At 35.2% G+C, this 60,948-nt stretch overlaps 3 protein-coding genes across 4 annotated transcripts in view; 2 read left to right on the top strand and 1 right to left on the bottom strand.

The window, feature by feature from the left end:
- Positions 1 to 347: 347 nt before the first annotated feature.
- Positions 348 to 3,536, top strand: LOC145599440 (flavonoid 3'-monooxygenase-like). The gene is made up of 3 exons (XM_081655823.1): positions 348 to 879; positions 1,471 to 1,923; positions 2,613 to 3,536. The coding sequence occupies exons 1-3, from the start codon at positions 427 to 429 to the stop codon at positions 3,258 to 3,260; spliced, it is 1,554 nt and encodes a 517-aa protein (XP_081511949.1). The 5' UTR covers positions 348 to 426; the 3' UTR covers positions 3,261 to 3,536.
- A 116-nt stretch (positions 3,537 to 3,652) lies between these two features.
- Positions 3,653 to 38,378, bottom strand: LOC145599438 (DExH-box ATP-dependent RNA helicase DExH14-like). Of its 2 annotated transcripts, none has more exons than XM_081655819.1 (49): positions 38,176 to 38,378; positions 37,997 to 38,058; positions 37,655 to 37,823; positions 36,889 to 37,333; positions 36,725 to 36,790; positions 36,021 to 36,125; positions 35,640 to 35,942; positions 34,139 to 34,255; positions 33,999 to 34,058; positions 31,183 to 31,254; positions 30,958 to 31,074; positions 30,690 to 30,851; positions 28,180 to 28,245; positions 27,936 to 28,088; positions 27,778 to 27,861; positions 26,665 to 26,739; positions 26,450 to 26,581; positions 26,271 to 26,336; positions 24,505 to 24,570; positions 24,027 to 24,149; positions 22,928 to 23,077; positions 22,075 to 22,287; positions 21,548 to 21,700; positions 21,048 to 21,272; positions 20,866 to 20,967; positions 20,721 to 20,801; positions 20,494 to 20,574; positions 17,376 to 17,579; positions 17,099 to 17,215; positions 16,893 to 17,015; positions 15,843 to 15,932; positions 15,618 to 15,743; positions 15,376 to 15,438; positions 13,943 to 14,031; positions 11,869 to 11,959; positions 11,001 to 11,150; positions 10,678 to 10,869; positions 10,443 to 10,508; positions 9,035 to 9,190; positions 8,806 to 8,949; positions 7,781 to 7,848; positions 7,521 to 7,686; positions 7,382 to 7,444; positions 6,930 to 7,025; positions 6,650 to 6,817; positions 5,813 to 5,983; positions 4,727 to 4,873; positions 4,238 to 4,369; positions 3,653 to 4,143 (listed from the first exon to the last, which is right to left on the bottom strand). In XM_081655819.1, the coding sequence occupies exons 1-49, from the start codon at positions 38,280 to 38,282 to the stop codon at positions 4,057 to 4,059; spliced, it is 6,264 nt and encodes a 2,087-aa protein (XP_081511945.1). In that variant the 5' UTR covers positions 38,283 to 38,378; the 3' UTR covers positions 3,653 to 4,056. The 2 variants fall into 2 exon arrangements, with proteins under 2 accessions (XP_081511945.1, XP_081511946.1); XM_081655820.1 differs by having other exon boundaries at positions 37,661 to 37,823.
- A 21,841-nt stretch (positions 38,379 to 60,219) lies between these two features.
- Positions 60,220 to 60,948, top strand: part of LOC145597608 (PLASMODESMATA CALLOSE-BINDING PROTEIN 2-like) — a 5,363-nt gene continuing 4,634 nt past the window's right edge. The window contains exons 1-2 of the mRNA XM_081653811.1: positions 60,220 to 60,464; positions 60,834 to 60,948. The exon at positions 60,834 to 60,948 is cut by the window's right edge and continues 125 nt beyond it. Coding sequence (XP_081509937.1) covers positions 60,410 to 60,464; positions 60,834 to 60,948 — 170 coding nt within the window. The 5' untranslated portion in view covers positions 60,220 to 60,409. The remainder of the gene's footprint in view (positions 60,465 to 60,833) is intronic.

The following is a 60,948-nucleotide window of genomic DNA, read 5'->3' as shown; positions in this document are numbered from 1 at the left end:
GAATAAATATCTAATTTTATACAAGATGCAAAAGGTTTAAACTTTAACCACTTCAAATTTTTTCTAAAAATTTATATGAATCCAATCTAATAAGTTGCACTCCATAGTCCATATTAGTTTTAATTTAATTGCATTTTTTATCCTCATAATCTTCGTAACTCGTTGCTGATTTTTATATTAATCATAAATATAATCCTTGTATAACAACAAACAACCTAATCACTAAAGTAGCTATTCAGAACAATAAAAAAAATTGCTCAGTATTTATTTACCCCCAAAAAGATCTCACTAGTCCCTTCACTATATAACAACCTTCCACATGTACACCAAACTCTTCACAAAAAAAAGTACCTCACTTTCTATCATTGTTTTATTACTTACACAAATATAGTACAAGTTTCATACATTTTCCTCAAAATAGTAAAAATGTCACCCTTAGAACTAACATCCTACACCATAGCAATAGCCATATTCATCTACTACCTCATCACCACCACCATCACCCGGTACCGGTACCCTCGGCCGCTTCCACCGGGGCCGAAGCCGTGGCCAATAGTGGGAAACCTCCCACACATGGGGCCAGTCCCACACAAGGGACTGGCTGCCCTGGCTCAAAAATATGGACCACTCCTCCACATGAGACTAGGGTACGTCCATGTGGTGGTGGCGGCTTCGGCTTCGGTGGCGGCACAGTTTTTAAAGAGCCATGATGCAAACTTCTCAAGTAGGCCTCCAAATTCAGGAGCAAAGTACATAGCATATAACTACCAAGACTTGGTGTTTGCACCTTATGGTCAAAGGTGGAGGTTGCTTAGGAAAATTTCTTCACTTCACTTGTTTTCTGCTAAGGCTATGGATGATTACAAACCAATTCGTCAGGTTCATTTTAAAATTATTTAAGATTTTTTATGTCATAATATTTGATTTTTGTTAAATTATGTTAATTATTTTATGAAGATTTTATTTTTATTAGTTGTGGTACAACAATTAAGGTGCCACATTAAAATGTGGGGTTTATTTTGTTTTATTTTATGTTATGAAAATTTAGGTGAGTAGGTGAAACAAAAATCAAAATCATGCTTGATCCGTAGTAATATACTCTATTTGTCCGGAATTAATAACTATTTCATTCATTGTATATTGATCTAGTAATTTAGTCTAGTAACATAGCTTATAAGTAGCAATATACTCTATTTATTCAGAATTAATAACTATTTCATCCATTGCAAAAAAAAAAAAAAAAAAAAAAAAGTAATTAGTTTAGTAACCTAACAACTAATTAAAGGGGTACCACAAATAATTGAATTTCTTTACAAATGAAATCTATATAAAGTGTGATATCTTGTACCATAAAAAATCAATATAATTGTTACATTATCATAAATGTTATCTTATGTATTTGAAGAATTATTCATGTTAATTTACATGAGTTTAACCTTTTGTTTGGTCCAATGTTTGGAACATACATAGGAGGAAGTGGCAATACTTACAAAGGCACTAGTAAAGGCAGAATCAAATGAACAAGTTCAACTAGGACAACTTTTGAATGTGTGCACCACCAATGCCTTATCAAGGGTGATGCTAGGAAGGAGAGTTTTTGGCGATGGCACGGGCGAAAGTGATGAAAAATCAGAGGAATTCAAGGATATGGTGATGGAAGTCATGACCCTTGCCGGAGAATTCAACATCGGCGACTTCGTGCCGGCTTTAGAATGGCTAGACTTGCAAGGGATTGCTTCTAAGATGAAGAAGTTACATAAGAGGTTTGACAATTTTCTTGGTGCCATTTTGGAAGAACACAAGGCTAACTTAAAGGGTGATCATTTTGGTGGGGATTTTTTAAGCACTTTGATTTCTTTGAAGGATAATTGTGATGGTGAGGGTGGCAAATTGACTGACACTGAAATCAAGGCCTTGCTTTTGGTAATGACCTCTACAACTTTTATCTTTTATTTTTGTCTTTTCCATGGTAGCTTTATGGCAAACTTACAAAGAGAAAATACTTCAAAAACAAATACACTAATAACTATGTTTTCCACAAAAAAGTTACATTAGGTACTTTTGTTCTATTTTGCATTAGAAGCTCCAAAAAAATATACCACTAAAACATACGATTTTAGTGAAAAGTACCAATATACCTGATATGTATGATGCTCATACATACCGGGTATGTACTTAGAATCACTGCAAAAAGACTCCTATTGACACGTACGGATGTGCTTGCACATTATTGAAGTGGCAATTAAAGCCCCACGTCGGTGGTAGTGCAGTAGGTGCTCTAGAAATTATTAACGTCATTATCTCACAAACAGCCAAATTGGTTAAAGGTCACACCAAGTCGTTTTTTGAAGAGATCTTTTCTTGGCTCGATTTCATCAGTGCTATCACTAAATAGTCACACAAGAATACAAGATCAACCAAAATTAGTAGTATAATTTCCTACAAACTTCAAAAGTGAAATTTTTTTAGATGCTTGGTTGGAAAAAAAACATGAGAGTTTAAGCCCTTTATGATCTTATCTTTATCCTCTCTTAGCTTTTGTGAATTTACTGTTCTTATTAGTTACATAACATAAATTTCTAATTTCATTTTGAACTTTAAATTTGTGGCAGAATATGTTCACAGCAGGGACAGATACATCGTCAAGTACAACAGAATGGGCCATTGCAGAACTAATCCGCAATCCCAAAATCTTGGCCAAAGTTCAACAAGAGCTAGACTCAGTTATAGGTCAAGACCGGCTTGTTGATGAATCAGACCTCCCTAACTTACCTTATTTTCAAGCCGTGATCAAGGAGGTGTTCCGGCTCCACCCATCTACTCCGCTCTCCCTCCCTCGAATCTCAGCCGAGCCGTGTGAAATCAACGGTTATTATATCCCCAAGAACACCACCCTCTTGGTCAATGTATGGGCCATTGCACGTGATCCAAATGTATGGACCGACCCACTAGAGTTCCGGCCTGAGAGGTTCTTAAAGGGTGGTGAGAGGCCTAATGCAGATGTTAAGGGTAATGATTTTGAGGTTATCCCATTTGGGGCAGGGCGGAGGATATGTGCTGGGATGAGCTTGGGAATTCGTATGGTTCAATTATTGACAGCCACTTTGGTTCATGGTTTTGACTGGAAGTTGGCTAACGGGCGGGTGGCCGAAAAGTTAAACATGGAAGAGGCTTATGGTCTAACCTTGCAACGGAAGGAACCCTTGATGGTCCATCCACTACCTAGGTTGCCTGCCCATGCCTATAAAGCATCAGATTAAAGTGATGCTTCAGTATGATAATTTGTAGAATTCAAGCATTTTAGTATTTTACATATTGAATTTGGTTATACCTAGAACTTGCACTTGTTATGTGCATGTGAGTGTTCCTTGTACCTTCAATCAAATAACAATATGAATGGCAGAATGAGGTATATATGCTTTGCCTACTTGATTTGAGGAGTTCGACTCAATTATCGAATCGATAAAATAATAACATGATTCACAAAATGAGGTACAAAATTACAGTATAATCCTCGTCTTATTTGTTGATAGAATTAAAAACATAGACAATTCTACCTCATTCTGAAATTCACATTATAAGTCTGTAATAGTGAAAACAATTGAGTATAAAAATTGCAGATTGTAAAGAGTAGAGTATAATTATGTAAGAATGGCCAAAATTTCATTTCATAGATCATTCGATTTTGAAAATATGGTATACACTCTACAGGCAAAGAGCACTCTTCATTTTCTTGTATTTGACATCTCAGTACTGTATAAAGCATAAAAACAGTTCTGACCAATGATAGAAAACCATATATTTACAGCTTAACTTAGATGCATTTTCCATTTGATGACTTTGGTAAAGCCTTTTGGGATTCTCCTTGACGAGGTCTTCATCAGACATACAGCTTTTTTTTCATTTGTTTTTTTTTTTGGTACATACAACTTACAGCAACATAAAACTTGCCGAATGAAAATTCCAGATCAGATGAGAAATCCATACCCTTATATCAGAAAATACTGACTTAAAGCAGGCACATTGGCTCTTGAAATTGGAACCTATCTAGACTCCTCACAGCTGATCTTTGAGAAGTTCTTCCAAGGAGTACTCCAGATCGTAACCAAGATAACAATCTGAGACCAAGATGAGCTTCAACCCCTGGATAAGTGTAGAAAGAAATCAATTCAGATGAAATAATTGCTGGCTATCATATTATGGCATGATATTCTCTAGTTTGATAAAATTAAGGTACCTGGCATATGACTAAATCTGACGGAAAATCTATGTTCGTAACCAGGTGGTCAGCAAATGAAACTCTCTTCAATGCATATAACTCAGAAGAGACAGTATTTCCGAGTACAAGCCACCACGCTTCATCTTTAACCTGTTAGCATAATTTCAGTTTGTGTTACGGGTAAACTTGATTTTAGAAGTACACAGTAGTTACATTCTGATCTTGTGAAGTTGTGATGCGGGTAAAACTTTTAAGCCTGAATCTAAACTAGCCCACATTTCATCCAAGTAGTAAAAATATTATATTAGAACTGACAAAGCCTGATATCATATGGACTGAAGAATCCACAGCTTAGAAATCCCAAAAAGAAATATAGATTCAGCAACAAGGCTGGCATTTATCTTAGGGGTTATATATATTTTTTTATTAAAACAAAAAGCAGTTTTGATCAATTCAAACAACAAATTTACATTTGGGCAATACAAATCACCGTCTCTAAAGATTTACCTTGGGGAATCGAGGAGTAAATGCTCTTGGTGTCTTTCGTTTGGCATTAACATTCTCCAACCTCACATTAAGAGAACTAGAACTCGCCCTTTCATTCTTTTTCTTAAGTCTTAATTTCACATGTATGCGAGGAAACCTTTGCAAATCCTGAAGTAAATGAATAAAATGTAAGTCATACATAAATTTGGAAAAAGATGAACAGAGCAGGAACAATAAACAAAATCATATAAGTTTCAACAGTCTTCAAGTAGAAAATAAAACATTGTGCAACTTCACACAAAATACAGCAGATTGGTGAGAGACAGGAACATAGAACCACCAAACACATATTACCCATCCTCTGCGGCTTAGATTCCAAAATCAAGAAAATTTAGAAATTATTAGGTTTGATTCATGAGAACTTATCCCATGCTATACACAAAGTGCAATGTTTTGAGTACAAATATCCCAAGATAAAAAGAGTAGAATAACTATCAATGCCTCTATTAATCAGTGAGGACTACAGCTTCTCGACTTACTACTAGCATTTGATAACAACATCAAAAAGTGTTGCAGTAAATGAGACAACTGCAAAACCAAAGAATACCTAAAACAATCCCGACCCCCAGGAACAGATTCTTGGCAACCTTGAGTTGATGCCACTTATTCACAAATGCAATATATTAGGAAAAAAAAAAAAAGAAACAAAAAGATAACTGTAGCTTCAAATCTTTCCAGAGAATATTTTTGGCTCTACACAGTAATTCAACTCTGAACAGAACATTTACCTTGGAGAGTAAGCACAAGAAGAAAACAGAAAATTTCAAACCCAATGTCCTCTCTTCTGTATTTCTCTCTCATAATTGGCCAAATTCCTTTGCTTTTCCATTTGTACATATAATCACCTACACACTCAGTTACTCAACCACTAATGTTTGCACACCTCAATATCACCCACACTACAATATAGCTAATAAGCCCGCACAGTTAACAATAATAGGATGCCTTAATGCTATGTTCAAGATATGTCCAAAATTCAAAAAAAATAAAATAAAATAAAATAAAATAAATTGTGAGCAAGGGAGAAATCCTCTTTCATTGCTTTACCTCGTATAAACTTGAAGCAGGGAAACTTCCAAGTAGACCTTGCATAGTCGCCCTAGGAACATCCAATAGTTGCTGCACATTTGCTATTCCTTGTCTTGTGAGTGTAACCATAACATTGTTGTTCAAGCAGGGTAACATTTGTAAAGCAGAACCATTGTCAAACCACAACCCCTGTTAAACCACAGAAACGTTTAACAGTAATTCTTCGCAAGGAGTAAAAGAAGAAATATATCTATTGAACACCGCAGGAAGGTCACAGTTAATCATTAAACATAAAATGCAGTATGAGGATTTTAAGAATGAAAAGTTTCAATGACACATCCCTTCCAGACTTTACTATTTAAACCATCAGATTTTTTTTTTTCTTTCTTTCTCTGGGGAGGGAATGGGATGGCCACAGGTCCACAGCTAGGAAACAGTTCTTGAGGCCTTAGTCATACAATTTTAAGATGCGTACTAGAACTCCTTACCTGGAGAAGAGCTAATATCTGGAAACATACTTCAGGTATACAGAAAAACTTCCTAGTAAACTTCAAATAGAATTCTGACAAGCTCATGCATATACACACACAAAAACCATTTGTACAGACAAAACCATGCAGAAAGCCACAACATCAACAGGAGCATTCATTAGTAAGTCAATAAACAGAAATCTAACATAATTAAAGATAAAGAGAAGCTGAAATCAAAAGTCCCGAACATCATTGTTTATTGGGTAACAAGCTACCTATGTCAACTTAAATATAATTACAACAGTCTGCGTATAAAGCATGTAAGCACATATAGGCTAAACTTATGACAAAAAAAAAAGACAGATATATATGGGAAGAAAGATACCTGCATGACCATCTGCATTAGATGCATACAATTAAGTGTGCTAGAAAGCCATCCGCTGTTGGCACATACATCTATCATGGCCTGAATTATACGTATACTCTGATCCAAAACAGACTTTAGATCTGTCACATAGTCGCTGACTGGCAGCTCTAACTGGGAAAAGTGTGCCTGTATTCAAAGTTTCTTCACTTATAGTATATTTCAGAATATCTAAAGTCAACTTCACAGTATAAAGATGCAAAGAGGTGACATAATAGATAATGTGGATAAAGGGAATGACCTGAAAGAGCAAATTTGCTTTAACATGTGGATCATCAAGACGATTCTTATCCACCTTGTATGGAAGCCTTTCAGCTAATGTTGCATTGTGGTTTTCCTAGAGAGAGAAGTCTTCATAAGTAGCAGCTTTAAGTGTTAAATTAAGGAAGACTAGAGACCTAGAATGACTTGTTAATTATTCATAAAGTTGAGTGCAGCTGGCAAAATTTTCAATTTTAAGTGATTGTTGTTGATTAAACATAATTATTTTTGCAGATTAGTGACACCCTCTCAAAGCCTTGGTACTCATATTGATAAATGAAATAACATATAGAAAACCGATTGAATATTCATCACCGAATAAAATTTCTTATTGCATAAATGATAATAGTGAGAGATACATTACCAAAAAAAAAATATGCTAAGTTTTAGAGCCAAAATTACTTATGGCAAATAATGCATTTATAATTTTACCTCATTATGCCGCACAGGAAGCTCATCATACTCTGAAGCAGCAGATAATATATGCAATGAAACCTAGGAGAGAAGGATCTCATTAAAAGAAAAAGATGGGAGCTGAAAACAAACAATCACATCTATAGCTAACACTCACTTCAAGCGAAAGGCCTGGTCCAAGGTTGGAGCCAAACATTGACACGGTCAAATAACTAAGGTAATATTGAGATGCAATCGAGCCTAGAATCATAGGTTCCACACTATCCTCAACCATTTTTATACAACCACTGTCTTCTAGATCCTCAAATGTACTTTGCACCAACCTGCGACAGAGAGTTAGAAGGATGACAATACTTATACCAATAATGCCTTTATAAAAGAAGTCATGGAAAAAGAAATGAGCCACCAATTCATTACCTCGATAAGTAAGAGCTCACGACCACTGGATTGATATCTTCCAAACCATAATAAGCTGGATTAACCGTCTAGATTGAATATAAAATGTGAATAGTTGTTGCAGATAAAATGACACAGATGATAATATGACACAACCAGAACGTGAAAGCCAGTAAAATGACACAGATGATAATATGACACAACCAGAACGTGAAAGCCAGTATTTATTATTTTTTTCCCGCGGGAGGGGGGGGGGGGGGGAATCCGGTATTTTCTATTAGGGGTAGCACTGTATGTCACATGAGACGGTCTTGAGCACAAATTAGAGGTGTAAAAAAAAGGTGATGAGAAAATCATCGGCTTAATTTGTTAAGTCTTGAAGGGCAGTCCTAAGATTAAATCCTATTTTCATCTCTATATATTTTACACTAACAACACACACTCATCTTATAGATAAACCATGGCAATTATGAAATAAGTATACAAAGTAGCAAAAAAGGTGCATCTTAAGATCTTTTTATTCTGATCATTCTTTACACTAGCTTTAACCAGGCAAAAAAAATAAGTATTCAAAAGAAATGAACATATTGGCACAGTTACCATAGGCCACTAGGCCCACTAAATAGATCTGCCAGTAATTCCATGTGGACTGCATTGTATCTAACAAGTAGCCTATTAATGCACTTTCTGTTGAAGAGAACGACTATTACACTAATGAAAACACGAATCCGGCAAAGATAATAAAACTATATAGACATAATTGTTGTTAATTTGTTATAATGAAGTGTATAATTGTCCTTCGAGTTGTAAGATAGATATCAACACTTCAAACTAAAAGAAAAAATCTGAGTAAAAAAGCAAACAAATGAAGAAACGTATTATACCTAAGAGGACAAACAGACAGTTCAGCAACAGTAAGGAAGCAAAGAGTAACAATAGCTTATCGAGGATTTAGATATTCAATTTATAGATAATGAGAAACTCCAATGCTTATCATCACAATCCAAATGCAATAAAAGTTCGTTAAGTAATAAGTAGAAATTTACCAGCCTTCGGTAAAGATAAGTCCAGGTTAAGTAGTGGATGGCATCCTCCTTATGGCAAATCGTGCCAGACACAATTTCTGCATTGAAGTGGTTGTGCAAGTGCTCTCTGAGACTACTCTCAACTGGAAAGGGTTCATAAAGGAACTGCAAATAGAAAAAAATACTTTTAGCAAACAGATTCAAAAATGCATTCTCATGATTCAATTTCAAAGCAATATGTATACAATACCTTTTTGTAGAAACTCTTTTTTGGTTCATGAACCAGAATAACTGCTTTCCCATGCTGGTCATATTGAGGTCGACCAGCACGACCCATCATTTGCAAGATATCTGTTATAGGAAAATCAACATATCTTTTTGATTTCCCGTCATAAAACTCTGTTCCCTGTCATTCAACAAAAACTCATGATTTTCAAAGGTGACACTCAGGAGATGAATGGTATCATAGAGGAAACCTAGAGATGCAAGAAGTAGCTGCAAATGTAAAAATAAGAGCCATTAAGTTGAATAACTCATTTTCATCATCATATTTTGGAAAAAAATTGTGACATTCAGCCCTCAGCTGTTGACTCAACTGTAAAGTGAGGATTATGAGTACAATTTCTTTTAGTGAATTCCTATACATGCACCAACCATTGAAATAGGTAAAGGGAAAGGTTTATGCATAACCTACTAAGCTTCCTTTCTAAATGGGAGTGCATTGGATTCTCTGCTGAGTCGTTTCCCTAATAACCGGTTGCATTCACAATTTCTTTGTAAGTTAAAAATAAAATAAAATAAAATAAAAAAAGCAGTCGCAGGTATTTTAATCCTAACCTACTTTATCATTAATATTGCATATCCCTTCTCTCTTACCCAATAAAGATTGTATACATAATCATCTTCCACAACCCAGCCACTTAATATTAACAGACTGCAATCATTGACACACAAACATTAAAATACATAGTCAGGAAGCAATGGTAATAACCTAGGACCAGATTCAGGCCATATGAAAGAGAATAGGAAAGCTAAACATCAACCTACTCCTAAACGCAAATATCCGTCAGTATGATTATGAACATTAATTAAACAGACAGAAAAGAAAAAATTTTCCCGGTCCTTACTAGATCTGGTTTTGATAGGGTTAGGACAATAAAAAAAAGGGTGTTAAATGGGTTTGGCTTTAAAGGACAGGGTTTCCCAGTAATTTTGTAAATGCAAATAGTTAGGATAAAGAAAACTAATTTTGTAACTCTCTAGTCATTTGCAATTATCTTTGCTCTCCATTTCATATTTTCTTGCTTGTTTAATGACCTGTCCATAATCGACCCATGCAGAGCTTTGGCCCAAACCATTTAAACCCTTTGAAAGGTTATCCTCTTATGTCTTGACCCACTAACAACCAAGTCTTGTCCCACCATCAATACATCCACCACTTTTTTCCCTCCTTCAGCTTAAACTACAGAAGTAGACTCTATATATATATGTATATGTATATATAAAAGCTCCATACTAAAAGTACCAGGAATTAATAGAATCAACAAAGCATATCTGTATAGGCCAGAGGGAAAATGATAGTAGCAGATTAAAAAAAAAAGAGAGAAAAAACTTGCATATATCATAGCAAGTTTGAATACACTTTATAGTAGGCTAACCTTTATAATAACAAGATGTGCAGGAAGATTCACACCCCAAGCCAATGTACTAGTTGACACCAATACCTATCAAGGAAAAATCAAAATACTTAGAAGTATACGTTATGGAGCTCAAACCGCTGCAATATAATCAAAACATGAGCAAGACAGGGCAAATGGGTGCTATTTTAAATCAATACTTGGAAATTTTATATCACACCAAAAAAAAGCTTCCAGACTAAGTCAGCAGATGAACCTGAATCTTATTGTTTCCAAACAATTCTTCAACTGCAGATCGATCCTTGTCGTTCAATCCAGCATGGTGCAAACCAATTCCAAACTGCAAGGTGTGCCTTAGGTTTTGATCTGTTATCTGGGAAAGAATCATCTGCAGTGCCTCTTCTGGTATATTCAAGAACTTCCTTGGATGCTCATCAGATGCAGCATACTAAATACAAGTGAAGGGCAAGGACAGCAGCAAAAATGTCATAAACATCCATGAACGTAAAAACAGTGATCAACAAAAAAAATAAAATAATGGGAAATAAACAAAACCAGTCCAAAGATACTCCTCTATACCTGAATTAGGTCCAAAGCAGTTAGTCTAGTTTGTCGACGCGAGGAAACAAAAATAAGAACTGGCTTTGTAGGTGAATGTGAACAGATAGCAGCATACGCAGGCTTATTCATGCTATTCATTCTTGGACAATAGAATTTCCCAGGGTATCCCTGAACATGAGAGGCAGAGATATCCATTCACCTTTTTGCAATACTCAAACAAATATCTTGTAACACAAAAGCAATAGGTATCTAGAACTAAAAGACAATAACCGAAAGACAAATATTTAAAGATGTAAACTAACTACAATCGTGAGCTAAACTATTACAAATTTACAAGTGATGTTAAAACAAGTGCAATTTTTTGACAAACCTAAGACCAAAGATACACCCACAGTGTAGCACCACAAAGAAGCAAGCAACCCAACTCTAACCTACAAAGACGTTAAGATTAAAGATCTATTTCTATAAAGCTGATTTTCGGAAATTTAGCAATTACTTTTTAGCCACAATAGCCAGTCAAGCAGCACCAATGTTACATGGTACCCAGTATGATATGACTTGTAGTACACAAATTGGAATGTAGAATACAGCTCGCAGTTGATAAGGTCTTTTTTTTTTATAGTTTTAACATCATTTATGTTGAATTTCGTCCTAAATTTGCAGAATCCATCAGATATAGAGTGAAGAATAATGTATGCAGCCAACTCTTGGCAATAAGGAAATTCACGAATCATGATATTTAGAAGAAACACCCCTTTAAGAGAGTAATCACACATATCAGTAATCACACATATCTTAGACTTTAGGAGCATATGTAAACAACACTATGATCATTATACCTTAATAGTCAGATATTAAGCCAATTGAAAAGAACAATTTCACTGACCTGGATATGGACTTCAAGTGGCACAGGTCGCACACTCGGCTTGAAATTATAGAGTCCCACTTCACCGACACCCAGCCAGTCAGCCAAATTCCTATATGGTCCATAGTATGAATAAGTTATCAAGTAATACTACTTATTTAATTAAAAAATCACAAACAGAGTTTCAAAGTATTATTTACATATTCATAAAGTATGTAAAGTAGGAATTCATCTATTTTTAGCCACACTTATAACTTATAAGTATATAAATGATTCAAAGATGTATTATTTTATTGCACCAAGAAGATACACAAATTTGAATTTCATTAGCTTATGTAGATACCATTTTATTTTTGTGCTTCTATGAGTTATTTACAACTTTGGATTATGTGTTTTTTTGTTAAAACTTCATCGATGGTGATTATGCAAAGTTTATGAAGAGAGTTATTCACACCTTATTTGTATATTGACAAGTGCCTGAAACCCTAAAGGTGGCTGCAGGAAATTAAACAAAAAGAAAGAGAAGGAAGAAGAAGAAAATGTGGTTAAGGTATAAGCAAGGTTGTTGGCGGGAAAAAGGAAGGATAAGGCTGAGTAAGACATGAAAGCAATGGCGGATCATCCAGGGGGGCCATTAGGGGCCTAGCCCTGGTGAAGCCCAAAATGTTTTAGGTGATTATGAATATAGCATTATAGCCAAGTAAAAAGAATTATGTAGGAGTAGACCCAACTAATGTATATGGCTTCTTATATTTCTACGACTGCACGCCTAATAGTCTAAGACCCACTTTTGAGTAATTTTAGTTTCCAACCTACTTTATCTCCTATTATCTAGAATCTCTAGTTATTCAGATTAATTTTTTCTTAACCCTTGGATGTACTAGATGTAATAGCAAAGTTTAGACTTATAACTACGATATTTAATCTTATTGATTTGGAACTTGAGAAGGTAAGATTTTTGGGCATTGAGTGCACTTTTGTATCAAACATTAATCTTTTACGTAGTATTAAAGACCTATTGGTAAGTTATACGAGTGTTTTTTTTTATTTTTTTAAAAGATTATACAAGTGTTTTATACTTATTCAATTATTAATTGGTGTTCTAGATTTCTAATGCAATGAAATCTGAACTTTTTTATTAGAAATTCAGCGTTTTTTGTTGTAGTATTAATGTTATGATTCTTAAAATGAAATCTAGAATATAGTTTATTTGGTTTTATTTTTAATAAATGTGGCGATATGAATCTTATTTATTTTTATTACTCCGGTTGTACTTTCGTAACACATTTAGTTTGATCGGCCCCTCAAAGAATTTTTTTCATGATCCGCCACTGCATGAAAGGAATCAATTGTGGCTTGCAGACTTGCCATGCAAGGGGAGGGGCTTCTAAGGAGAGAATGTGAATTAAGAGAGGTTTAAGTCAAAGATGCAAGAAATAACAACAGCAAATATATCGGTAACTAGTCAAAATGGGTGGGGGTGGGGAAAGCAGCTTTCAAAGCAGGTAGGCCTACCGATGGGGAAGAATGAAGTGGAGGAGGAGATGCAATAAGGGAAAAAATGGGAAAAAAATTGTATTTTACAAAATCGAGTTCAGAAAGCACTAGTCTACTGCAGCAATGCTGGCCAAGGTGGATCATAGACCTAAATTTGGTAAAGTGTTAAAATGAGTGGTTTTCAAGGTTCCTGGGCTTAGTGGCAAATACAACATTGTCATTAATCTACAACGAATTATAAGGCCCCTATATCAGATCTCAGATGTAACCCTAACAGTTATAGAATGTGGAATAAAATTTTCAATACTAGTAGCTTTTTCCTCAAGCAAGATGTGTAGCTCTCTGAATAGCAATTCACAAGTTTCTGGCACTTTTGAAGTTGTATATGGAGTATTTAACAGAATATCTAACTCCTCACGTGTCAAAGTACTATATTATTATTACCCTGCTTCCTCTTTGTCTACATAAACTATAGATTTCATTGCACAGTTGTTGTAATACAATGAACACGAACAAGGGTAATTAGACAATTTTAGCACAAATGCACAGTCAGGAAGGAAAAACTATTACAGATATTCCTAAGGAAATAATAACTTACCCTGCATTTGCTAAAGCTGTTGATAAACCCACAAATCGCACTGAACGTTCTGTCTGTGATGATATATATCTCATCCTTGAGACAATGACCTAAAAAGCACAATCTGCCATTAGCAATATAGAAATGATAGTTGCATTACTTGCCTAAAAGATCGTCAAACAAAGCAGATTAGACATGATTATAATCTGAAACAATAATGGATAATTCTCAGCAACGTAAACAGATAAAGTTAGCTTCAGACTAAAGAGTGAGATCAATACAAAATATTACAGAGACAATCGTTGTAACAGATGTGAAAAAGATTCACACAAATTTACATGGTTCGCTAAAGTAGCTACGTCCAAATGCAATGAACAAAATCGAACACAAATATTAGAGGATAGGCTAGGTTAATAGCCTAAGGAGTTTACGTAGAACTCCTAAACAAATATAAAATAAACCAAAAACTAGGCCCAAAACAGAAAACCATGACGAGATCCCCGTTATCGTAATGTGAAGGGCAGTGACAATTTAAACACATATTCTAACAACAACTTTCTTGAGCACAAGAGTAAGAAACCAACTTAGTGGACTGGCTAAGACTGTAGCCTTTCACCACCATCTAGGGATCAGAGTTCAAATTTCGGTGACTGGTTGTTACAGTCTTACACTCTTTAGTACGGTACAAAGTTTATAGAGCATAGGCCTATAAGCCTTTGGGCATAGGTAAAGTTAATTTACAGCCCCATCATGCCTACCTGTGCGACCCTCTATTATTTTAAGAAGTGGAAAGTGGGATGAAAAGGATATTTTCAATGAAAAGGATGCAGAATAATTGTTAATAATCCAACCAAACATGACTGTCCAGATGTTACCTTTAGATTACTTGCAAGACCAAAGTTAGTTTTCCGTAAGACCATAACGCTCATAGCCTTATACAGAATAAGTGTGCAAGGATGATATGGTAAACTATCTAGTATCTTAATTTGGGGGAGGGGTATCCCTATTTGTTCTCTTTAGATTATTGAGGCAATCAGTTTACTCTTTAGGTTGCCATTAGATTTTTATTTATGTGAACAGACAAGATTATATGGACTGGAAGCCCTTATGATCTCCCTATCCCTAGTGGTATGGTAGTTTGGTTCACCTTGAGCCCTTCATAGTTTTAGCACACATGAGGAGCTCTGAGGAATGATCACTTTCCAAAAACAAGGCATGGGGCAAAGTCACACACATTGCAAATATTAACACTGCTATGACTTTATACATAATTTGCAAATATACACTATATAACATATTAGTATTCAATCAGTAGTAGAATTAGTGGAAGAGAATGAGAATAAAAGGGATAGAGGAACCAAACAAATAAGACAGAATTAATAGGGGGTCTGATTCATCATTGCAAATCTGACCCATCCAAGTGACAACATACATGCATTTGAGATCAATATTACCTCAAGAATTGGTCCACGATCAGCTCCAAGTAGGTGAATCTCATCCAGAATCATAAGCCCTACCTACAGATCAAGTTATCAAACAGCTTAAAGGTAGCAAATACACATAAAATCATTAGCCCTACCTACCTACACACACGCGCACATTTCAATGTACCATTGAATTTCAACTAATAAAGGATGGAGGCAAAAAAGAGAGATTTTAACTAAGAGAAACCATAGCAAAAGGTGAAAGGGAGAACCTTTTTAACATAGCTTCGAGTGTGCCAGTTACGGCTGATTCCATCCCACTTTTCAGGAGTAGAAATAATGATATCTGCTGACAAAAGGGCCATTAAGTCTGGAGTATAATCACCAGTCATTTCAACCTGATCACACGAAATGTCATTGAAATTATTAAACCGTTCAAAAAGAAATAAGCAAACAAAATCCATTCTCCAAATCAACTAGAAAAATATCCAGTGTACCATCTTTTTCCCCAGCTGAGTGACAAGTCGCCTTTTCCAGTCTTTCATTCTTTCTCGGACTAGGGCCTTCAAGGGTGCTATATAAATAACCTGCAAGAATAAAAGCAGTGCATGCTTATTGATGTTAGACTAACAACGAAAACCTGCCACAAAGTCAGATTAAACCTTTGTCCAGGTTAAACAAAAACAGTTTGCCTCAAGACATTTCTTATAACATTTACTAGAAATCGATAATTACAACTGTCCAAAACACAATTAATACAACATAAAAAGCAAATTCAGCATTAAATAAATAGAATTATCGGTAAATAAACTTCAAGAGCTGTGTGCAAGAGCATACTCCCTCTGACACATGATATTCTGCACAATTTGGCTTTAATGGTCTCCAAGACACACTTTTGACCATCTTTATCTTTACTTGTGTGTCATTATTATATTATAAATTTTGCTAATTTAAAGATACGCATTGAGTTTTATTTAACATAACTTTGGACAAATTTGGAGATCAAATGCAAGAATAAAGCAATAAAATGATGTTTGATTGATTAATTTCTACAGAATATCTCGAAAGTTTGAATAATCCTTCTTATGGCTGTTTTCCAGAATAAAACATCATTTATTGCTTTATGCTTGCTTGCATCTAATCTCGAAATTCTGTCCAAAGCTATATTAATTCATAACATTAAGGCAGATCTAACAAGATTCCACATGACTATGAATTTCCCAAAACTGATGAGAAATTACGGTTAAAGTTTGTAACATGAAAATTAAAATATGCACATTAATGCAGAAAGAAAGGGTTAATATACTAGGAGCACGACAATGCCCTTATTTACACATTCCTGAAGAAGGTAAAAGAGACAGGATCAAAAGTATGACCAAAAGAAAACTATTATTCCATCTTTCTAGAGTTCTAAGATAAATTATATTGTACATGAAGTCTTGCATGGCCTAACCAGTAACTTCATCAACCTTTATCACATATCTGACGAAAAAATGACTTGTATATATATGCATTGTCTTAACTGGGTAACAGATCCAAAAACCAACCTTCATATCAGGCTGAGAATTGAATAGGTGAAACATTGCAAGCTCAGCTGATATAGTTTTTCCACTTCCTGTAGGAGCTCCTAAGAGAACATTGTTGTCTGTGTGATACAGGACATGAAAAGCCTACAAGAACCGTTAAGGTACCAAAAAATAAGCATCACAGAAACTTTTACACTATATTGTAGCAAGTACAAGAAGATGCGGACCTGTGTCTGAATTGGATTGAAGTGCGAGAAGCTGTACAAGGATTCATACATACTATTACCAAGCGCGGTTATTGGAAGAGGTTTTAAATCAAGCAGTTCTGTATGGGAAGTGTGAGACTGGAAAACAGAAAAAAAACAAGTGAATTCCCGAATAGAATATACAAGTAACGTAACCAATTAACAGAGAGGTGCAATTTACAAACAAACAAACATAGGAAAAATTAAATTTTAAAAAAAAAAAATCTTATTCTTCCTTGTACTATAGCTTATAGATTACCTCAGGCAAAGCAAGATTGTGAAGAGATATAGTGTAAAAAGATTCTGATTGAAGCCAAGAGTCAGAAACAGCACGTATATAATATTGTGGTGGATGCGGTTCAAATATTGGCACGGTAAAAGAAAGCTTTTGAGGATCCGCTCTTGCTGTTCTCTTCGAAAGTGTGAACAGCTCTGAATGATATATATGGTCATTTTCCGAATCCTGTTCAATATAAGATCCTCAGTAAGTGAGAAATACAAGTTGCCAGCTAAAACAAAATCTTCTTATTCGGTATCTTTACAATGCCCAAAACAATCACTAAATACGATACTCTAAATTTGCATTTACGAAGTCACAGCACGTCATAAGCAATCTCAATGCATTAGTAGGATTCCAAATCTACAAACTTTCAGGGGAAAAACAGCCCAACATATAAGATCACATTACAATAGTTCCAGAGCCACCATGCCTAGGGTAAAACGAGTGTTAGAAAATATAAAGCAAATGAATGATTAAACTTAAAGAAGTCTACACTCATTTACCAAAAAAATCAAATCAAATCTCCGCTTTAAAAGAGGAGGAACTTCAACATATTATAACGGTTTCCCCAAGCTTCACCTGAGGGCTTGGTCCTTGGTTTAGGCAATAACAACTCCATACATCAGCTTCTCGTATAATGCTAAGAACTCTTAAGTAATTCTTAAGTGGATTTGCTGAACATTATACATGAAAAAAGGAGGATATTTGATCACAGCCTCTTAGTCTTTAATCTTGGGGAATAAATATCGTAACAAGAAGTAAAAATTCTAATAAAAAAAATCCAGTTCCAGCCACTTCAAACCAGCTCTACTTCCCTTTTCAATATCTTACCAGTATTCCCCCATCCACTTTCAACAGTCTCTGCCCCCCTCTCATTCACTCATTTGATCCTTAGTTCTCTTTCCTCTGCTTGCTACTTGACATGTTTGTATAGCATAATGTATATGTATACTAAGGGCATGCTTGGATTGGGGTTAATACATTAAGGGGGTAATAAATGTCAAACTAGGCAAAATGAATGTGAAAGTAGGGAAGAAGGAGATAGTGATGGTATGATTGTAAAAAAATTATGCAGTTATAGTATGGTGTGAGGTGAAGAAAGAGGAATCAATACCCTCATTTTGGGGGTAATAGTTACACTAGGGGGAGGGTGGGTAAGTACTACCCTCATTATGAGAGTAATAATTCCTCCATCTCTCTCTTTTCCTCATGGCACAACTACCTTATTGCATTTGCAAACACCATGTCTTCTACCACAACACCTCTAATTACTTTTGTTTTTTCAAGTTTGACTTTTATTACCCCCTTAATGTATTACCCCCAATCCAAGCATGCCCTAAGAGAAATAGGATTAAAATTCGGTGGGAAAGCACAATATAGATCGCTCCCATGTATGTTGCATTGTTGCCAATACATAATAAAAATTCACAACAAAACAACTCACATGTTGAAGGCCAACAGACCAGAGCCATATATTACACAACATTGTGGGTCTAATAATCTTATAGAGATCTAATTACACTTCTTATTATTATCAGGAATATAACTATTGATAGAACGAATTCAAAAGAAAAAGAAAAATCAAGCAAGAAACCTTAAGCCAATTAAAGATTGCAATCATACTTTAACAAGATATAAGTACAAGACAATTTAATTTGCTGTTTTATCTATGCCATAATGGTAATGGAGGATATAAACATGCATACTTCCCCGTGTGAAGCCGCCTTTTTTTTAATAGAATATGGGTAACATCCTCCTAATTAATATTAGAGTGTTATTTGTTACTGCAATCATTATTATTGTATATTTTCACAGTCCACAATAGCTAAAGGGTAGTTAGCAATGATTCCTTCTTTTTAGGCTACCATTCCCATTTTAACTTCTTCCATATGGTAACAACTGGAAAATCCTTACGAATTATTCAATACTCTTTCTACTCTATAAGAAACTCCTCGTTTAAGTCACATATTGTGACAATCAATCTATTATATACGGTACTTTCTCATCATCTAACACATTCCTTTACTAATATCAATAATTACATTTTGTCATCAATCTAAGTAAATCTCTTCCTTAAATATTAAGATTAATTTACAAATCTCTAAAATAATTCTTATTTCCACTTCTTTCGGTTGATATACTTGGGAGTTTTGTTTTCAAGCTAGATAAGATGACATGGATTAGAACTTTAAAACACAGAAAGATGCTAATTTTAATTGTTACCACAAGCAAGATAAGTATCATCCTTAAAAACGTCTTTCCTTTTCTGTAATTAACTAGTCATTTGGTCAGTTGGATGCACAGGTTACTTTTATAAATTATTTTGCTTGGTTGGAAGGAGTGAGGAAGGATATGAAGTGCATGGATTTACGTGAGGATGAAGTTTTGGATCGTAAGGGATGGAGGAGAAAGATTTATGTTGATGACTACACGGAATAATCAAATTTGGTTCATGTTAGCCGACCCCACTTTTGGGATTAAGGCTTTGATTGATTGATTGATTGTGTCTTTAAGAAAACGAATCATTTGGTTACTTAAATTATTCATTTTACGGAATGCCTAGATTCTAGATTCTTTAACCGTTTAATGTTATACAATCCATACTTAAGCTTGTGGGAAACTGAAGGAAATATTGTTGATTAAATGTAATTAATTAACTTTATTGATTATAAAAAGGAGAGACATATAGACTAAGTATAAATGTAATGTTGTGAGTATAAAAAAAGGAGTGATATCTAGATTCCTTAATGTTAATAATTTCTTCTATTTGTTATTAATCACATAAGTAAAAGGTTTTCGAGTGGGAATAGATACTCCTTTACATATTCACCTTCACATGTTTCATCTTTAAAAATCTAAAAAATAGATGAGAAAAATGGAGAAAAAATAGCAAAGAAGTGAAGTCACTTAGGTAAATGAGGAAGAAAGTGAAGAGAGATGCAATAAAATCAATGATTATACATGCAAGTCGGCAAAACAAATGCAAAATCTCTATTACTCCAACATATATTTTATCCCGAAAGAAAGTAGCTCTGAGATTTTCAGCATAATTAGATACATTAATAATAAAAATAGGATCTCGAAGCAAACATAGCACCTCAACAAGAATCCACCACCGCTGAGCAGTTCCATGAAAACGATCCTTCCAAATGAAATCAGGAGTTACAAGTAAATCAACCTGGACAATAATGACAATAGCAAAGTCAGAAGGATTATGTCAGCCAGTAGATGGTGTATCCAGTAGCTAAATCCATGACAATATGGAGTTAATAGATTTGGTCTTAAAGAGGAAATATAACTTATGAAAAGAAAAACTAGAATAACCTTTAAGACAGTTCTTGTGATAGGACTGACAGTGGCTGATAACAGGACCATTGGAAAAAATGACAAATATTGCTTCACTGTCTGCAAATGCAGTAAAGAAGTTATTCTCAACATCAAAAAGTTCACATACAATCACAAGGATTACCTTCCCTCCAGGTACAAAACGAATCAGAGCTCCAATATCCTTTTCTTCCATATCATAAAGGCGATCCAGATCAGCCCCTCGATCTTCGAGCTTCCTCAAGATCTGAAATAAATAAAATACATTAATCAAAAACTACTTTAAACTGTTAAAGTGTAAAAGAGTAGGAAAGCTCCCAAAAAAACCTCTAAGGAGATATCCCTATCAAATTGTCTGAGTGGATGCTGATGGGGCCAGATTTGACGATCAACAGCCTTACAGTATTCTAACATGAACGCTGACATCTCAGACCATCCTCTCCGCAAGCATATCTCAAATAAAGCACGCATAATACGAGCCAAACTTGCACTTATATATGCAGCATCAGAAATCAATGAGAAAGCCTCTATGGATCCACGTGATATGTATAACTGCAAATAACAACATAAACAGAACAGTCCATAATCGTACTAATTATTGTATTCAAAAGATGTAAGCCACTCCATCTCTAATAAATTGCAACAACTATAATAAACCAAGACGGCCATCTGTTGATACTATAATTAAACTGGTAAAAAAATTATGCTAAAAGAAGAGTAATACTGAAGTTATGGCAGATGAAATATGGCAAAGGAAGCGTAAAAAGAAATGCAACACAATATACTTTGATGGAGGGACTGTATAAATTCAGAGAGACCAAATGTACCTGAATGAGGATAGAAATTTTCCCATGTTTACTGGAGGGACCACCTTTAATTTCTAAGGGGCATTCACGTGCTAAATTTTCTAATTCCATTTGTTCTTCATCTCTTACAACAATATTTTCGAACTCAGAAGAATGTGCAACCATGTCAATAACCTACATCAGTATAAAGTATGAACCAACATAAAAAATTAAAAATTAAAAAAAAAAAATTTATTATCATAAACTGAAGATCCTGATGGCACAGGATATAATGAGCAGTACATCCCAGGTCGATTATCCACAAAATAAATAAAGAACCAAATACGAATGCGTATTGCTTTTGTCCTAAGGAACCTGATTGTCTAATGTAAAAAAAATTCTTAATATGCTTTAGATCTAATAATAGAGAGCCCCATAAAATAAACTGAACTAGCAACCTCAATAATATTAGAACTTTTTCACCTAAATCTGATGCAATGAAGGAGATAAGTGAAATATCAGCTCAACAGATTAAATTGGTTAAGGAAGCCATTATCTTGATTAATTACCTCACTATCACTCATATGTCGCTTCAACATTTCATTGTAAGTTTCCACACTGGAATAATGTATATAGAAATGACTTGCAATACGACCAAGCTCAGTACAGTAAAAATTGCCACTTTTCTCATCAAAACGCATCATCTTTGCTTTATCAAGGGCACGAGCAGCATCAGTTATAAAAGACCTTTGTTTTAAACCCAAAGAAGGATCCGCAACTATCTGTAACAAATAAGAGAAAATTTATGAGAAGTTCCTAGAGGGATATATAAACCTTATTTCTGGGCCCAGTGTCAATAACAAGCAGACGATAGGTGATGAAGACGTGTAAGTAGACACTACTACAAAACTAACTTAGTTACAGATGATAGCAAACAAAAGGCTTGCTTCTTTTCCCGCCATGAAGGAAATCAATTGTTAGCTTCAGAAAATAACCCTCTGAAGGACTAATCTCAGCAAAGAATATACAACAAAACGAGAACAACAAATGCACTTACAGTCATAATTGTAAAACATTACCACCACCACTTGGAAAAAAAAAAAAAAACATGATTGCTTGGTTTCAAACTGTAATGAACTGGCTTACGGAAGGAAAATGATCGGGAATGACTTTATAAGTCTGTTAGCCAAAACTTGCAGAAGAAGGCAATACATATGTGTGTGTGAGAGAGAGATGCAGAATATCAAGCCTCTCTAAGGCCTATTACACTATCTTAATTTACTAATCAAATTATTCTTCTTCCCTTAATCTTCTTCATCTTCAAGTTTCAAGTTCACTACACAAACCTGCAGAAATACAACTGCATTTCCAAAACTTAAGACAAAATACACGAATATATAAACTAAACATATTAAAGAATACCTCATCCCATCCAATACCATATGCCAAAGGATTCATCTTCATCCTTATAAATAGATAGGTATACCCAAGCCAAGCACAAGCTTCTTTCACATTTGTGACAGTACCCAGCGCAACCTCAGCATTCAGATTATCTTTCAAGGAGTTGATGAACTGCCAAAAGAAAAATTAATATAAGCCCTGTCAGAAACTCAGCCTTTACATTTTTTTTTTTTCTTCGCCGAGAAATTTCTTTTTCTTTTAGACAAATCTAATTAATGCATAATGCAGTGTACAAAAAGAAGATGCAAGATGACAAGGAACCATCTGCATCAAAACAACATATATAAAAACAACATAACAACATGCCTGGCCGCCAGCCAATCTAAAGATCTGGCCAAAGAATGCCATAGAAGCATCATTTAGTCCCAAACAACAGCCAACAAGTTACATCCTATCAAAAGCTAGCAAACTACCAGGTTAGATCACCCAAGGTATCCTGATCCACACCCATGAAGCATATTTTCCTTACCAGGTATTGAACACACAGATTAAGATTGAGTCATGGACACACCCACAAATCCCTTTTTCACATCGAAAAATTATATCCCACAAGTAAAAAAAAAAACTCACAAGAGCACATGCTTTATTAATTCTCGACCCATAATGCACGTAGAACAAACATATTATAAACAATAACTCAAACTAAATAAGTAAAATAATTTAAAACTCCCCTATTTGTAAAAGAGTTGTTGGTAGTTAAGTAAAGCTTATTGTAAGAGCTGAAATAATATAAAACTTCCAACATTGAAATTAAAAAAGAATGAACAGAATACAAGAAATTATAATAGAGACATTTTGGAAATTTTAGCATGGGAAAGTTTCATAGAAATAAAATACTCTTAACAACCGACATCCAATCTCAAACCTATAACAATCAAACCATGAATTTAAATGACTAGATCCAAAAATAAATCATCATGTCCGCCAGAATACTCCCTATTTCACTCCACGACAAGGATAACATTGCGAATTCTCAAGATAGCACTTCACCAAGGATAATAGAGAAAGCTTAAAGCAGTCTTAATCACTTTACATAACAAAAAGATCATCAAAAGACTACCTGACTTTCAATAGGGAGTTGATTAGTAAGTAGCCTCAGGTAATGGGCTAACTTGTCATGAGATGTAATGATAATGCCTTCACCACTTTTGTCAAACTGAGGCCTTCCAGCACGCCCAAAGATCTAAAAGTACATCATCAATAAGAGTATTAAGAAATAGAAGCCATAAATAATACTTCCTCTGTTCTTTTTAAATAGAAATGTTTGAAAATTTACACTATTCACACATGCTCCTTTGATAGACTTTTGTGATTTAAACATTAGGAATAAATATGTTCATGAAATTGTTAGATTTGTCTTATTTATACACTTTCAAGATACCAAATTAATATAATATTTACCTAATTGGAGATATTAAGAGTATAATAAGTGCATTGGCAAGCATGAAACTTCCACCGTTGAAATTAAAAAAGAACGGACAGAATACAAGAAATTCAGGTAACTAAGCCACAAGCAAAAGCTAGAAGAATTTGCTCACCTGCATAACATCAAGCATGCCTAAGTCCCGCCAACCACCAGCCTTTGGATCATATATTTGTGTGCCCTAATCAGTTAAAGCATATACATGTAAGCTTGAGTTGTTGATCAATAGAAGGGTATGCAGAGTATCCCGAACAAAATACCTGCCTTTGATTCAGGGTTTTCCACAGTCAAGGAATAAAACACATAATTCGCATTCAGCATTAGCAAACAAACAAACAACCGTAACCAATTTTAATCATTTTGACCAAACTCTACAATCAGATAAATTGATTAGAATTTTTGAAATATTTTCATCCTGAATGGCAATTAGTAAGAAGTTTTATACGAGAAAAACTATTTGTAATGAAGATTCTTCTCAAAAAAAAAAAAACCCAATAAGTCAGCAACATACATAAACAACAGATGCGTAAGATGAAAAAGGGGGCTTATTTGTGGACAGGACAGCGCATGATCAACGATAAATCTCTAGTTTCACTATCTTGCAAGCAAGATGGGACTTTCAGCCAAACTAATTTTCCCAAATGGAACAGAAAGCAATGGACAAGCATTTCTGATTCTTGCAAGGGAAAATGATTAAATATTCAGTGATCCATTGATAAAATACTTGGAAGGGTGAAGTAAACGTATAGGCATCTGATGTTTCAAATCAGGATTAATGAACGTTGAAGAACATGCAATGAATGAGAAAAAGGGATAAAAACACTCAACCCGGATTAAAGATTGTTGAGAGATATTTCATCAATGAGAGAAATTCTGAATCATGTACATGCTTATTAAGAAAGAAGGGACAAAATCACTTAACCCACTCCATTTGAGAGGACATTTACTAGATGCCAACCTATGATTTCTAATAGTATGGGTAGATGGTTAACAAATGAGCGGCTGACAGGATTATTTCAGCAGGATCAACTTGTGTTACATTTTTGCTGCAAAACAAGAGCATTCGTATGACCCATGCCAATAATTTGATGCAATGTGGTAATATATGAAGAAATTGTTACAGGCATACCAAACGTTGCAGAGCACAACAGAGATACAATCATAATTTTTAAATTTAGGCTATGTACAAATAACAGTAGAGCTCTGACTGCAACAATTGTGTAGTCAAAGGAATACATGTACATATGAGCAAAGGAATATATTAAACAACACAACTGAGACAAATTGTGCCAGTAATTCATTGCAAAGCTTTATTTTGCAATTCAGCATTTCAACCCTTAATTTCTATTATAAAATTAGTAAAAGGAGAAAGAAGTGTGTAACATAAACTTCAAGATATTGTTCTTTCAACGGTCATCATGCAAGAGCACACTACATAATACACAGCAAAATGCAAATGAGCATGATCAAGGATGATGTTGCAGTTGGTAGCATAATTTTACAGAGCACTACAGGTTTTATTATCCTAATTAACCAAGTCAATATATGGCTAAATGAAGCCTCATCTTAGAAATGATAATGAAACCAATGTGAGCTAAAATACACATTATTATATCAATAATCGGCATCCATTAAATACAACAAGCATAGGGCATTTCTTATACACTATTGGTCTTCCAGGTTATTAATTTTTTTTCCTCCCTAAAACTATAAAGTTTCACACACCGAAATATGAGAATAACATGATATACAACTGCAGCCCCACTTTTTGTGGGCGATACTCAACTTTATAAATAGTTACCACCTTCATTACCAATATCAAAAAATAATCCACTTTGATTTCTAAAATTTCTATAGGCAATAGAGAAGAAAAGAACAAACCTTGATCACAACAGTGTGAGCAGGTAAGTTAACTCCCCATGCCAAAGTTGCTGTGCAGACAAGCACCTGAAGCAAACATCATCCATGAAATAAACAGAGTTCAGAACAGGAAATGACCAATAAAGAAATAAAGTCTCTCAGTAAGACCCCTATCAGAACGAAGCATTCCAGCATTTTACCTTTAGCAATCCATCAGAAAAAAGTCTCTCAGTAAGACCCCTATCAGAACGAAGCATTCCAGCATGATGAATACCTAACCCAGAATCAAAGAGTCCAACTAATTCTCTGTTTCTAGACTTCATAACCTCCTTCTGAAATGTAAACAGTTCAAAATACATCAGTGACATGCAATCATGTTAACAAAGAGTAAGAGAAAAAAAGTTGAGGTCCTTGCCTTTATCAAGTGAAATTGTGGATGTGTCTCATTCTGAAAAAGCTCTAGATTATTGTCCTCTCGGGCAAGCTCAACCTATTGTAGACATAAAAAAAAAAAAAATAAAAAAAAAAAAAATTAACAAGAAAACCATGAAATGTCAAACAGTAGGCCAGCAGGCATTCAACTTCACATTCGATATATGTTAGTACCTGATTAATACCATAATAATTACAACACTCATCATACGTCAAAATTCCTTTTATTTTATTATAATTCTTTATAGTTTAACCCCAAATTTTGAAACCAAGAACAAATACCAGGATATAGGCTTCTAAGCTTCTTCTATGCTACAAGTGGGAAGCCAAGGTTAGTTTTTCATACTGAATGTGCCATTGAAATCTAAAATAGTTCAGAAAAAAAATATAATAACCAGCTGACAAATTTAGCACGTTAAAAAGCACTATTCTTCTAATAACCAATCCTATTACAAGGTTAATTTTCATTTTCAATATCCTGATTCGAAAATTCTCCCTAGTCTCAATTTTACACTCAGGTTCCCTCTAAAGTCCAAGCTATAATATGGAGAATCTTTCATAGAAGTTACACTAACAATCTCCTAAAATCTGCTTATAGCTCTTACAATGTGATTCATTTAACAACTATCTTCATAATTCGTACTCAGTAAAATTGAGGCTGTGGTGATTGGCATCTTATTTCTTTTACGTGATTCAGATATTCTACATACTTAGATTGCTTCAAGGACCAAGATTGACCCTTTATTGTCATCAGTATTTTCCATTGGAGGTATTATACCATTCACCAAAGATCAGATCAAACTATCTAGGAAAGCCTGGAATCTCTAAGGAAAACTAATGAGGTGCAACTCACACTGAAAGTCAACACCATTCCTGGAAAGCCCCACATGCAATAGCACCGAAAGGGAAGCTAAATAAAACATCCTGACCCAAAGAACTTGACAACTTGAGAAACAGAAATGAAACAAGAACTATCATTAATGTCTATCTTTCGTTGATGAAGCCATAAAGAACAGCTAATTTGTTCATAATATATAATGAATAAAACCCTAAATTTGTTCAATGGACAGCAGAATAACTTATAAAGCAGATGTACCAGTCTTTCAGCAGTCTTCCCAGTATCTTTACGTGAATGGACAAAGACCATTGCTTGATGACCTTGCTTTAGGGATTCAACAACCTGCCATGAAGTTATTGGTGATAAACATTCACTTCAAAAGAAAAAAAATAGCAAAATTATGTAGAAAATATTACCTTGTAGTAGCAAATCTTGTTCAGCAGCTCAGTGCGAGCCATATAGTTTTTCTCACTTATACCAATGTACTGTTGTGCAAGAGGCACAGGACGGTAGGTAGAATCAAAGAAAAAGAGCCCCGAGTCCGGATTCACCCTCAAAAATTGTGCCACCTAAATGCTTCTTTGGTCATAATTATTCGTATTTAAGAAAATTTATAATGTTCTGTCAATGATAAAATCAGCAACAGCTAAAGGGACAAACCTCCAAATAATTAGGTAGAGTAGCTGAGAGACCCACAATGCGAATCATTGATTGAGTTGACTCGACCTATCAAAGAAATTAAAGCAGCTTTAATCAGTTAGAACAATTCTATAAATGATCTTCCACAACAGTGACAATAACACTCCTCCCTCCCCCCCCTCCCCCCCCCCCCCCCCCCACTATTCTCCCTACAAAAACAGAAAAGGGAGATCAGCCAGAATAACAAGTGGGAGAAAAGACTGACCCAAACAAGTACAAAACTTTCCGATCAAATAAATAAATTAAAAGACCAAAACACAACTCCCATACACCAAAACTTCCAAACAAGTCCATATCCCCAAATACCAAAACTCTTCAATTTTGCAACTGCCTATAGTTGATTTTACTTTTAACTAAAAAGCTTCAAGAATAAACTCAAACCTTTAGCCATCTACAATGGAATTTTACTCTGCAACTCTCAAACTAAGTTCCCCGACAATCACACTTAAATTCTGTAACTCAAAAACACGCCTCTAATGCCTTTGTGGTTTAGTCTCTCACTTTCCCTTGTTATTATGGATAAGTTTGTTTATACAATTGAATTATATTCTCTGGAATTATTTATCTGCTTTAAAGTATTTGAACTGTAAAAATGCTTGCTCAAATTGAATATAATGATATAACTATACTTAATTGTTACAGTTGTCCCGATGACAGGATGTTTTAACAATATCCTCTTATTGGTGAGGCAACTACTTTTTCTGAGCTAATTCAAAATTGATCACTATGGTTGTGGACTTGTGGTCGTGTTGTTGTTCCTTTAATTTCCTCAATCATTCAATCGTTTTTGTTTAATCCTTATATCAATGTGATTCAAATTTTTCTGAAGTTCGTAATATGATGATATATTCTAGTATGTATATGTTGTTCAAACTGGATTTAATTTTATATCTATTTTTAAAGAACACATTGAGAGTGTTTAACACACAACATAACTATAGCTTTATGACATACTATTGACTTTGTTAAAGAACACATTGGGATTACTTGAATGCACAAGGTAATTAGAATTTTATAATTCCTGGTATCCAATGTGTTTCAATATTTGCTAATTAAGTAATACTTGTATCAAAACATGATATTCTTTGGTATCTTAATGTTTAACTGAGTCTTTATATAAGGAGAAGTATGATGCAAGATCTGTGAAAAAGAAGTGGCTTATCTACTTGGATACCAACTGCTCAAACCATCGCCCAGTTCTATACTAATTTGGGTACCAAATACCTAATTAAAAAAGATCAGAAATAGCACCTTTTGACCAAGAAAAACCTTAAAACCTTGCTCAAATCTGTGGTAATTGGTAAAGATGATGGCACAAATAAAGAAGTTTTTAAGAAGTTGATTTGTTGCTACATTTCCTGTTTTGCTATCTCTTTGACACCATGAGAGAAAATCATACTTTGGTTATTTTATATCTTAAAACAGAATAAAATCGTCGAGTCCAAATCCAAGTGACAGATCCTTCTAAAACATGTCCCTGAGTCGCTGATTTTGAAATTTGAAGCATCTAAGAGTCGGATTTATGTCCAAGTGGGTGCATGCACTTACTTTAGTTACTCTTTACTGTAAAATGAATTAATTTTAATAGAGTAACACAGATCTTGGGTCAAGTAAGATGGGTGAAAAGAAGTTTAAAAAAATGCAAGTAACTTTTAAACTGCAACATTTACTATTATAAACCAAGTTATGGGGCAACATCAGGTTTAATCAACCCAATCACCCAACAATTGCTCTTCCTACATCCAGCAAAACACAATCTACTCACTCTCCTAGGTTTTTTGGGGGGCTATATTAAATAAGAAGATTCAACATATAGATTGAGGGTCTGGTAAGATATATGGCAGATGGAACCATAAGCCTAATTGGTTCATCCTTACCAGCAAAGTACCTCGCATGTCTAAAAAGGCTACAGTGGGCTCTCGTCTAGGACATGTAACATATGACAGTTTGTAAACTTCTTACAATGTTGTGAGCACATGGACCTGAGATATCCGACTAACCTGAACTTTTTGACAAAATACTACGAATAGTATACAATCCCTAAAGTAAGAAGAGATCAAGTTCGACAAATACATAAAATGACCGATGTTACTGAACTAGGGTATCTTTCGGTAAACATAAGCAATTTTATTACGTTCAGCCAATGCCATCCTTACTCAAAGGTAGACACTCACCACAACAGGGTAGATCTCAAAGAATTTCACAAGGAGGTTTTAATACAAGGTTAGCACCCTAAACATTCACCTCAACAGCTGCTGCATGCAAAACTCCTAAATCTGTGAACCTCTGATGATTCTAATCGTATGTCAAGATTCAAGAAGCTAGCTAGAGGAACAAGAACTGCAATCATAAAGTAGATTGCTACATATGAGTTTTAAATTGCTCTTAAATCATCATTTTCTATCGAAATTTTCATGCTCAGGGTAAATATCTACAGAACGAAGATGATTCCAAAATTTCAAGGATCTTACCTGACGAAGAGTACGGGCAACTAATGCTTCTATAACAGGACCTCTATCATCATTCAAAAGGTGCACTTCATCAATTATTAAAAGCTTAACAAGCATTGAAAGTGACATGTCGCTGCTCTTGCGCGTGATGACGTCCCATTTTTCAGGTGTGGTCACTATCATCTAATTGACATAAAGCAAAGAGATAAGCCATGTTAATACACCAGTACAACAGCAAAATAGGTTGAGGCATGCAGATATAATAAAATAAAATAAAAAGATAACCAACCTGAGTTGCTTCAAGTTCATTCTTAGAAAGTTGCATGTCTCCTGTAAGCTCCTTTACTGTCATATTTAATGGAGCTAACCGATGGCTAAATGTAGCTGTAACTTCAGCAGCTAATGCCTACAGAAATCAGGGAGGATCATCAATGGAATGAAAAAAATAGACGAAGGGGATACTTTAAAAAGCTGAGGGGAAGATGACAAGCCGAAAAAATCCAGACAAGTCTACCTTCATTGGAGCAACATAAACAATCTTGAACTCATTTTTGTGCAGGTAACCGTCCTTGAAATGCTGTCCAATCTGCCATTATTCATAATTGATATAGTGATTACAATTGTATCATATAATTTCCACAGCATTTATGGTTTTTCCAATATAAGAGTATATAAGATAGTGTAAACTTGATGAGAGCAATTTCAAGAAAACAATTAGTGATGGATGCATAATTTCCCTAACGTTCCACCTCAGAGCTATAAACTAAATCCTGTATATGGAAGACTTTAAACAATTTCAGAACAGAACATCACCACCCGCCCCTTTTAATGGTAAAAAACAGGACGAAAGAACTGAGGAAGAAAGCAAAAGGCCCATAAAAATAACATAATGGTGAAAATTTGCAATACATACTACTCCCTCTGATCCTAAATGTTCTTCCCATTTTGGTTGTGTACGTTTGCCAATACATTACTTTGACCATAAATAAATTTAGTTCTATATTACTACCTCCGGTTCAATTTACTTGCAACAAAGGACATGTTTGCAAAAACCAAGGCAAAAGATTGAAAACATGATTATGGAAAAATAAGAGTATATGCTTAACTATTAATCCAACCAAAAAAAAAAAAAAAACAAATTCAACCTTAATTAAATTAAATAACCCACCACCACCAACACCACCAAGCATCACCCAAACCACCCACCACCACCACCCAGCATCACCGAAACCACCCACTCACCCAATACCGAACACAGCACCACCGACGCACCACCACCACCCCACTCACCCAGCAACCCACCGACCCACCACCACCACCCCACTCACCAACACACCACGAACCCAACACGCCACGAACCCGACACCACGACGCCGCCGATCTACGACCACAAACCCAGCACCCCACGAAATCAACGAAACCTACCCACAAAACCAAACGCACGAAACCAACCCACGAAACCCGACCCACGAATCAACCCCACGACGCCGCCGATCTGCAACCCTCGCCGCTCTTAACACCACAAGGACACCATGAAAATGGGGTTGGAGGAGGAGAGAGAATATTAAAGGGGATGAGGGATTTATTAATTAAGCTTGGGGTTTAATCTAATGAAATCAAATTTGTAATTTAATAAGGTTGTTTAAAAAAAAAAAGGGGTATATTGGTCAATTACCACCCAAAACATAATAAAAAAGGAAAGAAACAAGTTTGTTGCGAGTAAATTAAACCACCCAAAAAAGGAAATTGTTGCGAGTAAATTGGATCGGAGGTAGTAGTAAAAAAAAATACAACAATTGGAATATTGATAAACAACATAGTGAGACGAATCAAATAAGGCCCAACATGACTATATTATGTTTTATATATTGAGAGTAGTTTAGAAGATTCTCTCACCTTATGGATAGGGCCGAGATTCCAAATGGGAAGAACAAAAGAATCAAAGGGAGTACAAATTAATACCAGAAACCTTGCTTTAAAATTTATAACATGTGAGTAATAATTTAAAACATCTAATTTAAATATTTTTACCCATATGTTGGATCTTTACTTTTTTTAAATTTTTACACATATGTTTGAAATCTAAAATCAGATTTTTTTAAATTATTACTCACATGTTCTAAATCTAAATCTGATGTTCCAAATGTTTACTCATATGTTTTATATTTCAAATCATATGTTCTAAATTTTTACTCGTGTGTTCTAAATTTAAAATCAGGTGCTAAAAGTTTTAAGTCACATTTCTTTACCTTAAATCAAATGTACCAAAAGAAGAAAAAAAAACATAAGAATACGAATAAATAAGATTTTGAAGCACGTTTCCATCGTCAAAATAAATACTAACAAAATGCTTTTTTTTTTTTTTAAGATATGCAAAATTGCAAAAATTATCTAAAAAATGCAGAACTTATCTAAAACTATCTAAAAACTGCAGAACTTAAAAGAACAATTTTTGAAAGAAATTCATAAATGCAATAATCTTCTAAATATCCAACTCACGACAATTTCAATCAAGCTTAGTAAATTCAATAGTAGAAATCAATTTCATATTTATGGTGGAAATTAATCTCTCCTCCGCCATTATCATCATCATAAATGACTGCGACATTCGTCCGTTAAACAAAAGGAAGCCTCTTAAACATAGCCGTAACAAGGTCTTATTCATCTTCAGCAATAGCTTCAGTGTTAGAAGGCCGACAAAACAATGATTCCAACTCGTTAATGTTCAATTCTATATCAAAGAATTCGCTGCCATTAGAGGCCGCCATTGATATTCACCTTCAAGCTTCGTAGAGAGAGGTGGGTAAATTTTTTAAAGAGCGAGATGTTAGATTATAGAATTACTGTATTACCATTACTATTTAAGATACTTCAGTAGTTGGAGCTTGTAATCTCTATTGGTTGTGATATCTTCTCAAATATAGTGCTCTCACATAGAGAACTATTCTCACCAGATCTTTCCCCTATATAGAGAAAGAAAATTTTTCTCTAAGATAAAATATTGGTGGAAAGTTCAGTTTTCCAAACTAGTGTACAAATGTATACTTGGTATTTATCCTTTTTCAAAAGATTCCATATACTGACATACATAGTATTAATATTTTTTTTAAAAGAAAAAAGGCAAAAACTTTTGACAGCAAAATATTTTAACAGTGTTGAGCTGTTGACATATGTGGCAAAACTGTGTCTACTTTAGTAATATATAACTAATTAACAGCTTCCAGTGTGCACCCTAGGTAAGAATAATGAAGAATGCTTCTAGCTGAAAACACCTAGAGAGTAAAATACAGTATGAGATGTCTGCATGATGTACTTGTAAACAAGTCATACCTCATGTAGAATAGAAATCATAGCTATATTTGTTTTACCAGCTCCTGTTGGGGCACATACCTGAAATTAAAAAGTACCACTTCAGAAAGATGTTGATTTATGCCACAAAATAGTACTAGGATAGTTCACTAACTACTCACTAGAATATTCTCATTAGTGTAGTAGACTGTCTGAAAGATCCTGCTCTGAATACGATTGAGGGATTTGTATCCATGAAAAGCAGCTTGGGCAAATTCATCTAATTCCTTTATCTCTATCTGCAGGCAGGAAAATGACCATTAATGGACAAAATCACTTATTGCAAGTTCGCAACATCCAAAGGCAAGAACATCGAAAGGGTCCATATTAAGAGATGAGAAGCATTGAATCACAATCAGCATTGAAGACTTAAATTAGGTTTAAAACAAAGGACCCGGGAGCAATGAAATAATTGAAACAGAAGTGTTTTGAATCACTTAAAGGCTTAGAATTTTCATCGCAGCAGCAAGGTAAATATCACTTGGAACAAGGAGAACAATTAAATCGGAAGAAGATGCAATGTGGTCTAAGAAAGCGACAAGACATTAGCCATCGATATCAGAACTTAAACTGTGTCTAGCCTGTTAAAACAAAGATTGTCATGGATATTGGAAGAAGAAGAATTGTGGTTTGAGCGAGATGAGATACTTCTTCAATACCGATATACCTGAAAATCTCTAATATTTCTAATTTTTGCCTGTGCTTGGATCAACTAAACAACAATATTCTGACCAAACCGATGTTTTTAGTTATCTACAAGTGGCAAAATTACAGAGCTAGCAGAAATCTTCAATTCAAAACCCCTATTCTCACATTAGATGATCTATGCAAATAACAAAGAAAAGCACAACATACAAAATATTTACAAAATTCGGAACACCCATGTCTTAGAAACACCCTGTCCTATAGCAATGCCCCTGTAGTAAAGTTTATAAATATTTTAATTGACTAAAATATGTAACTAGGAAACATTCTCAGGCTGTGTGACTATGTTGATGGTGTGTTAAAATAATAGATAGAAGATACAACATCAATTATATTTTCACCAGTAAAGATATTCCTAGAAATGCCTCTGACCCAACAAAGTAGCGCCAAACAGAAGCAAAGATAACTCCTCTTTATAAGACTAACACTTAAAGGTGTAGAGCACCTGTTCTTAAAACTCTTATCATTCCTCATCGAGATCCAAATCCTTCATGGTACAGTATAAGATCAATTCCCAAATTAAACCAACACTGAGAGTCAAACACACCAGTAAAACCTAATCATATAGTACTATCCTTTTCTCACTCTCATGTATCCTCTCAGCTTTCACATTAGTAGTCTCCCTTATCTCTAAACGCCCCTATGTATCATTATCCAAGTGTTTTGACATCGGTGCCCTTTAGTTAGTCAATACAGCATCAATTGCTTCAAAGTAGAAAGTATTCAATACTTCTATAATTGTTGATGGTGTGTTAAAATAATAGATAGAAAATTCAAAAATTTTCTTAGACTAATCTTGTCGTATGTTCTCCCTGATCCGAAAAGACAAAAACCAGAAACATTCAACAGAAGCTTTGTTATACTAGAATTGTAATTTATCAGTGAGAAGAAATGGATGCATGGTGGCAAGATTGATACCAGTCTTTCCCCAGGCTTCATTGGAGCTGTTGGTATTGGAGGAATAATGACTTCTTCATAGCCTTTGAAATGCTTTCTCACAGTTCCCTGTGGAAGTGCAGAAACACCTAATGACTGAGGTCCTGGTCCACTTCCAATCACATCATCAAATAGATTTTTCCTCTCACTTGCTTCCAGCAAGGACGAAAAACTTGTAGACGAAAAGTCATCTTCGATCCCTTGCCCAACTCCACGCTTGTGGCGTTTCTCCTCTTTGCGCCTAAGTTTATCAATCTGTTTCTCGGACTCAGTGTGCACAGTGACCTAAAAATGCACATATAGTCAAAAGTAATAATGATGTTTCTTCAGCAACTAACTTATACAGAATTATGCAGCAATTACCTGAGTGCCATAACTGGGCATGCGCGGTTGAGCATTTGAAGGTGACTTATCAGATCGTAAAACTAGCAGGCCATGACTAATTGCTTCAACAAGCTCTTTTCTATGCTAAAACCAACAAACACAGAGAAAAGAGTCGATTAACCATCTGCAAATTAATACACCAAAGGCCTTCTCTGCTACTGTAAAGACCTATTCTACCCATAATAAACTTAAACAATAATGAGTCTTGAACTTCAATTAGCCAAATTACCGATCTCACTAGCTGAATATGTTGTGCAGAATTATTCTGACACTATGCCACTAGGCACACTATCACTCATATTCGAAATTCAACTTATGGATCACTCGATATCTTGATGCAAATATATGGTTCAAAAGTTCAGGTCTTATGTTTTCCTTTCTACAACTAAATCATTAATGACAGCACCTAGCAAACAAACATTAATGGGCCAACAATCACAATCCCTGGTTGTTAAGATTTCCTTATGCTCGTCCTTTAGCAGATTATTTGCCCTCTTTTTTGAAATAATCTCTTCTTATTGTTCTTAATGAAAATTTTTTCCTTCAGTAAAAAAGCTTTTGCCCCCAGAAACTACATACCTAAGTATAGCAGTGAAATCAAGATGCATGTAATAAAAACACATGTGGATTTCGACATGAAAAAATATGGCAAGTTATAGAAACAAAGAGTCATTACACCTTACCAAGATAAGCTCCTGAACAGTCTCAAAAGCACTATCCCCAACAAGATCCAGTAGATCACCAGCAATCTACAACAAAAGGCAGTTATTGTCCGAACTACACTTCTACTAGTTGCAACTTTAAAAGCCAACAAGTAGGTGACAACAGATTAAAATTTAAACAATACCTCTTCCCCAGGTTTGTCAGAATCAAGAACTCGACAAATTGTCATGGCCAATTCATCTCGAGAAAGTTGTGAGCCACTTCCTCGAACTATCAGATCACATGAGTCTCTTAACCATTTTAAATCATATTTAACCCCACCGTTTGAAAAACGGTTGTTCACAGCATCAGTTGCAGGCCAATCGTTGTACACTGAAGTTGATGGAGCCAAGTCCTCTGACCCCAAAAATTCCTCATCATCCAAAGTAATATCCAGCAAAAACCGTGAAGGAGGTCTAAAATCAAGATCAAATCCAAATTCTACATCATCATCACCATCAATCAAATTTCCATCCAACTTTGGTGAAGCTGTTCTAGGTTGCAGACTACATAGTCTCTGAGCCATTTGAACTACTTTCCGCAAGCTAACTTCAGAAATAGAATGACCCAATAATTTTTGTAATTCAGACCTAAATCCATTTTCAAAGACTATCAGATTCACAAATGACAATAATATATTGGAGAATAATAACAATCTCTTTGAGCGTCTTTATCAAATAAGAGCAGGGTATAGCAAATCGGCATTAGGCTAACAATCAAATTCACAAATGAAATTGGCTACAAACCTAAAAATAAGAGCAGTTGGTTGTAAACCCCTAAAGTAAAGAGAAAAATCGACAGTAAAATTGAGATTTTGGAAATATTTTCTGCGAGAATTCTATCAAACCTATGATGCCATTCAAAACCACAGCTTATTAAATTAAATTTCAAAGGTGAGAGAATTAAGAAACCTATACTTCTTCTCGGCGAGTCTTCTACTATCCTCCTCCCCTCGGTCACTAAAGAGTCGATACACAGTCAATGCCACTTCACGAAACTCGTCCGACACAACTTCTCCATCAATCAAGTCAACAACCGCGCCAATAAACTGTTTATACGCTTGCCGCACTTCAGAAGAAGCTAAAAATACCATTTGCACACATATCAGGTCAAAACTTAATCCTCAAACCAAAATGATCACAACAAAAATAAATGAATAAATTGAAATCATTCAATTATAAACTAAATTTCTCACATTTACATCAAATTAACTGAATTTCGAAGCAAAAACAAGCTTAAAAATTGAAATATACCTTGTTCCCAATCAAAAACAATCTTTCGCGCTAATTCCGACTCGTCAACCGAATTCGCATTACTGAAACCACCAAATTCAAGTAAAATTAAAAAAATTGTAAACATAAAGTAAAATGAGAAAATTGATGATTGATTAAACAATTTGAAGAGAAATTAGAGTAGAAAAATTGAAGATTACTTGGTTGGAAAGAGGTTTTGGAGGAGAGTTTTGCGATGAAGATAAGCACGATCGATGTCGAAAGGGTCTCGGAGAGAGTTGGTGAGACGAGGGAGTTGAAGCACCATGGTTGATTGAGGTGCGCTGCTTTCGGAGTTTGTAAGAAAGAATGCGGAAGATTATGGTGGCAAATTGGCAATCGACGTTAGTATTGGGAGGAAATGCAATCGAGGACCTTTTTTTTTAGGTTCTTTGGTTTGTAGTAGAGTTGATCAAAATTCGGGTCGGGACCGGCCATAACTCAATTTCTCGTGCCCAAATCCGCAAAAAATGATGAGCTTGTTGGGGACTTTTCGGGTTGGGTTTGGGTTTTATAAGTAGAAATGTATTTTTAAGCTTGACTAATTAGTGAACACTAGAACCTAGTGTAAGACTATAGGTTGGACACCCAACACTTCCTCTAAACGCGTCGTTCCTCTAAACGCGTCGTTTAGAGTACTACCCACACCACTAGCTTTCATTTTATCTCTCCTCGCCCTTTTTTACATTTTCTCTCTCCACACCCATTTCTCTGAAACTTTCGCTCTCATCAAAAGCTTTAATTGCAAAATTGTTTTTAAATTATCACAAAACAATCTTCAAACACTATGAAATTCAATAAAACAAGGCGCAAAATCTGAAAAAGTTAGTTATTTTGTTTAAATTTGGATTGAGAAAGAGTATAAACCTTAGGTTTTACTAATTTTTTTGTTGCGATATATTTCGAAACATCAACCATGAAAAATGTAAATCAATGTAAGTATTATACTATAATCTTAGTAGTGTTTATTGAAAAACTAGTAAATTATATCAGTACATTCTTCAGTTTTGTTTGCAGAGTGAAGGAAACCGTTTCAGAGAAGATAAACAAATTACGATTATAGTTCGTAGTTTTTTTTATTACTTATTTAATTTTTTTATTTTTATGAATGTCCATTTTCATTAAGTTAAATGTTCATTTTTTTTTTATTTTTTTTTTTTTGAAAGAATGTTAAATGTTCATTTATATGTTAGTGTAACGTCATTCACATTTTAAAAAATGATAAATGTTAATTTACGTATTGTTAAATGTTCATTTTCATTCTTATTCATGATCATTTCATTTTTAACAAGTAAATGCATTAATTTTAAAATGAACATATGCATATACTTAAAAGTTCATTTTTATACTACTAATTAAAGCACCCAATTATATCATGAAATAGTTATTTTTACAAACTTAATAAGGAATTTCAATAAGAGTGGGTAGTTGTCATGGAAATGATTCTTACAATTACAATAAGGAGTGTGTGCTACCTTCAATAACAAGTACAAAATTATAAATTTTATACATTTTTCATTTATAACAATGCTCTTTAATTAAATGTTTAATTATAAATAATTGTGTGTTCATTTACAACTATTAATAAATTATGTTCAGTTTTGAAATATTATATGTTCAATTATAAATATTAATAAATATGTTCATTTTTAAAATATTATATGTTCAATTATAAATAATTGTATGTTCATTTACAATCATTAAATAAATATGTTCATTATTTTTGAAATATTAGTTGTTCAATTATATATAATTGTATGTTCATTTACAACTATTAAATAAATATGTTCATTATTTTGGAAATATTAGATGTTCAATTATAAATGATTGTATGTTCATTTACAACTATTAAATAAATATGTTCATTTTTAAAAAATTATTATGTTCAATCATAAAATTATACGAGTATATTGTTTATAAAAAAAAATTTAAAATTATACACTTCTCATTAAAATCAGAAGCAAGCTTTATCAATGGTGATTTGAGCTTCTTTATACTTTCTCTGCTTCTTAATCCTTTGCACTTTCCCCCTCTAACCCACTCAACTAATTAATTAAGCCACTATAACCACTGTTGCCTCATTGCCCCACGATTGCTATTGTCTCACTGCCGCCGCTACCACCACAACCACAATAACCACCATCATCTCACCACCACCGCTACCATAACAACTGCAATTTGTTTGTAATTGCTTAGGCTTTCAATTTGAGTTGATTGCTTGTGAGTTAGGATCATTAATTGCTTTTTTAGTTTTTTGAAATAAAGGATTATAAATTGCTTTATTATAATTGATGCCATGGAAATCTCTCCACACTTTTTATTTTTATATGAATACAATAATTTTTGCATGGAATTGAAACTCAAAACATTGAATTAACTTGCAACCTAAAATTTTGTTAAAAAATTAAAATTGCTAAGTTATAAAATTATGCAAACAAGTGATCAATTTCATTTGTTTTAGAGGGTCAATCAAGATGCATGTTACGCTAGTTTTAGATATTGAGACATCTCACATCTATATCAATAGAGCGTTGTCCATGTTATAATGCATTTAATGAATTCTATACACTAGTATTAATTTTAAATTATGTACAGTCAAAATTGTTTACTATATTAGTTAACATAATTTAAATTTAGAATATTAATTCAAATCAATAAAAAGAATTTCTCCTATTTTTAAAAATTTATGTACATTTGTTTTTACACAGTACAATTAAATTCCGTTTATTACAACTGCAACACTTTAACTAAAAATATGAGATTGTTGGAGAAAGTGGTGCAATTACTATAAAACTGTTGAAGTATACATATAGGGTCCTAATATATTATTTCGTCCTAGGACCTCTAAAATCTCAAAAACGGCCCCTGCGTTTGGTTCGTATGAGTCTGAAAAGGGTTAACTTATGGCGGCCGTTGTGCCGGTGGGTTACTTGGGTATGACTATACATGGGTTTGGGTTAGATGGTCTTTTAGGCATGTTAGTTGATTGTTAGATTATTCGATTAGATATGGTTGATTTAGTTAGTGTAAGCTAGGGGATCTCAATTGTCAACTACATAATATCCTACTCAGGTGTATTCTATTTGGTTCTGATAAACTTGATAGGCTCTTTAAATTATAGGCTTAGTAAGATAATATTAAATGCAGGGCACGTAAGATGATTTTTTTTTGTTTTTTGTTTGAAAAAAAACGGTCGTAAGATGATATTTAAAACTTAAAAGTAAAGTTGTACTTTATTCCAAAGAAAATGGCAACTACAAGGTCTAGTTATGGAAGATGATAAATTGATAATTGACAAGTCTCTTGAGTAAAAAGTGAATCAATTATTTTGCTATTACTAAGAATCGATCTATTTTGTTTTATACTACTAGTATTTTTTAGCACTCAATGACTCAGGGCCTGTTTACATTTACTTAATTTCAGTTCAGTTCTAATCGGTTCAGTTCAATTCAGCTCTTAATTTTCCTCTCACATAAAATATTCATTTCAGCTCAATTAAGTTCAGTTCAGCTCCAATCAAATCAGTTCAGTTCAGTTCAGTTCAGTTCAGCTCAGTTCAGTAAATGTGAACAGGCCCTCAATGCATGATGCATAATTCTTTTTTTTTTTTTTTTTTTTTTTTGAAAACCATGATGCATAATATTAAGAACCCATGTAATCAAACATTAAGAAATTCATCATTAATAAATATAGAAAAGAAAATACGCGAGTGCGCGACATACTTAAAACGAGTCAACCTTTGCATGATTGATGTGTTCATTTTATATATATATTTATCCCCGTCCCTTGGTCGTAATTAGTAGTGTTTTTGGCTCCTACGAGCCACTTTTATTACTAATTTGTGTTTTCCAGTGCTTTGGTAGTTTTGCTTGAGTTTTGTAGGAATTTGCGTACTTGGAGCATTTTCCCGGGTTTTTCGAGGAGCATCTACAAGTATTGAAAGACCGCGACCACGTTCGATAGCCCAAGACCGATTGGAGGTAGCAAATCGGTGACTAAGGGCTCAGTTTTGGAGTTATGAGGCGTTTGGGCCAAGTTGGAGAGCCCAAGGAAGAGCCTCGAGGCCTAAGAAGCCTCGCCCGGACCACCAGAGCACCGCCCGAAGGCGCGCCCGGCCGGGCGGGGCGGAGCAACACCTTGAAGGGTCCCGCGCCCGGAGCACGCGCCCGACCGGGCGCGAGAAAACATCTGAGGCAAAGGAGGCGGGCCCGGTCGGGCGAGCCACTGCCCGGCCGGGCGCGAGAAGGCATTTGAAGAGGAAAAGGCGGGCCCGGTCGGGCGAGCCACTGCCCGACCGGGCGCGTGTTTTCTTTAGGGAGTTTAGTTTTCCGTTTTGCTTTTGTTTTAGCGGAAATCTTCTTGCTTAGTATTAATGCAATTTTAGGAGACAAATTTGGGGACTTCTTCATAATTCTCTTACTCTAGTTTTTATTCTCTTCCTTCTCTCTACTCAACTTTCTCTCTCTAGACTTTTATTTTCTTTCTTGTTCCTCAACTCTATTGTAATTCCGCCGTCTTGGTACGATTTCTCTCTTAATTAATCTCAGTATTTTATTCATTCTAATTTTTCCCTTCATGTCTTGTTTAATTATTATGTTTTGCTTAGTTTTAATTATGTCTGAGTAGTTTTCCTTCTAGGGTTTATGGGGATCTAATAAATAATATGAAGGGGTAATTTTATGATTGTTGATTATTAATGCTTAATTGATTTCCTATTGATTGTTTATATGCTATGCAATTAGATTTGGCCAGGTTTGATTGTATGAGTTTAGCAATATTGATTCGAGATTCGAGAGATGAGAATTGATGTTTAGGCTTAGTTTCAATAGACAGATTAATTTATAAATGGTTAGGTCGAGATTCGAGAGATGAGATTTTTGATACCGGTAAATTAATTCTGTGATTGTAACACGTAGCGAAAGCCCTTTATGATCTGATTAATTAATGCATTGATGATTGATTATTGTGTTTTACCCTGGAATATTGTTTATTAGTGAACGTATGCCCTAGGCTTTATTATTATTGAATTCTTCCTTAATTATTCTCTTTACTCATAATCTTCGTAGTATAATTTATAATCACAACAAATATTGGTTACTTTAATAATTTAGACTATATTAATTAATTAGGAGTAGAAAGACTAGTTTCCCTGTGGATTCGACCCTACTTCCCTATCTGCATAAGTTAGTGGATTTAGGTAATTATTTTTGATTAGGTGATACGACTTTGGCCTGTCAAAATTTGGCGCCGTTGCCGGGGAAACAGTTTTATTTTTATTTCTAATTGTTTTTATAGTTTAGATTATTTTTTTCCCTTTTTGCCTCAAAGGACATTAGTTCTTTGAGGTAGTTCTAATATCTGTCTTTTTAGTTCTTTGTTTATGCCCAGGTGTTCCAGATCAGGTTACATTCCATTCGATCTTGAGATCGAACGCTCGTTTCATAGACAGAAGAATTTTTACAGGCAGATCTTAGCAGATTCTGGGAGTAATAATATTCCTAGAAATCCATTACCTACTTCTAGTGATTCGGAGCATTCTACTGATTCAGAACTAGAGATGGGTACACCACCACCACCTCCACCTCGCAAGCTTAGCGATTATTCGCAACCATCGCTGACGGATTTTCCACATCTTTCTCCTACGCCCGATCTCGAGGGAGTCCAGTTCGAGATCAAGCCCCAGTTCATAACGATGATAGAAAGAAAGCAATTCAGTGGAGCAAAGGGTGAAGATCCTAATCTTCACATTGCAGATTTCTGTCAATACTGCAATACTATTAGGCAGAATGGGGTAACGCAGGATCAAATCAGGGAGATTCTTTTTCCCTTTTCTTTATGTGGAAAAGCTAAATTATGGTTTAATGGTTTGAATAGAGCTGCACTTGGTATTACTAACTGGGAGACTCTTGCGTTGAATTTTTATAATAAATGTTACCCTGCAGAGAAAACAGCTTTATTGAGAAGCGTTATCCAGAATTTTGCCCAAGAGGCAGATGAAGCATTATATGAAGCTTGGGAAAGATTCAAGGATCTGCAGAGGGAGTGTCCCCACCACAATTTGGCGAAGTGGCAGTTGATTCAAGCTTTTTACAATGGTTTAGGAAATGCATCTAGGACAATTTTAGATTCCGCAGCTAGCGGTAGATTTATGAATTTAAATGTTGATGATGCAGGTCAGGTTATTGAAGATATGGCAATCCATAATTCCCAATATGGGAATGCTAGAGGTTTTGCTAACAAGGGCAAACATCATGTTGATTCAGTCACTCTATTGCAAGCCCAGCTTACTTCTATTTGCCAGAAACTAGATAACCTTACTACAAACAATCCTAATTCTGTTGCTAATGTTTCTGCTGTTTCTAATAATGCTAATGATGTTTTCTGTGAGAATTGTGGAAGTGTAGGTCATTATGAACAAGATTGCAGGAGTTCAATGGAGCAAGTTAATGCTTTTCAAACCTACAAGCAAAATAACCCATACTCCAATTCCTACAATCCTGGCTACCGGAACCATCCCTACCTATCTTACCGTAGCACCAATGTTCAAAATCCTCCACCTCCACAACAACCACAACAAGCACCCCCTCCACAGCAGAAATATTACCACCCTCATGCTAACCAGAAACCCCCTCCACAGCAGAAATATTACCACCCTCATGCTAACCAGAAACCCCCATCACAGCCCCCTACTACATCTTCTGACCCTGCTTTATCAGAAATTAGGGCAATGCTGACCAGTATGCAAAAACATATGGAGAGTAGAGACCAACAGATTGACTCTATTATAGCCCATAATAAAGTCATGGACACCCAAATAGCACAATTGTCCTCTACCCTTCAATCTCGTCAGCAGGGAGCTCTACCAGCGCAGGGAATTCAACCTACGGATCATGCAAATGCAATCACCCTAAGGAGTGGTTCACACTACGATGGGCCCCAGATGCCCAAAGAGGATGAACCTGAATTATCTAATATTGCTAATCCTGATTCCGTTGTACCAATTTCCCCTGCAGGGCTGCAGGGTAAAATTCCTGATGCTAATATTTTTGATGATTCATTGCAGGGTACAACCCCAGGGAAGGATGTACCCCAGGGGAAGAGTAGGGAAGCACCACCAGTTATCAAATTACCATTCCCTAATCGCCAACTAAAGACTAAGTTGGACAAGCAGTTTGGTAAGTTTCTGGAGGTTGTTAAAAATTTGCAGGTAACGGTTTCTTTTACTGAACTTATTACACAGGTTCCTGCATATGCTAAATTTATGAAAGATATTTTGACTAGGAAGAGGGCCTTTAATGAGTTAGAAACTGTAGCTTTTACTGAGGAGTGTAGTGCATTGTTACAAAATAAATCTCCTCCTAAATTAAAGGATCCTGGTAGTTTTTCTATCCCTTGTCATATTGGTAATGTCTTCATAGATAAAGCATTATGTGATTTGGGTGCTTCTGTTAGTGTAATGCCATCGTCTGTTTGTGCTAAATTAAATATGGGTGATTTAAAAATTACTAATATCACTTTGCAAATGGCAGACCGTTCTGTTAAATATCCCCTAGGTATTTTAGAGGACGTCCCTGTTAGAGTTGGTAAATTTTTCATCCCTGTTGATTTTGTTGTATTAGACATGGCTGAGGACACACAAATACCCATTATATTAGGTAGGCCTTTTCTCCATACTGCAGGAGCCATTATAGATGTTAAAAATGGTAAACTAACCCTATCTGTTGGTGATGATAATATTACTTTTAATTTAGGGAAGGTTTTAAAAGGTCATATGCTTGAGGAAAACTGTTGTTTGATTGATGTTATTGATATAATGGATGATATTTGTGATGATAGCTTGACACAGATTCTTGCAAGGGATCCCTTGGAAGAAATACTTTGTGGTAATTTGTCTGCAGATGATGCGAGTATCTGGAGCAAGGAGGTGGATATTATTGAGAAAGCACTTGCCATAGAAGAACTCGATGACAAAGAAAATAAGAAGGTAGTAAAATTAGTTCAGGAATCGAAACCTGCAGAGGTAAAGAAACCTGAACTAAAACCTCTCCCTTCTCATTTAAAATATGTTTTTCTTGATGAGCAGGAAATGCACCCTGTGATCATTAGTACTGCACTTGATGACCCACAAGCTTCCCAACTTCTAGAGGTTCTTCGAACCCACAAAAGGGCAATAGGGTACAGTATTGATGATCTCAAGGGTATAAGCCCAGATTTTTGTATGCATAGGATACACCTAGAGGACAATTACAAGCCCTGCATTCAACCCCAGAGGAGGTTGAATCCCAATATGCAAGAGGTGGTCAAGAAAGAGGTTATGATATTACTTGATGCAGGTATTAACTATCCTATTTCTGACTCCAAATGGGTAAGTCCTGTACAAGTGGTTCCTAAGAAGGGTGGGATGACCGTGATTAAAAATGATAAAAACGAATTAATTCCCACTAGAACTGTTACAGGGTGGCGTATGTGCATTGATTATCGTAGATTAAATGTCGCCACTAAAAAGGACCATTTCCCTCTCCCCTTTATTGATCAAATGCTTGAGAGGTTAGCTAACCATAAGTTCTTTTGCTATCTGGATGGGTATTCAGGATTTTTCCAAATTCCGATCCACCCTGAAGATCAGGAAAAGACAACATTTACATGCCCTTATGGCACTTTTGCATATCGTAGAATGCCTTTTGGTTTGTGTAATGCACCTGCTACTTTTCAACGTTGCATGATGAGCATTTTTTCTGATTTCATAGAGTCTATCATGGAAGTCTTTATGGATGATTTTAGTGTCTATGGTTCTTCATTTGATTCATGTCTAATAAATTTAGCTAAAATCCTTAAAAGATGTGAAGATTTATTTTATTTATAAGATTTATTTAAATATTTTATAAATGAAAATTTATTTTATTTATAATATTTATTTGTTATTTTTCATAATTTAATTTCAAAAGTTTCAAATTATTAATCTGGGTCGAAAATTATTTGAACAAATTATTTTATGCACCTTTATTCTACAATTTATGTCCAATCATACAAGCCTAACCCATTTGTTTACTTAATCGACCCATTATTTTTATGAGGCCCAATCTTTCTTTTTACCCTACAATAATTCTCTCCTATAAATATCCCATGAATCTTCAAAAATTTTCCACACAAAAAGGTTAGTCTTATTTTCATCCTCCTTTGTTTCATTATTTTGCTTAATGTTAATTTAATTGTTTTGGGTTTTGATTTTAGTATAAAGATTATATTTTTAGTATCAAATTATATTTTAATGGTATAAAGATTATAAATTTCAGATTATATTTATGTTATAAATTTCATATTTTATGAATTATAAACCTAGGGTTTCAATTTATTGAAAATCATGATTTTAGGGTTTTTATGAACAATTGATTTAGGGCTTTTATAGTAATGATGTTTTGAAATTTTGGTGATTATAACTACTGATTAGTTTAACTTAATTCCAGATTATTTTGAACACATAGATTCGTGTTTTAATTTTTAGATTTCCGTTCGTTAATATTAATCCCGTTTTAATCCCAACCAGGTTCTAAACTCATCCGATTTTGACAAAAAAGTAGTGTTTTCCATGTGGAAACCACGTTTTAAGAAAGACTCACTACCTTTGGTAGTGAGCACCACCCTCTCGAGGCCAAATTCAGCCTCTAAATATGATTTTCGGGCAGTTTTTGATTTTAACGAAGTTTTTACATACTTAAAATATTATCCTTGAGTTTGATTAATAAAATTAATTATGTTTAAAGTTAATTAAGCATAAATATATGTTTTTATTGAAGTTTCAAGTGTTGGAAATAGTTTCTAAGTACTACTTTTGATGTTTTATAAAGAGGGTTTAATCACCCATTAAAAAGAGAGATTTTAGGGGTTTTTATATAATTTTCAGATTTTTATTAGACTTTGAACTTGCTGTAATTTCATGTATAAGAGTGTATTTTAAGGTTTTTATGAAGAAAAATTTAAAGAACTATATATAAGCCTTTAATTTTAACAAAAGGAAAGGTTTTAAAGTGTTGTTTGATTTGGATTTTGAAGGTTTTAAAGTAAGTTAGTATTGCTGTAAATTTAATTGATTGGGTATTGATTGAGATGTTATTATTTGGCTTAGGAGAGGAGTTTATTGAAGGTGATTTCTAGTTAGTAAAGTGGCATACCAATTCGTTTGCTCAAGGTACGTACAAGTTACAAAACCTTGCTTTTAGGTGCATGTTTAAGGACGGATCGAGAACTTAGTATCATGTCTAGGGATGACTGGGTTAAATTGTTTGGTTATACATTGTGAATTTCCTTTGACGTGCACTATTCCTTATTGTAATTATTGGTTATGTTCTAATTATGCAAGGTGCGCTTAGAGGCAAAGGTATGTGATTGGTGAAATGACTTAATTATTACTCATTCATGATTTAATGAAATAGGATGAGTAAAGGAATGGTTCATGTCTTATAAGACAAGGTTAAGAGTTTGGGGTGCCTTATGCACTCAAGGTGTTTATACACCGAGGTAGTAAAGGAATAAATAATAAATGTTGCTTGCCACTAATAAATCAAGAATTGAAATTGAAAAGTTGCTTTACTTGATTGAATTGATATTGGATTGATTGTATTGTTATGCATATGAGTCATCACCAAGTCTAAACCTGTAAATCACGTAAAGTGCAAGATGGATGAGCAATAAAACTCTGGATTGGTGCACTTCTGGAGTAATGACAATCAGGGGTTGGGGTACATGGGGTATTAGCCGTGTACTTTTCTCGAGGCCGTCTGATCTACGAGTCTCTTATTTCAAATATTTTTCAAAACTAGGAGTTAGGTGAGATCTCATACTAACTACGGTCACGGAGTCGCGCCCGTGGTCGTTGGATGTTTATTGATGTTTCTGAAAGGAGGCATGGGGTTTTTCTTTTATTGATGTTCCAAATGGAGCATGGGTTGGACAACCTTGTCTATTGCGTAATCCAATGAATAAAAATAATGATTTACCTATTATTAATTAATGGAGTCTTAGTAATATAAATAGTTGAGTCGTGTGTTGAGTCTATAATTTAATGATGCATGATGATTGATTATTAGTAGCATGTTATGGAATTCTTAATTTATTTTGCAGCTTGTATGTACTCAGCTTTGCTGATTGCGTGCTTTGTGTGTCTTTCTTTAGTCATGGCCTTCGCCTTTCAATGACCCTGTGACGATCCAATTTTTACACTTGTAATATTGGGGAGCAGAATTACCACAGGTTCTTACACATGCAGCATTCATCAGGGTTGTGGGATCTTGAGTAGAGAGTTGGTTGTTTCATTTTATTTCTTTTGCAAGTTTGAATTTATTTTAATTCGATTTTATTCGACACTATTTCTTTTGGGTTTGAATTTATTTGAACACTGAATTTAATCACTTACTACTTTTATTGGGTTTTGAATAAGGGCCTTAATGGTTCCAAGTTGTATGACTTAATTTGGTTTCATTCGTTGGTTTTGAAACTTATTTATAACTGATTTAGTTTTTCCGCTGCTATTTTCTGATAAAGCCTTAACGTTTGAACACGTGGCGGTAGCACGCCAGTAATTCTCTTGAATATTGTTCAGGGTCCTCAGAGGTTTAAAGAGAGAATTATTGGGGTGTTACAGCCACACTTCACCTTATGGAGGACATCATGGTCCATCTAAAACAGTGGCCAAGATAAACGAGTCAGGATTCTATTGGCCCACCATGTTCAAGGATGCTAACATTTTTGTGCAGGCTTGTGACTCTTGCCAGAGGACTGGCAACATCTCGCGGCGGCACGAGATGCCTCAAACTGGGATTTTGGAAGTAGAAATTTTTGATGTTTGGGGTGTTGATTACATGGGACCGTTCCCTTCCTCCAAAGGGAACCGTTATATACTAGTCGCCGTAGATTATGTATCCAAGTGGGTAGAAGCCATTGCCACTCCTACCAATGATGCCAAGGTGGTCCATAGGCTTTTCAAGAAAACTATTTTTCCTAGATTTGGAGTGCCTAGAGCCATAATCAGTGACGGAGGATCCCACTTTCATGAGCGGAAGTTAGATACCCTCCTAAAGAAGTATGGTGTTTACCATAGGACAGGGCTAGCCTACCATCCCCAAACTAGTGGCCAAGTCGAAGTGTCTAATCGCGAGATTAAGGTCATCTTAGAGAAGGTGGTAGCAAAATCTAGGAAAGATTGGAGCGATAAGTTGGATGACACCCTTTGGGCATATAGAACCGCATTTAAGACCCCTATAGGTACCACTCCCTATAGACTTGTGTATGGTAAAGCATGTCATCTTCCGGTGGAGTTAGAGTACAAGGCATATTGGGCTATTAAGGAGCTCAATTTGGATGCTAAGCTAGCGGGAGAGAAGAGGCTTCTACAACTTAACCAACTTGATGAGTTTAGGTTGATGGCCTATGATAGTGCGCGAGTCTACAAGGAGAAGACTAGGAGATGGCACGACAAGATGATCCTTCCGAGAGAATTCAAAGAGGGTGACAAGGTGTTGTTGTTCAACTCTAGGCTTAAACTTTTCCCAGGAAAGTTGAAGTCAAGGTGGTCGGGTCCTTTCACAGTGAAAAGGGCCAACAAGTTCGGTTCTGTAGAGTTGTTTGACGAGCATGGTAATGAGTTCAAGGTAAATGGTCAGAGGCTTAAGATTTATCATGACGGGGCTACGATTGGTGCAGTTGAACTACTACACCTGACTAGTTCCAGCTCACCTTGAGAAAACTATGGTAAGTAGGTCGTGCGGGACCTAGATAAACCAGCGCTTTGCGGGAGGCAACCCGTATTTTACTTGTTTTTATTTTTGTTTTTCTTCTTTTTCTTATGAGAGGAGAGAGGAGGGAATTTAATGAGTTTTATGAGTTTTTTGGTACAGTTTACAGGAAAAGAGTTAGCCAAATTTGAAGAAAGTAGAATCGTCAAGCCTTACTCTCGGGCCCGGCCGGGCGGAGCTTCGCCCGACCGGGCGCGCGAGTTGTCGTATACGGACTTTAAATTGGCCCGACCGGGCGGAACGGCGCCCGACCGGGCGCGAGAAGGAGATCAAAACTTGAAGAAATTGGCCCGACCGGGCGGTGATGCGCCCGACCGGGCGCGAGAACGGGGTAGATTTTTTGTGGAGATCGCCCGATCGGGCGAAATGGCGCCCGACCGGGCGCGAGCAAACGACGCTTCGAAAGACAAGGTCGCCCGACCGGGCCCCATTCCGCCCGGCCGGGCGCGACATCACCCCCCCTCACCCGTCTTCTTTCTTCTTCTCCTTTCCTTCTTTCTTTCTTTCTTCATTCCTTTTTTTCACTCTCCTTCATTTTATCTCTCTAAAACTCAAATTTCCTCTAACTTCTCTCTAAGATTTCTCCTTCATTTTTCACCCAAATCCAAAACTTTTTACATATTCTTACTCCTCTCTTCATCCTCTACATTCCTATATCAAAATTTTACATTTTCCACAAAAATAAATTTTCGACCACCACTTCCAATGGCGGCAAAGAGGGCCAGAAATTTTCTCGGGGGAAACTCAAGCGGGTCATCCCAACAATATGACCCGGCTCTTCAACTTGTTCAGTGGCCGACGATCAAGATCGCGACGCCGGAACAACGGGAAAAGCTCGAGGTGCTCTACGGACGAGAGGTAATTCCCTCACGGTGGTTACACCGTCCCACTTTAGAAGCTTTAGGTATTTATGGTTTTGTTAAGAGATTTTTGAACGATATTGGTATGCGTAAATTTGTAGATATGCATTATTCGACTTACCGTGAATTAACTTGTGAATTCTTATCTTCTCTTGTTATTCAAAACCATAAAAGTGGTCCAAAACTAATTTTTAGGCTTAATAATAAAAACATCACTCTCTCTTTTGTGGAATTTTGTAAATTGTTTGAACTGGAACCGGAATTAAATAGACAATGGAATGCTGAGTTCAAAATGGAGGATGTGTATTTAGCTTTGACTGGTATTCCTCATGTTTCTGCACAACATGCTAGTGCTAGGCCTATCCACCACCCCGTCCCTAAAATGTGGCAAAGATTTGCCGGTGTATGTTTCCTAGGTAGGAATGAACCCCATAACTGTCAGACCAATGAACTAGCTGTAATTGGCCATTACATGTTTGGGTATGAGAAATTGAACATAGTCCGGTATATCATCCACCACCTAGGTAGGCATGCTACGGCCAGCAACCACCACACTACCCCTATCCGTCTTGGTGGCCTTATCACTAGGATAGCCATCAAGAAGGCCGGTTTTGTAGAGAGTGGACCCCACCGGATGACTAACATGGGACCCGACACCTACATGACCTCTAGGTACCTTGAGGAGCTTGGGTGGTTGCGGGTAGACGAGAACCAGGTCACCCATTGGTGCATTAGGACAGGGACTGAACAACCCTTGCCCATTTTTCCTTTGCCCAACCCAGACCTGACCGCCTTTCCCCCAGAGCAAGAGTCCTACACTTATGCCCTGTTAGTTGCCCATGCTAGGGGTGAGGATCCACAGCAGGCCCAGGCCCAACCACAGCTTGTAGTTCAACCCATTCCACAGCCACCATCACCACCCCGACAGTCCTATTCCGTCCCTCACGGTGACTCTGACCCAGTTTGGGACTTGCAGAGTATTGGCCAGGCCATAGGTCGCATAGAGCAGACCCAGACCGAGTTCAGACAGATGATTGGCTCTGTCGACCATAGGCTAGGCTACCTAGAGAGGAACCAGGGTAGGGGGCTCTACCCTATTTATGATGATTACGCTCGTCGGGGAAACATTCCTGACGATGCTGTTTACCCAGACTGGTTCCAGCCCCCACCTCAGGGATACGATAGGGATCCCACTGCCCATGGTATTTACACAGACTATTCTTCGTTCCATGGGTACGGTCAGGACATTCCTTTTGGGGGACCGCCGGGGGGGACTTTTCATGCTAACTATTTTGGTAGTAGCTCTTTTGGTGCAGATGGTGCAGGTTCCAGTGGTGGAGCAGGTGGGTCCTCTCGGATGGACCAGGATGAGGAAGAGTAGCCAGCTGGGCTACTTTCGAGCCAATGAGGACATTGTCCGATCTTGGCTTGGGGGAGATTTTTGGATTTGGTATATATTTTTCTTCTTCCTTTTTCTTTAATTTTGTTTTTTTTTGGTGTGTTTTGTTAGTTTAGATTTATTGCCTTTTAGATTAGTTTATTGCTTTCCTTATTTGAAAAATACAAAAAAATTGAAAAATCAAAAAAATAAAAAAAATACGAACCAATGAACTGTAAATCATGCTTCCCTGTGCCCCATACTTGAGAAAAATTGTTTTGATTCTTGGTATTTGATTTTGAGCATTGTGGATTAGTTGATCATGATTTGAAGTTTAGTTACTTGGATTCCTAAACATGCGTCAATTTTGTCCAACTACTTGTGAATATAGTGCTTGACTAGTTGATTTGGTTAGGAATGTATGATTAGTTCCTGGTATGTCAATGAATTTGAGTATTGATTTGCAACTATGAGTAGTGTTTCATGACTCACTATTATGCACATGTGGAGGACGAAGGCATTTGTTCTTTTAGGTAGCCTTCAGATTTACTTAGATACATTTGTTCCCTTCTTGCTACCCATGTTGTTGCTTGTGCCCTTTTATTGTTTTTAGCCACATTACAAGCCATATTTGCCCCATTGGTTACTAGTCCCAAGCTTGGCTTGGGGGAGCTATTAGTGAGTGAGGTGAGGGAGTTTGTGGTGTGCACTTTATTTGCACAATTTGGGTGGGTTTGAGAAGTTATTTGTTCTTGATCATATTTTTGTTTTAATGAGTTTTATTGTGTATATATTTGAAAAAATAAAAGTGTGATAGGAAAAAAAGAAAAAAGAAGTTCAAGAGAAAAAAAAGTGAGAAAATAAAAAAAAGTGAAAAAAAAGAAAGTGAACTTCTAATGAAAAAAAAAAAGAAAAAAAAAATGAAAAAAAAGAGCAAAAAGAAAAAAAGTTTGATGTTCAAATTGTCTAAGTGAAGGTTTATCAAAAGAAAAGAGAAAAAAAAGTTGAGTTTCAATGAAAATATTTGAGTTTTGAGTTCAGAGTTTGTTTATTCACTCTAGTTTATATTATCATATTTTTTGGAGTGAATTTTGTAAGTATTGGGTTGGTTTTTATAATTGGAGTATATTTGGTGGATTTGTGTTGGAGGTAGTTTTGTTGGAGATGTTTATGATCATTATATTTGATCATGGGTTTATTAGGATATGGCTCCCTTTTAGCAAGGCTTTTCTCTCACATATTCCCAAATTTATCTTACCCTTTCACCCTAGCCTTACATTACAAGCTTTAAAAGACCTTTTGACCTTGTGCATAGAGTTGTGTAAATGTGAAAGTGTTGTTTATCAATGCAAGTTATGACTTGACATATTCCGAGTCGACTAATAGGTTGAGTGTATGTCTTTTTAAACACACGAGTGTTGTGAGTTTGGGAGGGCATTGTTCACATTAAAGGGGTTGGGATGGAGAGCGATCGAGTACATCTTTTACTCGCCACATAAATGAGAGTTGAGTGTGTGAGCACTAGTCTTGGATTCTATATGCTCTTGTGGTTTGCTCTATTTGACAATTGTTGGGGAGGAAGGGTGAGTAGATGGATAGGATTGGTTGATTTTGAAGCATGTTCACTTGCTTTGCCTTGAATCGTTTGTGCTTGATTTGTATATTGGGGTGAGGCATGTTTTTATCGTTCATTGAGGAGCTCTTTGCTTAGGGACAAGCAAAGGTTTGGCTTGGGGGAGTTTGATGTGTTCATTTTATATATATATTTATCCCCGTCCCTTGGTCGTAATTAGTAGTGTTTTTGGCTCCTACGAGCCACTTTTATTACTAATTTGTGTTTTCCATTGCTTTGGTAGTTTTGCTTGAGTTTTGTAGGAATTTGCGTACTTGGAGCATTTTCCCGGGTTTTTCGAGGAGCATCTACAAGTATTGAAAGACCGCGACCACGTTCGATAGCCCAAGACCGATTGGAGGTAGCAAATCGGTGACTAAGGGCTCAGTTTTGGAGTTATGAGGCGTTTGGGCCAAGTTGGAGAGCCCAAGGAAGAGCCTCGAGGCCCAAGAAGCCTCGCCCGGACCACCAGAGCACCGCCCGAAGGCGCGCCCGGCCGGGCGGGGCGGAGCAACACCTTGAAGGGTCCCGCGCCCGGAGCACGCGCCCGACCGGGCGCGAGAAAACATCTGAGGCAAAGGAGGCGGGCCCGGTCGGGCGAGCCACTGCCCGGCCGGGCGCGAGAAGGCATTTGAAGAGGAAAAGGCGGGCCCGGTCGGGCGAGCCACTGCCCGACCGGGCGCGTGTTTTCTTTAGGGAGTTTAGTTTTCCGTTTTGCTTTTGTTTTAGCGGAAATCTTCTTGCTTAGTATTAATGCAATTTTAGGAGACAAATTTGGGGACTTCTTCATAATTCTCTTACTCTAGTTTTTATTCTCTTCCTTCTCTCTACTCAACTTTCTCTCTCTAGACTTTTATTTTCTTTCTTGTTCCTCAACTCTATTGTAATTCCGCCGTCTTGGTACGATTTCTCTCTTAATTAATCTCAGTATTTTATTCATTCTAATTTTTCCCTTCATGTCTTGTTTAATTATTATGTTTTGCTTAGTTTTAATTATATCTGAGTAGTTTTCCTTCTAGGGTTTATGGGGATCTAATAAATAATATGAAGGGGTAATTTTATGATTGTTGATTATTAATGCTTAATTGATTTCCTATTGATTGTTTATATGCTATGCAATTAGATTTGGCCAGGTTTGATTGTATGAGTTTAGCAATATTGATTCGAGATTCGAGAGATGAGAATTGATGTTTAGGCTTAGTTTCAATAGACAGATTAATTTATAAATGGTTAGGTCGAGATTCGAGAGATGAGATTTTTGATACCGGTAAATTAATTCTGTGATTGTAACACGTAGCGAAAGCCCTTTATGATCTGATTAATTAATGCATTGATGATTGATTATTGTGTTTTACCCTGGAATATTGTTTATTAGTGAACGTATGCCCTAGGCTTTATTATTATTGAATTCTTCCTTAATTATTCTCTTTACTCATAATCTTCGTAGTATAATTTATAATCACAACAAATATTGGTTACTTTAATAATTTAGACTATATTAATTAATTAGGAGTAGAAAGACTAGTTTCCCTGTGGATTCGACCCTACTTCCCTATCTGCATAAGTTAGTGGATTTAGGTAATTATTTTTGATTAGGTGATACGACTTTAGCCTGTCAATGATTTGGGTACGAGCCCACCTTTGCCCCCTATTTTCTCATAATACAAGTCTCTATCCAATTTTCTACTATCCTTGAAGGGAGTTTAATTTACAATATTTTTTCCCATCATCCCATAGTTTTTTTTTTTTTTTTTTTTTTTTTTTTTTTTTTTTTTTTTTTTTTTTTTTTGAGAGAATCATCCCATAGTTTATTTAAATGTAGTTTAAAATTCTCATTATCTTAAGTCGATTTTCAAATCCTTTTTTAAAAATGAAATGATGAATTATGCACTTCTATAATGATTTCAATTCATTGGTTCCAACCTAGATCAATCCCTACTAGAAAGTACAAAAGAGAGCATAGTACATCCTTTGTATGTTGTCATAGGGTCTGTTCTTTTTACATTGGTTTCACTTATTTCATATCTCGAAACAATAAGTTTTGATAGAGGTTAGCCAAGTTAAAATTATAACTAAATTCATTTTAATAAGGTTTAACAAGTTCAAATAAGTGAAAAATCACACAAATGTAATACTAGTAGTCTTAGGCCCTGTTCTCTTATGTTGGAATTCAGTTCAGTTCAGCTCAGCTCTTATAAAATATTCATTTCAGTTCAGTTCAGCTCAGCTCCTAATTTCCTTCTCCTATAAAATATTCAAATCAGTTTAGTTCAGCCGAGTTCAGTCAATAAGAACAGGCCCTTAATATATACTTATACCACAAATTGGAAGATAACACTTGCTTATAGTCGATACTACCTACACATCGATGATTGGTAAAAGCATTTGGGGTAAACCATAGTGTTTCAATCCCACTGCTCGTGGGAGAGATTAGTTGCAAGTTTTTCCCAAGTAATAAAATGGTGAAATGAAATTTTTTTGCATGTATGTGAGTAGTGAGTATGTAATTGTATTTTTTATTTTTTTAAAAATATATTTTTTTTAAAGAATGTAATTGGGTATTTAGGTGTGAATATGGTGTAAAAAAGCTCAAAATTTTCTCATAATCAACTGTTCTTTTTTTCTTGTTTCTTTTTTCAATGAATCAATTGATGTTCAATAATGTTGGGCTCTTATATTTAGAGGATAAATTAAAGGAATGATGATAACTGGCATGTATACTTGCTTTAAGCTTTAGTTTTGTACAGCAATTACATCTCATTTTGTAATTTAAATCATCAAATGACTTGAAAAAGGAACTAACTAATTGAAGTCAATCTATCACCAAAGTTCATGCTTCATTTAAATTCAAATTAAAAAAGATCCACATTCAGATGTGACCCGTATATACTTAGGGCCTATTCTAATTTACCGAACTGAGCTGAACTAAACTGATTGGAGCTTAACTGAACTGAATAGAGCTGAAATGAATCGTTTATGCCTATGAGAGAAGGAAATTAAGAGCTGAACTGAATTGATTGGAGCTGAATTGAAATTAAGCTAAAGAGAATAGATCCTTATTCCGTTTCTTTAAGGCACAACTCACTTCATCTTAAAATTTTAATTTCTAGTAAAAATAATATCAGTCCAGTAAAAACAAGTCCAGCTTAATAAAAATAATTTCAATTCACTGTAATTTTAAAAAAATATATAATAAAAATCAGTAAAAATAATTCATTGACGAATGGAAGTACAAAGTTAGGAGAAAAAAAAGAAAAAAAAAACCGATAAAGCACCCAAAAAATGAGGGGTTAAATTTTGCTAAGGACCCAATGTACCTGTTTGTAATAAACAATGTCCCTCCCACGTCCGGCATTTGATAATCAATAAATTAATTTGAAATTTTTACTGCAAAGTCCAAAATACAATTTACAGTTCATAGTAGATGAGAATCCAAAGACATCACTTATCTAAACCTGCTGCACTTTCTTGTTTTTTTATTTCCAGTTTCTAAACTCTTTCTTTCTATTTTGAGCCCACAAAATTGTGAAAAGACAAATCATCGGAAAAAAATAAAACAAAATGAAAAAAAAAAATAAAGCACAAATTAACCTTTACCGACTTCCCATAATTACTGTATTTGGCTTTATTTTTTAATTTTCAACTAGGGCTAACTCCTTGAAATTGGGAAGATAAAATGGTAATTAATACGGAGTAATTAAATAAAAAATATGAAACTCAAAATTATAAAACCTGATAATTGTACAGAACACAAGAACATGTAAGACTGAAAGTTCAGTCAAGTGTTAATAATGGAGTGCTTTTTTAAAATAATAAATTTAAGCACTTTTGCCGTTTGATGATAATCTCCTAGGGACTGTAGTTTAATGTATGTATGAATTGATTTTTAGGATTTTGCTTGGTCCGTCAAAAAAAAAAAAAAGGATTTTGCTTGGTCGGTGACTTAAATATTTGTTTATCGTAATAATATAATGTTCATATTAATACAACTTTATTCAAAAGTAACGAGTGTGTGTAGTGTAAAATTAATATATAAAATTAATTTACTCATACTCTCATAGTAAATACAAAATACTATGTAACGAGATAAGATATGTAATAAGGTATAAAACTATAAATACTAAGAGTAAAAGTTATTTAACATTTCACTCAAATATGCATTAACAGTTTAACACTCATTTTCATTACGTATTGTATGCAACTTATTTCCAATGGATACGCAGTTTATAGTTTCTTACCTGATGTGCCTTATTGTGCCATACCAACGTGCTTCGTGCTCAAGTGAGGTATGACTAAATAAGCTACCGGAGTAAAAATTAGTTGTATTGTGCTAATCTCGTGCCGATCTTTTAAAAACGAAGATAATGCATTACTTATGAGGCTATGACCCATTAGCATGTCTCTCATGTCATGTCGGGCTTGTACCAAGCTCATGTTAAGTTGGGCTATATTCTTGCTTTTGTGTTATACAATCTGACCCTTATATTACCAGGGTCCTCTTACTCATGCTCCTCGGTAATATTTGTACATTTTTTCATTATCAATCGCTCACCTACTTTTTTTTCATTTTATCTTCTTATACGAGCCTTAACGATTTTACTATAATTTTTTTTTTCCTTAATTTAATATTTCTTACACTTCCTACCCTCAAACACAAGTTTTCACACTAAGTAGATTAAAAGATCAATAATTAAAGTATAAAAAATTTGAACCTTAGCATTGGTTAAACCACAACCTCAATTCAAAAATAGACAAGAATCAAGTTAAAAAATAGAAAAGGGAAAGATTTACCGAATGAAATATTATTGTTAATGTCAAAAATAGAGTATTGTATTGCATTATTATCGTTCATATAATGCCGTTGCCAATCTAATTTTAAAAAAATAACAGGAGTGTACTACAAAAGCAAAGAAGCCGACATTTAAAAAGGGCCACCACAAGTGTACCACCGTTTTGTGCTGTCACTCTCTCCTGCCATAAATATCACTTATTTATTTTTTATTTTTATTTTTATAATATACGTAGTAGTATATTTACCTTTAAATTATACGAGTAGGAAGTATGTTACATTTAAATTTTATGGTCTTCAAAATACGATTTTGATCATCTATCACCGGAGCAACACATTAGCAATAATAATTTTCCTAATAATTACATAAAAAATTAACACTTTAGCATATATACGGAATATATTGGTTTAAGTATTTCGTGTAAAGTTTAGAATAAGTTCAACAACAGACCACCGTGTGATCAGGATTACTCGGTCGATCAGGGATTACTCGATCAGTTAAGGGTAACTTGATTGAAAGTTATTTGGTCAATTAGGGGATACTAGATCGGGCAAAAGTCACCCCTAAGTATCTGTATCTTAAGTTACCCCAACCCCGACTATCTTTTTTTTTTTTTTTTTTTGAAAAAAACAGTAACCCCGACTATCTTAACTAAAAGAAAACCGAGAAAGTACCTTGAAATAATTAAAAATTGTATTTTGGGTCCTTAAAAATTAACCCTACCTCATTCCCAAACTATTTGCTCAAATACACTTATACACACATCCCTATACACCATCACTTTGGCATCCCATCACTTCCTCTCTACTTTAAAGCATTTCACCTCCTCTTTCATTTTCCCCTCATTTTACTCTCTCTCTCTAAAATCCCTACTTTCTCTCTCTAAAATCTCCACTTTCTCTCTCCTCAAAAGCATAAACCTCAGATAAAAAACCCAGTTTAGATTTTCTTTGTTCAAGCTTCATCAATGGCTGTGCATCTTGTTATTGGTCTGCTCATCTTATCTATGGCTGGTTACTCAAGTAAGCTCCTCACTTTTTATCCTTTGTTCCAATATATTTCCTAAAATAGTATCTTTTGTTGTTCTAACTATTTTAATTCTTGCTAAATATAACAATACTCTACTTTTGTTTCTTCAAATTAGTTCTTAATAATATTTTTACAATACTTTATTTAAATTTAACCTTATTTTAATATTTTACTATTACTACTAGAAATTGTGAGATTTTTGATAGATGTGGGTAATTTTTAATGTCTCACAATTAGTGTTACACGAGTCTGACCAACCGACGGGTCAGGGGTAATTTTTAATGTCTCACAATAAATTAACGTGACATGGGTCGGGTCGTGTCGTGGTGTACCGACTAACCCGGGTTTTAATTTAATTACAGGTGCAAGTTTTTGTGTATGTAAGCCAAATGTAAGCCCAAACATGATGCAGAAAGCAATAGACTATGCTTGTGGAGCAGGAGCAGATTGTAAGCCAATAAGTCCAAGTGGTCAATG

The sequence above is a fragment of the Chenopodium album genome, chromosome 20, assembly GCF_948465745.1.
Source record: "Chenopodium album chromosome 20, dcCheAlbu1.1, whole genome shotgun sequence".
Taxonomy (NCBI): Eukaryota; Viridiplantae; Streptophyta; class Magnoliopsida; order Caryophyllales; family Amaranthaceae; genus Chenopodium; species Chenopodium album.
Note: the sequence above shows the minus strand (reverse complement) of the source record. Positions and strands in the feature narration are given on the sequence as shown.

Coding starts and splice junctions, on each gene's coding strand:
- LOC145599440 (XM_081655823.1), top strand. CDS start 427: ATGTCACCCTTAGAACTAACATCCTACACCATAGCAATAGCCATATTC. Junction 880..1,470: donor ATTACAAACCAATTCGTCAG/GTTCATTTTAAA, acceptor GAACATACATAG/GAGGAAGTGGCAATACTTAC. Junction 1,924..2,612: donor AAATCAAGGCCTTGCTTTTG/GTAATGACCTCT, acceptor AATTTGTGGCAG/AATATGTTCACAGCAGGGAC.
- LOC145599438 (XM_081655819.1), bottom strand. CDS start 38,282: ATGGTGCTTCAACTCCCTCGTCTCACCAACTCTCTCCGAGACCCTTTC. Junction 30,852..30,957: donor ATGAACTTGAAGCAACTCAG/GTTGGTTATCTT, acceptor TATGTCAATTAG/ATGATAGTGACCACACCTGA. Junction 14,032..15,375: donor ATCGTGGACCAATTCTTGAG/GTAATATTGATC, acceptor TGTGCTTTTTAG/GTCATTGTCTCAAGGATGAG.